Genomic DNA, 69,586 nt, shown 5'->3' on the forward strand with positions numbered 1-69,586 from the left:
TTGGCCTCCATGCAGCGGACAGACTCGATGCCATTGAAGGTGTGCAAAGTGTGTTTGTTTCGGCTACATAGCTCAAGATGCAAGATGCAGCCCATCAGCTTGTACCCTGTACAGAGAGACAACAGTTAGGAGATTTATATACCTTATATATTAAAAGACAAAATCTAACATACAACAATTTCATCTCAGAAAGAACATCAAGCCCTAGACATTGATGCCTTAATATCAGGAGCAACCTATCGATTCCTGTGCCCTTAGGAGCCATTAGGCTCCCATTGATTCTCCCCCTCTAAATGGTAATTAACTGTTCTACTGTCTTCTTCGATCAGTTAGCTTCTTGCCGACAAAGGATACGCTGGCACGTTTGAAACAGGACTGTTTGTAACATCCAGGCTCTCTAAATATATCTGACTTTGATAAAAAATGCTAAATTACACTCGCATTTAGAAATGTACATTTAGAAATATATTGTATTTTAAACAGCTATGGGCACAACGCATTGCTACTTTAGAAGAATCGATCTCACAGAGGCAGAGACTCAAAGTCGAAGAACTGAGTGTAGCTATAGTGAACTTATCTGTAAACTCTCAACTGGTACGCTAGCTGCATTCAAATAAAAATAAAATGTCGTTATCGATCTCCAAAGTTTTTCGTCTTGTTTCAAAAACAAAAATCGGAGCCAAAATGTGGACAGGAAGCTGAGTGTTCCCTCTCTGGAGCGCTGCCCTTTAGCTCCTCCACCACGGGGCGAAGCATCACACTGCACTAGCATCAAACCGCTATCCCTCCATAGCTGCCCGTACCCTTGGCTAACCTTTCTGCTCAGCATGCACACGGCCACGTGCACCACATTCCCCATCTCAAGCAGGTGGATTAGATTCCGGGCACCGCAGAGAACCGCAGCTAAACCTGGTGGGAGGTGGCGTCTGATAGCTCTGTGATCGCATCATCTAGCGATGTGTTCGCAAGCACAAAAAATAGGACGAATAAGCGCTCCCCAGAGCCATTTGTGCGTATGTGTGCTGAATGATTAAGTGAAACTGAAAGGGGAGTGTTAATGCAGGGCCAAATGTTTATGGTAGCCTGTTGCAGTCTGTTGACCTCTCCCCGGTGGGTCTGTCGACTCAGCAGAGTGCGGGGTTTGGACTTTCTCTGCATGGCATGACCTATTCATTCTCAGTGTGAGCTGTCAAGTTCATACAAGGTGGCGCAGGTAAGTTGCGTGACATTGCAAATGCCTCCTATCCGCTCCTTAATGTCCAATTGCTGTACGGTTGCTTTGGATGAAAGCGCAAATGCTGTTTATTACTTAGGCCTAAGTAATAGTAAGAAATGTGACACAAATAAATCCATTTATTGAATCCATCAAAAAGGTAAAAAGAATATTTGGCTGGTTTTGATTTGTATGAAAACAGAAATATTCTTCATAAAGCAGCTGTCACTCCAATCCAGGGGTTTCAAAACAGCATCACAGGAAATGGCAGAAAGCATCATCCTAAAGGTCAAATACCACACAGAGAACAGTCGGCATTGCCAGCTCCTTCTATTTAAAAACACCTAAAAATGTCAGCCTTGGTTTGTTGTGGAGGGATGTGGCTCCAAATCTGTATTCCTATTTTGTGCATTTTATTCATGAGAACAATTCTGTATTAATAGGTATTCAAATAAAAGCAAATTATAATTTTCCTATCTTCGAAAGTATAACTTTCACTGGGGGACAACTGATATTTATGATGACTTATAATCTTTGAAAATAACCTTTGAAAATGTCAAATAGACATTACATTCTTGTTGGACTATGGCATTCTAAAAGTAGGCATGGATGGAAATGTACACATGAACACACACGGCTGTAAGTGTGTCCAGATATAAAAAACACCCAAACCCATCACACACATCCATTATCAGCAGTAAATGTTTTACTTCCAAAAGAAGAAAACTATTAACTCTGCAATCTGGACCCCCAATGAGAGTGGATCTGGCCAAGAGAAGAGAAGAGGAGAGAGGATTGGGGAGGGGAGGTGAGGGGAGGAAAGGGGAGGAGAGGGGAGGAGAGAAAATGAGAGGAGACTAGTGGAGAGAAGAGGAGAGGAGAGAGGAGAGGAGACAAGAGGGAGACAATAGCAGATGCAAAGGGGGAGGGAGGAGAACAGAAGAGAAGGGGGGTAAAGAGGAGATAAGAGAACAAATGAAGGAGAGTAGAGGGGAGGATGGGAGATGAAAGGCGAAGGGGAGAGGAGAGGAGGAAGAAGAGAGGGGCGGAGGGAAGAGGAGAGCAGAGGAGAGCAGAGGGGAGAAGAAGAGAGGAGAGGGGAGCAGCAGAAGAGTGTTGGAAGAGGGGAGAGTGAAAGAGAAGGGGGGGAGAGGAGATAAGAGAACAAATGGAGGAGAGAGGAGGGTTGAGCTCTTGGGACTTGGGGCTGTGAGGGTTTAGAGGAGGCCGGTCCAGGGAAGTGGATCAGCATCATTAAGCAGCAGTGGGGAACGCAGTCCTCAGCTCAACACGGTTCTACAAGCGGACGGAAAACCGTCTCAGCACACATCGCATTGGACACGCTTCCACCCAGAACCACACATCACTCAGCCAGCTGATTGCAGTCCAGGAGGACAAAGACAAGGAGGGTGGAATTATGTAGTGGGTCACAGTGAAACTTGAGTCAATGTGGGTCGAACTGAAACAAGTCGATTTTAATATTGTTGTTGTATAGCCCTGAATAACAATTAGAGTCTCAAAGGCTTAGATTCGCTCAAACAAACAACTGGCCTCACTAGGAATTCCTTGATGGCAAAAACACCACGAGAAGCCAACACCTGATTTAGACTTGCTTTCAGGAACGGTTTTCTAATCTTTCAAACTTAATGCCTTGCTTACCTTCGCTGTTTAAAAAAAATAAGTGCCTCAAAGCCTTGAAAACCGAAGCAGCAAATGAGATTAGAAAAACACCTGTGTAAATTGTTTAAATATGTCTTGTCCTGGTTTTTAATTATTCTTGTTGTTTTTTTTCTTTCTATCTCTGCCCTCTAAGGTGATCTTGGGTGCTCATAAAGGCGCCCTCAAATAAAATGAATTATTATTATGATTTATACAATAATGGGACCATTGAGATAACGCTGTACCCAAACACGACAAATGAAAGCTTGACTGCCTGACAATGTCCAGGTGTTCTGCATAAAGTGATTTACTCTGTCTCATCCCTCTACATTAGCTAAAGAAGAACGCCGCCTCTCTGTCCTTGAGAATGCAGCACGTTTTACGGACGCGATTACAATCAGCAGCTATGGCAAATCGATTTTTTTATTTTTTATTTTTATTTTTTTGGCAAAGCGATGCAGACGATATCATTTCAGTAAATTACCAGTGGTCAGAAGTGACAACCAACAGATGGTGCTTTGGAAACTGCAGGACATATGCGACAACATTGACCCCTCACCAATTAATCCGGAACAGAATTCATTTATATAAGCTTCATAACAGAAACTGAACCTGACGTTGCCATCGTTTTATTTTCACACACATTTTTTCCATCAACATCTATTTATCCGGTATTACCAATGTCATGGTGAACGTGAACGTGAGAGTTTGTACATGCAGGACATCTATGAGTCCTTTTAAAAATGGTTAGCAAACATGGATCATCAAATATCTATAGCTTATGTCAGCCATCTCTGTCTCTCCCCCATGCTAATCAGGCGACCCCAAGGCATTGGAGCACTGAACTCACAATTAACAAGAGACTTTTCTGGAAGTACACTATTAACAAAATACTATTCCGGCTTTAAAACCAGAAAGTAGACTATTACCACAAGAATATTCTGGCTTTTTAATCAGAAACTAGACTATGGTTAAGTTTCTAACAGAAAACCATGGGGTTGTGATCAATCCATCAAACAAACAGTATTCATCTACCTGTCTTTGTGCAGGACTGGAATTAAAAGATTGCATAACACGGGAAGCAACAGTTCAGAAATGACCCATCCGAGTCCCAGTGATACATTCGGGAGGGCTTGAGTCTACTTTTACAGAGGAAAGCGTAACTTAAGTGGTGAAATGGACGCTGGCGGAGCCATACCTTACTTGGTCGGAGGTCCTCTGAGAGCTGGCGTGGTCATTTCCCTCCGCTCCTCCTCTTCCTCATCCTTGCTCATCACTCCATTTGACTTGGATCGCCGCACCATCTGCCCACCGCCTTTGCTCCTGCCAGCACTCTGGAGCGCACACACACACACACACACGCACACACACACACACACACACACACACACACACACACACACACACACACACACACACACACACACACACACACACACACACACACAATAACACAAGCACACAGTAAGAAAATGCACATAAAAAGCATACACAAACAAAAAAGCAAACGCACAAAAACACACACAAACACACACACACACACACACACATAAACATGCACACACGCAAAGAAAATGCTCACGGACACACACCTCATCAATGATTGTATATCGTCATGGAGGCTAGAGGCGATGATCAATGCAGTCCTGTGCGAGCCACATTGTTCAGGGAATAAACTAACTCTTCAAGGATGTCTCATAGAGGATTACAGCGCTAATTAGCTGCATGGTTCCTCGGTTGCATTGGGAGTAAATCAGAAGTACAGAAATGTAATATAAATTAAAACACACTGCCCTCATAACTCTCGCAATAATTTCTCAGTGAAAAGTACAGTGGCCTTTTGGTTTGTCCTCATGGCTCAACCGTTATCCAGATAAAACCCTTCCTGGAGAGAGGAAACGTCTCGTTTATGGGATCATTTGGAATTAAGGGCCTCAGTTTCAGCATAGGGTTCTTGTTCCCTAATAGAAATAGAGCATGGGTGCATTGAGGTGGGGGGACAAAGAAATCTCTTCCATGCTCCTGTGGAATAATACTGTATTTTCTATAATTCATTCCAGAATGCATTAGATCTGAACATGGGTCACGTATAGCAAGAATGCAAGTTGATGTTGGTGAAGATCAGACTGCGATAAATAGTTTTGTAACACGATATAATAACATTAGTTAATCATTAACTAAAGGCTTTTAGATTACTTATGACTGAACCTTATACAAAGTGTAACCAATAGTTTTCCTGGTGATGAATTATAGAACAGGAAAAAATTGGGTTAATCGCTATCATTTGCACAATGTTCAGAAAATATTAATATTGTCGACAATTTGAGCACAAAATATACTGAAAATATTGATCTTTTATAATATCTTTTTATTTTCTCCCAAAATCTTTTTTAAGGCCTAAATCCCCCGTGAGCCCGTGATCTGCCTGCCAGGCGGACCGGGGTACACGGGGTCACGACCCTGAGGTTAAGGAACCTGCTGCCGTTCCCCTCCAAAACCTACCAGTTAGAAAGCAGAATAAAATAAAATGCTAATCGAGAATTTGGTCCAAAGAGACACTTTCGTTCACAATTGAATAGAGATCTGCAACTGCCCAGCCAATAACTATTACCAAAATAACCTTTTCTAAAATGTGTTATAGTACACTTTGAAAAAATCTGAAGTGATGAGCCTCTGGCTGTTTATATGTTGAACACATGAAAAAAATGATTTTTCCATTCACTCTCCCAGCCAAGTGCACTTGACCCCAAATCACTTCTAAAGTAAATAAATTATTCGTAAGTTTAAGGTTTAGCACGACAAAGGAAATAGTTAGTCATCATTGCATTGCAACGTCTAAGTGAGGGGACGGAATAAGAAATAGTAGAACACAACAACAAAGGCTGCTGGGTAACAGAGAAACATCCATCAACGCAACACAAGGATAGGGTATGCCACATCTCTGTTCCAACCATCCTACTATGTTAAAACTTCTGTCGGGAGATGGCACAGAGCCTGGGCCGGAAACCAAAAAATGCACGGGGCATAGTCGCATCTTGCTTCCTCCTCCATCGGGGAGATCTTCTACTCAGAAGGGGATTATAAATATGTTACTATTGGCAAAGCTTTAATTGCTTTAGATGTTGCCCAGTACTTTTAGGCGGCCCGTGGCTGTCTTTCTGTCCATCAAGGGGTTGTTGGACTGAAGACAGTTTGAGACCCCTGGTTTGAGGCGCGTGGGGTTTTGGCGCGCTGCTTCCTATGACTTGGCGAGCGTGGTCGAGGCCCGCTGAGGTTGAGGCGTGAGTCACGGCGTAACAGGGAATTATGGTCTGTTTTACCCTGCAGAATGGAGCTGACGAACAGCACTGCGGCGTTAGGACATTGCCTCTCTACCGGCACATTAATCACAACGTTTTTGTGATACAATAAGGGCACTGAAGTGCCCATAATGATTAATGTCAGGGTGGAGGTAGGCGAATTTTAATGGTGCTTATTACTTCAAACTTTTTTTACGCGACTACAGAGGCGGCCAGCAGGGTATTATTTACACTTACGTTGGGATGAAACGGTGAAAGTGTTGGGAAGGGCAATGGGAAATAAGAGCAGAATGATCGTTCACATATAAATACCTAAGGAGTCATGTTTCTAAAGAACGGGTTGAATAACCACGTCACTATGAAATGCTGGGCCTATGAGTAGAACGAAGAGTACTCCATCGTCTACCTCAACCTTAACTTACCTCTGCAGTTCACATCAGTTCATCAGTGTGGTGTGTAGGATTTCCCTCCCATATTAAATTTAAATTAACACATATGATATTTATTTTAAAGTTACTCAGGGTAAAAAGAAATAGTATAGTTAGCTTTACCAATTTCTGAGTATCCCCTGCAGTACTCCAAAGCACCCTCTAGGGGCGTGAGAACCACTTCACTAGATCATCCATCTCCCCGGATCATGCACCCACTTGTAAGACAGAGAGTCTTTAAAAAATGTGACGGTATAGGTCTTTTAATCTCTGGGGAACAAGAGTTCTGAAATGGGAAAAGTAGGTCATAACATTTGATGCTGTGCACTTTGAGGAATAATGGCAGTAAGTGTTGGATTTCAAAGAAGTTTGGTTAGCTTTTAAAGATCAAGGGCTTCGGTATTCTTTGTGAAGCAGCCGGAATCTTTCGAGCCGCCCACCTCAGCCTGTGAGGACTATCTCTCTATGATGACATGTGACTAACATGAATAATTATGAATGGATACGTGTATTGTAAGATCACACAAAAACAACCTGCATAATGAAGACTACATCACAAAGAGATATATTTTACCTCTTTACTAATCATGTATTCCCAATGAAATATCATGAATGCGGATGGTTACCGAGTTGGCAGCAGGTATATTTAGGCAGGAATTAAAGAGGTTATAATTAAATCATGGAATGATTGAAATTTGAAAGATTTCAGGGTTCAAACCCCAACACATTATCTAAAAGGGGCTCTATTTCCCCAACAGGTGTGAGGCAGATAAGTAATCACATCCATCAAACATCTGGGTTGCACTCCCACTTGTGATTTTACTAGTGGACAGATTGATAAATGGCTTGAAATGGAATCTTCCTCAAACAGGCCCCTTTAAGGCTACACTAAAGGAGTTGCTCAAAATGTATCTGCTTATTGTTTAATTTATGCATATTCTTTGTCCCTGTCACAGAGCCTAGGGGGGGTACCATAACGTATTGTATGTAAATATTCTTTCCCTTTCAATAGCCAGAAAAGACAAATGAAGTCGACTGGCTAAACAGTTTCCCTGTTGAATACAAATCGGACGAATTCACCTCTGGTAGGCCGTGATGGACGGCCGGCCTCGGAGACTAACCGGGCTCAGGTCTGACGGGGGTATCACAGCACTGTCATGGCCCTGTACACGTCCATAGCTGATCTACGATCCACCTGCCCCGCTGCACAGCCCAGCACATCGGGTTGGGGTGAGCTCCCTCTGCCTCCCCCATCCATCAGCTGCGGTTGCGCTTGGCTTTTTTTGTTGTGTTCTTGTTGAGCGCAAAGGGCATCACTCAGCATCACTCAGCATCAGTTAGCCGCCTCAGCCGCCCCCAGTTCGTCTTGTCCTTTTAAGGTACGTTACATCACACCGCAGACGCTAATACGGCACTTAACAATCTGAGGTTTTTGTAATAGGATGGCCGCCGTACCTGTCACGGAGCGCAATAGATCACATTTTGAGGGCCAGACTTCATTGTTTGATTGGTAGTCGACGAGAGCCCTCTCTCCCCTTTCCCTCCTTTCTCTCCGTTCTCAATGTGCTCCACCCTGAACTAGCAGCCACATGACAGCCGACCGTGTGTCAGATGTACCCAACAGTGCACCCATCTGTTCCCCCCCGAGCGCTGAGTCAAGAGCTTGGCCTCGGCCAGTCCAGGCCACTACTACACCCAGCCCCCATCCGCCCCTCCAGCACGGAGCTCGGACCCCAGCCGCCTGTATAATGAGTCGAGTGGGCTCCAACCCGTCCCCTCGGGGGCCAACGGATCCCTCCTCCTTCTCCCTTCGCGAATCTGCAATCGCTAACACCTGACGGGGGTTCATCAAATGTCCGGTGATGGTCCACATGAGATGAGATTAGGGTGTAATTGTGCGTGTGAGTGCATGGTTGCATTGGAAAACAGGTGATTGGGAATTGTGTTCACCACCAGGGGCGGTGAGTGACAGAACTAGGACGGCTCGCCCTATCGCAGCAAAATGTGGAGCGCAGCACTCTCTCACAGCCAGAGTGGGTGGGAGAGAGAAAGAGAGAGAGAGAGAGAGAGAGAGAGAGAGAGAGAGAGAGAGAGAGAGAGAGAGAGAGAGAGAGAGAGAGAGAGAGAGAGAGAGAGAGACAGGGAGAGGGAGCGAGAGAGAGAGAGAGAGAGAGACAGAGAGAGGGAGAGTGAGAGGGAGCGAGAGAGAGAGAGAGAGAGAGTGTGAGAAACAGACAGAGACAGAGACAGACAGAAGCCAGCTGTTATTGACCGGACCGGGCGAGATAGGGAGGAGATAAGAGAGAATGCATTAATGGGTTGTTCAAAACACAAGGAGGGAAAGCAGCAGAAGCAGAGGTAGGAATAAAGAAGATATTGATATTTACAAGTTGTGATGACTCATAACGCGAGATGATGGAACCTAATCTGCAATATGGAAAGACATGACTCAGGAGGACATGAATTGTTTATCAAGCCTGCACTATCGACTGATGATAGATTAAAGGATATGTTTATGATATAATAAATATTTCGTTAATCACATAGTACGATGTATGTATTTGGATTGATTTTAAACAACATCAATCTTTCCTTATCTGACATGTCTCAATCAATCCGTATCGATTGTGACCAGCATTCAGTAAAAGCATATTTTAATGATCTAGACAGATATATAGATAATCATTTAGTGTATTTAATTACTAACAATGAAAGGTTCAAACACTTGTCATCTATCAAACTGAGTAACTAATGGTTTGTTCCAATATCTAATGGAAATACATCAGTGTTCAAAAAGGAAAAAATTGAGTGAGAGAAAAAGCTCATAAGTGAAAAAGTATAAATAAAGCAAATAGAAAGAACAAAGAAATTATTTATTTTGAATAAGGCCCACATCATTGGCCTAGTGTCCATCTTGGTTCTAATCGGTAGATGGTTGTGGGAACTAAATTCAGACCTCAGACCCGGCTAGCAGTTAAAGCTAGCCAGCTAGCTGAATAAGGCCCAACCGTTTTTTTATCATTAGAAATCATTGACCCTTAGCAGATTTAACAATTACAGAGTCATGGAGTGGAATATCTAAGTCATTATCGACTGTGTCGTGCTCTTGTTGAAAGTAGTTTGAAACGGGTCGCTTTTAACTCACTTTATTATTTCGGTATGGTAACTATGAAGCAAAAGGGAGGGAATTATATCTAACACTAGTAGAAAGAAATACCGTGAGCAACTTCGGGGCCCGGGCTTAGGCCCGAGGCTCTCTGTGGGGCGCCAGTGATTCTCTGACCTCCTCTGGCTCCGGGAGCTGCAAATGGACCAAGTGGGCGTGGCCTATGTACAGTGGGCGTGGCCTATGTGACGTCTTAGCTGAGGCTTCTGCGTCTGTCTTAAAGATGCTGCCTTCTGTGGCTGGGGTTGATATTACAGCTTGTATGTTTGACCTTGCTCCCTTGTGGCTGTGTGGGGGTAATGCAGCTTGTGTGTTCGATCCTACTTCCTAGTGGCTATGTTGGAGCAGCTTCTGTGCTTAAAATACGTAACAACTGGGGTGTTTTTCCATTTAGAATACGTGGTTTTCAGATAGGCCACGCAGCTGAACTGAAATGATACACCAGTCACGGCAAAAAAGTGGCAATTCAATAACAGCTCGTAAGTTAAGCTTAATGGACTTCCACCACCTTTTAGTTAAAAAACATACTCGTTATTTTGTATCATTATTTTTGACTTGTTTATTTTGAGACATTTCCAAAAGTACCTTGATATAAGCTTTATAATTCAAATCTATTATTATTCCTACTTCATTGATGTGCAGTTTTGGGGCTGGGGCATTACAATTTTTGGTCTTAGGCAAGAGGAAACGCTCTCTTCAAAGGAATGACTTGACAAGATCAGTTTCACTGCATAATTTCCTTACTGCCAACATAGACAGGAAAAGTGGAATTAGTCCAACGGGGTTGGAAAACTCAATAGGTTTTGGAATACAAGACCCAATTAGTCAAACGGTATACCCCGAAAAAATAATCCCGACCCAATTTACTGCTGTTCATCAAAGGTTATATGATGTGAACCACTAGACAGCATAAAAACCGGAGTTGGTGAAGCAGCGACACATGCTGCTCAGAAGGTAACATACAAACCAATACTCAAAAAGCTTGAATCTCACCAACTGTTTCTTCACAGCTGTTTAACAATTGAGTCATTTCAAAACTGCTTTAATCCAAAGTGACTGACGGTGAAATTAAATACATGTCAGGTAGGGGTTGAGGCATCTGAATCAAGGATGCCTATAGGTATGTTGTGGGCATTAAGGGTTCAAACCCATGCCCTTTCAGCTGGGAGTAGAACATCATAACCACTAGACTACCCTAGCCCCACTGCATGCGTTCAGCCTGGTTCCGTGTGTCCAGTGCGGTTCTGGACCAGGACTAACGGACGTCCTGTGGGCAGGGGAACCCCTCCCGCTGTCCCTCACGCCCGTGTCCCAGCTGCCTTCGGGGCTGTTGGGAGTGTTTGTGTAAAAAAAAATCTATAAAGAGGGAACTGATGAAAACGAAGAGTTAATATCTACGCTGCTGGCAGAACAAACACAGGGCTCAGCCAAAGAGCTGCGACCTCTGGCAGGCCGGAGGTTTGGAGGTCTCTCCGTTGAACAGGGAACGACTCAATTAACAGACATGAGGTTTGGAAGCAGGACAACGTATACTCCCAGCCTAGTCACCGCCGGGCTGGAGTACCGGATACCCCACGTGGTTGGTTAATGAGAGGCTGGATCTCTTGATGGCTAGGTTGAGCCGTGAAGATTGTGACTTTGATCCAAGGGTCCGCAGTCGAAAAGTCTGGCTTCCTTTGAGCATGATGCGCCTTCACTCCTAACTGCTGTTGTTGTCGCACTTCTTTTAAAGTAGCTTTGGATAAGAGCACGGTAAGAGCTTGCTGAATTATTAAACAGGGAATTAGGAGCTAATGATGCACATTTGGCTCGCCCTCCTTCACTTGCGCTTGGTCTTCTGTTGTGGACACACTGACCTTGAGATGGGACGCTACACAAACAAAGAGGATGCCAAGGCAATTACCTGGCCAACAGTAGGGAACTGACTAAAGTCATTGGTGGGAAACAATGATATTGCAATACTTAAGATTTACAGGTATATTCTTCAGAATATTTGTACTAGGATTAAGATTAGGATTAAGGAAACTATTTGTTCTGTGTGACAAAAATTTGGACCGTAATATAATTAAACTGACTACATCATTATCTGAAACGTTCATTCAAATGACGGCTTAGTCAATACATGACGTGAACAGAACGCCACACGTTTACAACTTTTTAGTGTAATGGAAAGAGTACACAATGCTGAACATGGAAAATCTTTAATTGTGCTTAAGGTTTAGCTACATAAACATTGTGAATCAAAATCAAGATTTTTGCACTTGTACTGCAATACATTGTGGCCACTTCCTCCTTAATATGGCTTAAAGTCCCATTTTACAATTCAAGGCTCACTGATTCTCCCTAGTGGTCAAAAATATATTTACCAGAAATCTCACACTTTTTGCCCATCACTTTAGTTGGAGAGCTTTGAACTTTAGTTTAAACTACTTTTAAACGCCTTAATGGTTTCCTTCTGGGTAAACAGATATGACCAACAGCAAATGGTCTGTCTTATGAAAACAATTATGTACGTGTCTCGCTTTGTCAGTTCTCCTTTATCAATCTCCATGAATATGATTATATTTTCTGCCTCACTAAAATTGTTTATCTTTTAAGCAAACACTAAAATAAGTCTCTGCTAGTACCTGCTCTTTTGCACTCATTTACAAGGTATTAGCGTGGCAAAATAACGACCCCATTTCGGTACGGCTACAGCCACGCTGTGCAGCTGCAGCCTTGACATTTTGGTCGTCAGGGCTCACACGCAGCAACGAAAGTGAAAGGTCAGTAATCAAACGCATGGGGTGAGTGAACGTGTGCTCGCATTTGAAAGTTTGGTTTGAGTGAGACCTTGTATGCCCTGTGTGTGTGTGTTAGTGTGTGTGTGTGTGTGTGTGTGTGTGTGTGTGTGTGTGTGTGTGTGTGTGTGTGTGTGTGTGTGTGTGTGTCTGTGTGCGGGTTTATATTTAAGGGTGTATGTGTGTGTAAGTATGTGTGTCTGTGCGTGTGCATGTTTGTATGTGACAGTAAGTATGCTTTTTTTTGTGCATGTATGTGGGTCTGTGCATGTGTTTGTGCGCATTTGTGTGTTCTTGCGTGCATGCGTGTGAGAGGGTAGGTGTGGTTGTCTTTTCGTGTGTGTGTGTGTGTGTGTGTGTGTCTGTGTGCGTGCTTGCTTGCGTGTGTGTGCGTGAGTAAGTGTGTGCGCGTGTGCATGTGCGTGTGTGCATGCGTATAAGTTCTGTATATCTGTGCTAGGGCTGGGCCCCACAGGAAGACGGGGCAACGGTGAGGTGTGTTGGGACAGTAGGGCCCTGCGACAGTTCTCCCGTGGAGGAAGTGACAGTAACTAAAGCTCATCAAATATTTAGCGGATGCCCAGCCTCTTTTAGGTAGTCAGAGGTTGTTAAGGAGAAGCTGCAGAGCTTCCACCACACACACACACACACACACACACACACACACACACACACACACACACACACACACACACACACACACACACACACACACACACACACACACACACACTTATAACCTTCCCTTGTAAGTGGCAGTAAACATATATTCACTTCATCCGTCTTCTGTGGCATATGCATTGCAGCTCTCCAGCAGGTTCGAACTAAACATCACAGAGTTTATACGCATACACACACTCAAGCTTCAGGAGACACCCGCCATTGTAAACCACACATACACACACACACAAACAGACGATACTCCAATATTAATGCCTCTATAAAACGATAGACAAGCTGGTAACAATCACAGAGGAAGTATTCACCGTTGCAGGTTGTTTTCAGATAAGAACGAATCCCAAAGACACCACAGAGGGACAAAACACAGACTGCTGTTGCATAAAACATGAAGTATTCATGAGTGTAAATCTGAAGTAACAAGTCGTCTGTTTATTAAAAGAATGAAAAAGGGAAGGCTGAGGTTACAGTGTGTATTGTCTCAGGACATCCCTCACTGGTTTCCTGTTTGTTTTTCTGTCTCAGCCAAACATTATCATTACTGGTTTATTAACCCTCCCCAGCAACACAGTTTAAGGGACTGCCGCAGCGACCATTTTTTCCCCTTCAACGATCATATGGGTGTCGAACCAATGAAAGCATGTTGTCAATCTCAACAATAATGGGGCTGACACAACCGTAGAAGTAAATAAAGTTAGAGTTAAATAAAACATGCTTCTGAAAAGTTGAGCTACATTTTCTGTAGCACCAGAGCGCAAACAGTAAGGTAAGGTTTGTAAGCGTAATCTTCCGCTCTAAAATCTGTTCAAGGAGAATTCAGTCGGTAGTGGAGAACATAAAGAAACCAAAAAACGACTGAAAGGCACATAGAGTGTAGATGTATCGGTTGTGAAAGGGCCTGGCAGGCAAGGTTTGTCAGTTTATATTTGTACAGCCCCGTCATCGGCCTCAGACAGGGGGAATAGCACAAGACATTCAAACCGGCTATTTCCCAAAGCCCCTAGACTCAACCCCCGGATCAAAGCCCATCATCTAAAGAACCGCGTTCACCTTGAGCTCATGCGTCATTTTCAGAAGCTATAATAAGGATGAACAGTTTCCCACGAGATGCTCAGTCTGTCACTGACAGACAGCGGTGGAAGTGACAAGGTCACAGAAGACATCAGAGACTCTGTGGGGACCGGCTAGAACGCATTATGCTCACGACCATGGAGTTAGCGGGATGTCAAGGGGCACTGCACAAAGCAAACAGAAGACCACGCAATGCGCCTCCGTGACACATGGCGCTTTTACGATGCACTCGGGGCGATTATCGCAATGGTCATTATTATTCAGACCACCGCACACATGCCAGCCCTTCAAGACAGGGCTCCATACCATGTCATGAACAGCTCGTGGCCCCGGGAGCACGGTTCCAGAGCCGGGCTTTGGAGGTCTGCTTTCGCTTCTCGCCTCCGGCGGTTTGAGTTTTTTTGCGTTTGTTCTTGTCGCTCTCGAGTCACACGCTCCTCGCGACTCGATCGGCGTGGGCGCCCGCCGTGCCGTCTTCTCGCCCGCTCTGGTCTGGTCCCCGTCACCCCATCTGCCACCAGCACCAGCACCACCACCGCCACCACAATGACATTGCCAGGTTTTTTATTTTTTTCTCCTCAAACGCCACTCTGGTGTCAGCGTGAGTGAGTGCTCAGGAGGCAGGCCGCCAAGATGGCGGCCTCGTCGAGGGCGTTCACATGGAAACGCTAAACATAGAAGGCCACTCTGATGCCACGGCCGCTGCCGCTCTCTCCCAAGCCAGCGCCGCAGCCGCAGTTCCTTCCTTCAGAGCACATCTACCCACTACAATTATTGTCAATCATGAATAATGAATGAGATGTTTCGCTGACTGGACGGGAACAGAGGAGGTATCGCCTTGCCATGGCAGAGTGAAATGTTGCTTAGGGAAGATGATAAAACGCTAGTGTTGCCAGCTGGAAATTCACAACGCCTGCTTCACGGGGGACAGGTTCTTCTAAATGCATGTGGATATAATGGGGGTTCAGCGTTTGAATCACTTCATATTTGATTTGGTTTATTCCATTCTATTTTATGTGTATATTTGTTTGTGTGTGTGCGTGCGTGTGTATGTGTGCATGCATATGTTTCGATTTAGCAACACTTCATGGCCTTGCCGTATTTTTAGGTTGGAAATTATTTATTTAATACAAATTCTTAATATTTGACAATGATCGTACTATTTTAGTGCAGAACAATTGTGTTGTGTCAAGTATTTTAAAACACGAACCCAGTACAACTTAGAGAGGAGGAGGCCTCACCTTGGTCTTCGGGCCCTTCATGACGTCCACGATGACCCTCCTCTCTCTCCCCGAGACCGACCGACTCATCACTGCTGGACTCAAGCATCTCCTCCTCCTCCTAGTGGTAAGAGAGGGTTTTGATATATAGTATGACATATATTTGTCATGACAACCATGTTTAATTTGTTCAAATATAGCAGCTTGGAATTTAAACTGAATTGAGAGCCAGAGAAAGAGACAGGGACAGAGACAGGGATAATGAGAGGAGAGGGCGAGAGAGAAAGAGAGAGATACACAACAGAGAGAGAGAGAGTCATTGTACAATTTAGAGACCTAACTGGAGGGGAAATGTAATGGTAAAGTGTTTTTATGAGCCAGTAGAAAGTCCCCGACAGTCCGTTCTCTATGGTTAAAATATGATCCGTCTACAGCCGATTTATCAACCCTAATTTATATTCCCATGCGCGTGTTTGTGTACTTGTGACTTCTGCTTTTCCAAGGCCCTCCATGGAGAAGGATGGGGTGCATTTAGTATTCCGGCCCACGTTGCCTCCAGCTGAGCAGAGAGGAGGCCATATGAAAGCCATTCACTATTCACTAGCCTCCATTAGCCGCCGCATGGTGGAACGAGACCAGCATCTGCACGTTGAGGCTGTGAACAGGGATGCATGGTGGGTAATGCGGCCAGATTAACTGGGATTAATGGGTGGGCTGGAGGCGGGAATCATTATAGCCCATCCCCTCACCTGTCCTCCGGTGCCCCCTACTTGCTGTTGTGTCACCCCCCCCACCCCTCCCGCGCGCGCTGAGCACTCACTCACAGGCAATAAATGCCCACTGTCATGACAACCAAGCATCTGTGTCTGCGTCTCTGGCCGGTCGCCGTGCCATGTGTATGTGTGCACGTAACGTCAATGTGTGTTTGAGTATCTGAGTGAGTGGGTGAGAGTGTGTGTGTGTGGATGTGTATTTGTGTAATGTTTAGGTGTGGATGAAAAGTACATTCATATTCAGTATAATGTTAATGATTTCCTCGACAAGCACACACACACACACACACGGGGACATAGTGATCATGCACAGTCATGCACATACATGTAAACAGAAATATCATGCGTTAAGCCTTATAATCATATGCAAAAACACATCTGGGTTTTTTGCGTGTTGTGAAATCTCAGACTCCTCCTCTTCCTGTTCCTGTTCCTCCTCTCCTCCATAAAAGGAAGCCAGGCGGATTAGCAGGGATCCCATTGGGTGTCACAACATATGGTACCGGACAGCAAATGTGTGATGTGAAGTTGAAAAAATCCTTACTGTATTTTAGAGGCAAAGGTAGGCAGGGTGACCCAGGCCAAACACAGCGTATCTCAGGCTTTCAGGTAGGTCTTCCAATATCTGAAGTCTTTGGAAGACTTCAGATATGGAAGCCACTTACAGAACCAAGCCACTTACAGAACCAATCAGCACTCTCTGTGGGCTGTCCGTCAGTGTGGGCAGCCAATAGGAACACACAGACCGGCCTGTTGGTGCACTGGCACAGAGGTGTGATACAGATGTGAAATAATATGAGAAAGAAATAACCCTCAGGATTACCGGCCATAATGTCATCGTATGTGCAGAGCTGGTCGTATTGTACCGATCCCAATTCCCTATCCTATCTCCCATTCCACATCATTACTTTTGGAGTGTTCTTTAGGTAACACATAACAAGGAAAGGAGAAGCATAGAATTTACTATTTTTGAACATTTCGGCTCGCTGGAGATAACTGGGGTTTGCTTCTCTGACGCTGCTGTTTCTTTGTTCTACTGGAAAGGTTTTACAGCTGTATCGTGCTTGTTATGTTATGAACAGCCACTTTCCCTCCTGTCTACCTCCAGTGCCTCAATGATTTGACATGATTTCCAGGGAACAGCATACCAGGGAAAAAACATTCATGGCTGCACACAGAACAAATACAAAAACAGGCCATTATTACAAACTGACAGCATATCCAAAAATACAAGTTAAATACATGATGTAACATCAGCAATTTACAATTATTTACATCATGCATATGTTATAAAAGTGGTTGTATACTGGTCTAGCCTAAGAACCAACATGTATCATTAGTCATTAAGCCACTACCCAAACATTTAAAATGTATTTACCAATATTGGAGCATTCAAAAATGAATTCATGTTCGTAACTCAATGAAATAGTAAGCCATTGAAACATGAATTAACATTAAAAGATTAGTTAATTCATGGGCTTATTTCAAAAGAATAAAGTTTGGCATATGTTCTGCGACCGCCACCTGTGGATAACCACTTTATTATAATATAGAAATCCTACATCAAATGGGCATTTAGAAGCAATTACTCAGTATGGATATGAATATTGATATAGATAATGATAGAAAAGCAACCAAAGTCCCTTTAAAAAAGAAAAAATGAAGGGACAGGGACACCCCTGTATTTGTTTGTCTTCTCTGTGCAGTAATCCACAGAGCATTTAGCAAAGCTCACGCTCAAGGCTATCTCCCTGGCCGCCCAGACTGCCCTGGACAGGGGGCCTCCGTGAAAGATTGGCCAGCCTTCGAGGTCATCGTACCCAGCATCTCAGAGCTGCCGGGGCCACGGGAAACCTCATTCCTCAATATTGAGATTCTATCTCCAAAAACAGAGTGTGGCTATCCTTTGGAATAAATTGCAGTTTCCTCTTCTCCTGTTTGCCAGCCGGGCTATCTGGTATTAATCTCTCTACGACGCACCGCCCGGAAGCAGGGGCCCACAATATGAAGGAAAAAACAAGAAACACTGATGAAAAGAATCCCTCTTTTCCCCGGTTCAGGGACAACGGTTTATCAGTGTTGGGACGGCACGACCGGAAAGATGGGCTTCAGTGGAGTGGAGTCACAGATAGCAGAGGGACTGTTAATCTGCTGACAGGCTTTTGGAGAACAGTCTCTTATTACGAACAATGTTTTATTTTGGAGGGATTGAACAGCTATAAAAAAGGAATATACTACTGGTAAGAAAACGCCTTTGTTCCCATGGCGGCCCTTTTTTCCACACAAACTGCAACCCCTAGGATTTGAATGCCAATCAGGTCGTTTTACTCTTAAAGGGACACTTCACCGCCGGAGATATCAAGGTTATATGAAGTAAATAATTCTATTTATTATCAATGTGCAAATGTTTTTGAAATCGGTTCAACCTAGCCTGAGAAAAAAGGCTGGAAGTGGTCTCTCTGGCTCAAGGTAAGAAATCCTCCAACTACCACAGTGCATTGCGCTCGCTGCACCGCCCGCCTGTTTCCGTTTGAAGGGGGAAGGACCCATTATACTAGCGCAAGCTTTGAAAAAACATATCCCCTTGAAACGTTGACTAGTTTAGACTTCTGCTCTCGTTTTTTCAAACGCATCATTTATAATACTGTACAGCATAAAAACATTTGCCAATTACAGTAGCTCTGGCATCGCTGAAGTTGGCTGCAGCCCAGGGACTCTGTGTTAGTGTCTATAGGCTATAGACTCTGGCACGCACTGCCACTGGCTCCTCATCCTCTGCAACAGGCACGGGTGGGTTCAGCTGCGCCCGCAGCAGCCTCCTCCTCTATTTGTGTCAATTCTTCCTAGCTGTATTCTGGCTCGTACAAAAATAGCCCTGAATGTCCGAATCCAACACTAGATTCTCAAAATCTACTTTTTCTGCTTCACATTGCAAATTTGCTTCTGCCATTGTCGGAGGCTTGTGTCGGTCTTGTTCTCTAGCTAAGCGGTGAAGAAACATGGCGGACATTGTGTTAACATCTCGTATGCGAACTCCCGACCCCCTCATTCCTTATTGGTGGGCTCACAAATTTGCGGAACCAATGGTTTGTAGTCCCTTCTAGCAGGCAAGCAGATTTCTACTGACATGACGTCAAACGTGTTATTTGACGTCAAGTCAGGAGTAATGTAAGGACAGCTGGGCCAAGGGAAGACTGGGTTAAACTGAGGGGAAGAAAAAACTGTTTTTTTATATTACAATAGCGATTTTATAACGATAGAAAGCCGGTTCTGTATCTGTGAAGCATCCCTTTAACGATCCCTTACTTCAGTCATAGTACATTCGGAAGCACAACAGGTCAATAGAAGGATAACATCGTCTCCAATCAGCACAGAACAGCCTTGGTCACACCTCCTTTTCCAATCCATCTTCCAAGAAGTAAATCACGGCATTCCGAACAACCACTCAGAACATTGAGCAAGTGATTGTGATTGGATACCCCCTGGCCAATCACCCACTTGGAAGGTGGAGAGCTGGATTTGGATGCACAAATGCATCCCAGGTTAAGGTGCATTTCATCACTAGTTGTGAAGTTAATCTTGTTTTATTTAGGCCATACAGTGCTTGATTGCACACCCTGTGATCTTCCATAAGATGTGGTAAAAGCACTTGAATTGAAATGTGTCACCTATTTCAACACAAAGCTGCTCATTGAGTGTGTATTGCAATTCCTGTGGTAAGGGGAAGAAAAGGACTTCAATAATATGTATAAGTAGAGAATATTAACGATAGCATGCGATGAGGATTGAACAACCCTGAAGAGAAAGCCTGATGGTATATCTTCTTGTATGGATACCCATACCCAACAAAAATCTGATATGCTTTTGAAAGAACCTACAATATATAACACGTAGGACTGAAATATGTAAAAACAAGACAATAGATGAAAAATATTGTGCACGGCCTGCAATGCAATTTATGGGAAATGAAACAAACCCCTACTAACACATATTGGAAACTTGATCCGTGAAACCGGTTGGTGCGGAAAGGTCACAAACCTTTTTAATTCCATCTTCAGAGTAAATCATATGCCAAAGACAACAGCCGCTGCAGAATAAAAGTACAGCCTGTTGTGCCAAACCATCATCCAACAGCTGTCAAGGGACTGTGCCTCTTCCCACCTACATTAAGATAATATTCTTATAAGAACCCAGTGTACTATTAATGTGTTAATGCAAATACGACATACTTCAGGTAATACCTCTGCTATGGCAATGTAAATAAACATTATTTTTGTTATCATGCAGTCTCACCATCTGTCACTTACCTTCAGACTAGATGCACCTACCTTTCATATCTGAGGTTTGACAAGTACTTGTCGCAAAGCTAAGCAGAAAAATGTTGACATTTGCATAAAGTGTGCAACTTCTTGTCTCTTACTAACAATCCATTTTCTCAACAGTGGATCATGGACCTATAAAGAAAGCACTGGAGACGTGAAGCCATGTTGTCATCGTCGTATTGATGGGACTTCTGGGAAATGTGGTTTTTATGGGTCACTTCCTCACAACTATGAGTATTAACTGTTAACTTTTCTTAAAATAAATTGATTTTGTTTTAAATAAAACTGAATCAAAAAATGCATTCGTATTTTATTTTCATTCAAAATACAGAATTTAGAGATAAAACTGAGATGCGGAACCTTTGGTTCACGTCTCAGGTTGACTGCGGCACTACTTTGACAACGCACTTGTATTGAGTCAGTCGATCTATCTGACGCTTAACTCGTGTTGTTATTATACACATGAGTTCACTGCGTTGACAGATATCTATATATTTCTCAATCATCAAAATGTCCATCTTTACTCCGACAAATCAAATACGGCTGACGAATGTGGCAGTCGTGAGGATGAAAAGGGGAGGACAACGATTTGAAATTGCCTGTTACAAAAATAAAGTGGTGAGCTGGAGATCTGGAGCGTAAGTATTTGTTAACACTGAATAACGTGATAACTATAACAGTTTGTTTTTCTATCCGATTTTTCCTCAGACAGATCTAAACTATGAACACCTTTGTCTGTTTTCATATAGGGAGAAAGATCTGGATGAGGTTCTGCAAACGCATTCAGTTTTTGTCAACGTTTCCAAGGGGCAGGTTGCCAAGAAAGATGACTTGTCCAAATCGTTTGGAACAGAGGATTTAACCGAAGTTTGTAAACAAGTAAGTTACGTGGACATCTTTCTGTAGTTAGTATTGAGTGACTACTTACATAGCTACATTATGCGAGTTAAAGCTCCATCTCAATCGCAATATTGTAACGTCATTGTACATCATCATCATGACTTGCTTTATTTCTCCATGGACAGATTTTAGCTAAAGGGGAACTCCAGGTTTCTGACAAAGAAAGGCATGGACAACTGGAGACCATGTTCAGGGACATAGCGACGATCGTGGCAGAGAAATGTGTCAACCCAGAGACCAAGAGGCCGTACACGGTCAGTATGATCGAGCGTGCCATGAAGGACATCCACTACTCTGTGAAGGCCAACAAGAGCACCAAACAACAGGTAGGCAGCTGAATGTCCACTTTAGTTTCATAATAAAAACTATTAGCCAATACCTTAGTCACTTGTATTTAAGGTCTGATCATAAATACATTGCACTTTAAATTTTACTTACTAAAAAGCCTTTTTAACTTTCAATTTAATTTTCTCTTAAATACATTGCACTTTCTATTTTACTCATTTCTTTGCATATGTTTTCTTTTACTTATCTATTATTTAATTTTATTGTATGACAATGTTTATATGTGAAGCACTTTGAGTCTGCCTTGTGTATGAAAAGTGCTATATAAATAAAGTTGCCTTGCCTTGCCTTGCCTTATAGATTTTATCTTTGTTTACTTTGAAACTTTTCCGCTCATTTTACTTTATTTAATGTCCTGTAATTCTGCTGCAGTGAACGCCAAATCCCCAGCTGGGAAGTTTTATAAAGTTCAGATTAGCGTTATCTTATCTTAACACATGATCCTGCAAGTGTTAAGGAATCCAAGCTAGTGCCTCGACGTGTGACCTCGATGTCCTGCTGTGCGCCTCCCAGGCGCTGGAGGTCATCAAACAGCTGAAGAAGTCAATGGAGATCCAGCGGGCCCACATGAGGCTGCGGTTGGTCCTGCCGGCCAAGGAGGGCAAGAAGCTGAAGGAGAGGCTGAAGCCTTTCCTGAAGGTGGTCGAGAGCGAGGACTTTGACGAGCAGCTGGAGATGGTGAGGGCCTCGTAAAAACATAATCGGAACAAAGTTCAACAACCTGCGTGACAAAGTACAATCCCCAGGGAATTCCATGGCAGTGTTACATAGTCCTAGTTACATTCTGTCAGTAACCAAGCAGTGTGTATATCTGTGAATATAGCTCTGAATGTATAAATGGTCATGTGCTTGTTGTAATACCACGACACATGACCACTTCTACCATTACTAGAGGCACTGGAGGTATGTCAGCCATTAAATAGCCCCCATATATATCCCTCCCCAAACACAGGTGTGTCTGGTGGACCCCGGCTGCTTCAGGGAGATCGACGAGCTGATTCGCTGTGAGACCAAGGGCCGGGGCTCTCTGGAGGTCCTCAACCTGAAGGATGTGGAGGAGGGAGATGAGAAGCTGGAGTAACTCCACCCCTTAACCCTTCTACCCACGACCCTCCAACCCCGTTGCTACCTAACCCGAACCCACTTAACCCTTACCCCTCAACACTTCAGACCCCAACTCTTTGCCCTCAACTCTTAACCTTCTTTAACCCTTTGCCCGTAACCCATCTACCCACAAGGCCGTTATCCTCAACCCTTTGCCCACTAACCCTATCCCACTTTACCCGCAAACCTTAACCCTCAACCCTTTAGCAATAAAAGTTAAACCCTAAAACCCCTTACTCTTAATCCTCAACTCTCAAACTTCTCCAACCCCAATTTACCCTAAACCTCTCACATCTAACCCTTAATTCCTCTACTGAAGCCCCAAGGCCCTTATCTCCAACCTCCATCACCGTGGACCCTCTGTGCCTCTATATATATATATATATATAACGAGCATCCTGGTACACAGAGGGCATACTCTCTATATCACTAATTGACACTATTCCACTTTGAATCCATGATGCCATTCCTGTGTTCCAGCCACTGTATATTTAGAGAGTTTATTCGGCTGCTCATGGCTGTCTTGGTTTCTTGTGTGCAGTTTGAGCCTTCCAACGAGCGATGTACTTGACTTTAGTTGGGGGGTTTTCATCCCACGTCTTAAGTCACAATTTGATCACATTATTGGAGTTTGGATCGTATTACAAGAATATTGTTCATGCCTTTTTATTTTACCACTTGTGATCTATAATCATTGCTTACTGTGTAATTTGCTTCAACCAATAATTTATATTTTGTCATTAAATATATATTGAAATAAATTACCTTGTTAAATGGTTGATTAATTCACCCCACTTTTAAATGTCTTAATTCCCCCCACTTCAGAAATTTGGCGATGCGTTGTCAATATAGTTACTTATACAATTATTTTTTTTATCCATTTAAATGCAGTGATGATAGCTTTATAATCATTTTTTGTAAAATCAAGGTTGATCTCGTACTGCTCAAGTTAGTGGAGCAGCTCCTTGAAAGAGAAGTGATTTGAATAATTAAAAAAAATCCCCATAATTATCCTTGAATGTGGATCTTTTTTTGTCTAGGTTTTCTAGTATGTCTGTGCTGAGATTAAGATGTGTCCAGTGTGCTGCCTCCGTTTCTTGCTTATATTTTAAATGGTAGGGCATTTTAACAAAACAAAACATAACATAAGTCCAGTATAAATGATCGGTTTGCAGTGAAGTGATAGTGTTAGCGGTCAAATGTTGTGCTTTTTCCCAACCAACAGACCTATGACCAGGTCACAACCAAACATTCTTTAAACCCAAGTGTGCACCAGCAACCTGCATCCCCTTGTGAGGATAATATAACATGGCAAAGAAAATTGTACTTAAAAACTGAAAATAGCTTCTATTTGCATAATTATTGGTGTTAATATTCTTCCATTCCAATTCCAATAGGGATAATATGAATATTCTACTTTCCATCACATATTGTATCCAGTGTGAGATACCTTCTTATTTGAAGTCCTATTTAAAGACTTCAAATATGGTGTTCACACATTTAGAATTTCAGAACCGGTGGCTATATCCTTTGATACGACAAGGCTTTGAACATCCCAGGGACACCAGCATTGAGAAAGAGACACCCACACGTTTCATGTCAAGTTTAATTCCACAGAGAGAGATAGAGAGAGAGACCCAACAACACAGTGATAGCTCAATGTAAGATTAGCCCTACTACCTGTTAGCACACCAGCAAGACCAGAGGACATACATTCACTAATCCCTGCTCAAAACACATGCTGGAGGCTGGGTTATTTGGGGTAAGCATTAGCACAAGGACTCTTCCCACTTGGGAGTGTTGAACCATCAATCCTCCACTTATACCAGACACTCTGTTTCACACTGTAGTGTTTGTCACTCTTATTTAAACTTTGTATGGCAGCTTTAAAAAACGAATATTACTCTGGAAACCATATTTAAGACAAGGCCACACAATATATTAATCAGGTTCGGTATATTACATGTAAACAGCATTCTAAGTAAACTCCCAAAAGCGCATGTACAATATTTCCATTGAATTTAACATACAGCTTGAACATCTCACTCCATATTATAAGGCACCTCACGGTGTATGGCAAGGCTTCATCTTAAATGCCATTAGGCTAAGATAATGGCATCATAATGACACTCAAGAGAATAGGCCTACTCTTTAGAAGAGCAAATTACATTTAAAACCAACATACTATGCATGACAGCTACCCCTCCTACACATACAAAGTTTAGAGATATTACCAACTATTTTAGTATCACACATAATTGTTATTCCCATGGAAGTAATTTGGAATGTTAAACGTGTATAGGAAGTGGCATATTTCCGGTAACCCATGAACAATTAGGCACAATAACGGTTTGACATAGGCAAAAACAGACTTGTGCTGTATTATGCAGACATCATTAGGCCTCTCCTGCTGTTCAAACAAGGACAACGGGGTCTGCTTTTCATTCCACAGGTAGGCCTAGTGGTTACCCATAAGAGTCCATAGAGTATAACATACTTGAATCATCAGATGGGCTCAGAGTGAGCCCTGTTGTACTGGCTGTTGGTCAACGTTGTTCTATGGATGGTGCTCAGAGGGTTTTCACTCTCCTCCTGTTGCGGGTACCTGCTCACCGGCAACGACCCAACGGGCTCTTGAGACCGTGGGCACCGGGTTAGCAGAAACGCGCCCCCGGCGACCATCAACGCAAAGGAGATCCAGCCGAGGTAGAGCGCCGGGCCCCAGTCGCGCTGCAGATCTTTGGCGCCCTCTAGAGGCTGACTGGTGTGGTGACACGTCCAGGCCATGGGAACCAACAACAGTATCCCGGACACAACAAAGAGCGCTCCGGACGCCAACTTCACCTGACCACGCGTTGGGAACCACACAATCCCCGCGGTTCCCACTGCCACGGCGAACGCCCCGGCTCCTATCGCAGCCCCGACCAGCGCCCTCCACGTGCGGAAGTTTCCAGAGAGCGACATGAGTCTCTGGTAAAATGAGCAATGGAGACTCCCGTCGTGCGCCAGGTCCCAGTGGTCCCAATCCAACCACACCCCGTCCCAGTACGCGGGCAGGGTGGCGGTGACGTTGTCAACGGTGCCGCTCACCTTCCAGAGCGACAGGCAGCGGGTGAAGATGCTGCACAGCCAACCGGTGACGCCCAGGCCCAGTGCGGTCCGGTCCAGCCAGCGATCCATGACTCGTCCGGGCCGCCGCTGCTGCTGATTCCTCGCTCCCGGCACGGCGCTGCCAACCAGAAACAGCTGCTCATAGCGGAGGGCGGGTTCTAGTGTGTGTGTGTGGCTGTGTGTTAGGATGATGAAGAGAGAGAGAGGGAGAGGTAGCGAGGAAGAAATAAATTCAGCAGCTCTGAGTCAAGTGCGTGCATGTGTGCATGTGCGTGTGCGTGTGCGTGTGTGTGTGTGTGTGTTGAAGAAACGCACAGGGAAAGGGATGAGGGGACACCAGAGATTATCAAGGTTTGGACATGTTTGGACATGTCTAGACCAAATCACTGATTTTGAGTTTGTGTGTGTGTGATTTGATGGAAAATATAACATATTTAGTTTAGTTGTAATAATTCAAGCTTTGTTTCCTTCAGGTTTTGTTATCTAGCCCCCCCCCCCCCCCCCCATTTGTAAGTTCCCCTTTGCTTAACTTTTGCTTGAGCTGAACCCGTCACAAGGACCCCCCTATATATATATATATATATATATATATATATATATATATATATATGAGTAAAACTCAACATTTCCCTCACATGATGTGTGGAAAAATGCATGTGTTGAGGTGGCAACAGTGTTAAAAGGGTGTTGGAAACTGGGCTCACTCTGCTGGAGAGGAGACTGGTGTATGCAACAAGTAATCAGTACAATCACTTCGCTATTGTGTGCTTTTTCAGATTTAGAAGTCTCATCCGTCCTAGACGCAATATCTCATAAAGGAATCGCCATGACTGTGTTTGTGTTTGTTTGCTTGAGAGAAAGAGGGTGAGGGAGAGAGAGAGAACACACAGATGGGTGTGTGTGTGTGTGTGTGTGTGTGTGTGTGTGTGTGTGTGTGTGTGTGTGTGTGTGTGTGTGTGTGTGTGTGTGTGTGTGTGTGTGTGTGTGTGTGTGTGTGTGTGTGTTCCCTTGAGCCTGGGCTGGTTACAGCACTGCTACATGCATGTACTCGCTGTAAAACCAGTTAGCCCACATGGGTGGGCCTCTGGAACAGCAGTAGGGAAATCCCATGTTTGCTCTGCTCTGCCTTTATAACAATCTCAGCCTCTCTCTCTCTCCGTTGAGATCAGCAGTGGGACAAAGATGAGCCTGTGTTGGGGCTTCTGGCTGGGCGCTTTGTTTTAACGTTGAAGCGCCACAACCTCATATAACGGGAGAATGAGGAGCGTTCCCTCAAATAGAAGGAGACGCTTCATGTTTCCATGAAGTCTTTGTGCGGTGACTCAGCTGAAAGACACGCAGACACTCCTTCGGATTCCCATTGTTATGCAAAACATCTTCAACTGATGCAAATACAAAAAACACAAAAACAACAGCAGCTCTATTAAACCTTTATTTGCAATTCCCTGAAGTGAATCACAAAAAAACCCTCTAAGTCATACTAACATTATGTTTTTTCTACTAGCCTCTATGAGTATATTATACTAATTTGAACAACCATGCAAAATTCCACATGCTGCATTGGCTGCTGAGGTTCGAAGCAAAGGGGATGGCATTATGGGAGTTTTAACTACATTTCCCATGAGCCCATGCTCAATGTTTGTCGAGGGTTAGTTACCTGAAATATTTGAGGGTTTATTTCAAAGGAAAGGTGGGCTGAAAGTGATAAGGGGGTTTGGAAAGCAAATAAACACTATAATCCGTCAAATCAACGTGGGATCTATACAAATAACATCTTCTCTTACTTTAACCAATTCTGTCATTCCATTACCATTTTATTTTTCTGCATCTTAGACATTTCAGCAGATCCATGTATATAAAATTTGGCTGTAATGCCGATGATGGATGTTAGAATAGAATCCCCCCCCTCCCCACCCCCCCCCCCACCCCCATTTATCACACGTAGTTCTTGAAGGCGTAGCCGCTGTGCGAGGTGCGGGTGGTCCGCGCCGCCCGCCTGTACCCGCCCGAACCCCCCCCCGCCCTGGCAGCGGGCGGGGGGCAGCTGCCGCACATCAGCGCCCCCCCGCACAGCAGCAGGCCGCCGGTCACCCAGCCGATGTAGATGGCGGCCCCCAGCTCCTTCTTCAGCACGTCGGGGACGCGCGGGTTGCGGAAGTCCCTGACGATGCCGTTGGCCGTCCAGGACACGGCCACCAGGGTGGCGAGCGCGCTCAGGGCGAACACCAGGCCCGCCGCCGCCACCACGCGGCCCTTGGCGCGCGCGTGGCCCAGGCAGTTGGTGCAGCGGGCCCCCAGCAGGAAGAGCAGGAAGGCCAGGCAGCCCAGCACCAGGCTGATGCACACCAGGCCCCTGGCGGCCTGCAGGTCGGGCTCCAGGTCCAGCAGGGCGTCGTAGATCTTGCACTGCATCTGGCCCGTGTACTCGCTGACGCACGTCATCCACAGGCCCTCCCAGAACACCTGCATGACCACCAGGTGGGTGCCGATGAAGGCCGTCACCTTCCACATGGGCAGCCCGCAGATCAGAATGATGCCGGCCACGCCCAGCATGGACAGGGTGAAGCCCAGCTCTTCCAGGCCCATGGTGGTGGGGGTGGCTGGAGGAGGTGGAGGTGGTGGTGGTGGTGGTGGTGGTGGTGGTGGGGGTGGCTGGAGGAGGTGGTGGTGGTGGTGGTGGTGGTGGTGATGGTGGTGGTGGTGGTGGTGGTGGTGGTGGTGGTGGAGGTGGTGGTGGTGGTGGTGGTGGTGGTGGTGGTGGTGGTGGAGGTGGTGGTGGTGGTGGTGGTGGTGGTGGTTTGGGGAAGGTGGGTGTAGTGGCGGTGGTGGTGGTGGTGGTTTGGGGAGGTCACTCCTGAGGGAGATAGAGGAGGGGAGGGTGAGAGAGTAGAGGGAGGGAGGGAAAGAAGGGAGAGATGGAGGAGGGAGACGGAGAGTATGAGTTGGGGGAGAAAGCGAGAGCAGGAGAGAGCGTTGGGAGGAGAGAGGGAAGGAAGGGAGACAGAGAGAGAGAGAAATAAATCAATGAATATTTACATTGTTACTGGGACTCCTTTTAGCAAATCAGGAACAGCCATTGGAAATAACACAAATGGAAACAATATGATATCCCTGCAGTTTTTATGTATTTATTTATCTTTGCCTTGATATAATGGCATTAAATGTGTCTATTATACATTTCATGACACCAAACACTGTAGGTAGAGCATCATTTCTCAACCTGAATATAAATGAAACAACAATTTCCCCAGATGTTTTGAAGGTACGCCTTTCTCTTGGGAAATCTTGTGTAGGTTTGGTTAGTTTGTCAAAGACGAGCCACTAGGGGTCAGTGTGCCATCAGAGACACAGTATTTTCGCTAGAATAATGCTCTTCATGAAAATGCAAATGATGTACTTAAAAACTAAACCGTAAATCAATGTATTTTCATCAGTATGACAAATTGTATGTTTCATAGGTTGTAATGTTGTTGAAAGTTGTCAAGTGAAAGGATATTTTGTACAATCGCACAATTTTACTCCGATCCAAGAGTAACGAACTAACTGAAAGAAAAAAAAAAAAAAAAAAAAAAAAAAAAAGAAGCAAAGGAAAACGACGACAGAAACCGTCCTCGCTGTAACCGAAAGGCTGGGCGTGGTTGGAGATGTTTTTTCGTTACATTCCCAGAACGGAATCACATGACCACTCCAAATGCTCCCGGTTTCGCCTGATAAGACAAGTTTACACAACAGAGCAGACCACTCTCCCCACCGTAAACCCAAATTGAATAAAAAAAGAAACCCAAAACTTTCGAATAAACAAAAAAATGGACATTCAGTAACAGGTATTCAACCTGCTGGGGTGTACCAAATCCCTGTTTGTAAGAATATATCTATCAGACATGAATTGCTTCACATTTTTGATGAACTTTAGATGACTTGGCCTATGTTTCAATAATTTCTCTCCTGCACATCAACACTTTTATTTATAATTATCTCTCAATATAATGAATACCAGGTTTCACAAACATGGATTCACCATCTTACACTCATATGATAGATAGCTGACTAACTACTAACCAAGAACCATCTAACTAACAAACCAACTAACCTACTAACTAGCAAGCAACCATTTATTGTGTTTGCCCAGAGTTTAGGCTGACATGAGCGGTGAGATCATCTCTTTAACAACAAAAGGAGTGTTGTTTCAGGTGAGAACTGGTTCTTCCTTTACTTTCATAGACTTGTGCTGAGTTTATCAAACGTGCCAAGTGTCAAACACAGAAAAAAATGTAGGACTAATGTGTGCACAGTGAAACGGATCATGTGGCCAATCTAAATAGAAACCTAATCAGCTATTGTCATGTCTGTCTCAATGAATAGCTGCAACTCATGATGATAGACAGACTTTCCCATACGTCAGGTACAAACATCCAAACAACAAACACTTCCATCAGGGTCTTTGATGTTTCTCAGTGGAAAGGGGATCTGCGTGGGTGGGGAGGACCCCCCTGGCTGAGATGGGCTGATTGCTCAGGAGGGGTTTTCCCTGCACTGGTCTGGGGGATCTGTTAGAAATAAGCATTGACTTTGGCCTCCTTGTCATAAATCAAGGTGGTGACGACACAGGCCAACACTAGCAGGCAAGTGTGGTACAGGGAACAAAAAACATATTGTCATGGAAACCATGTCGCAAACAAAAAAGAATACTAAAGTGATAGCTGGAGTCATTACGCAAGCAATTAGGAATGAGCGAGTAATTCAGTGAGAACACAATGGAGTTTCCGAGCCAAGATGATACAGTCTTGAAAAACGCCAGGAAACGCCATACTAGGAAACAAGATAGGTTGGGCTTCTGCTGAATGAACGGCAGGGAGGATACATTCCCCACCTTTCACCACCCAAGCGGCCATTACAGAGACTAGGGAGTTGTGAGAGAGGTCAATAATTGTAAACAAATAAACGTTTTTTAACTGAAAAAACGATTTCATGGGAAAGATGCAAACAATAATCGATGAACATCCAGATGTACATAACCATCCACCTTTCCTTCTACATTCTGAATCATTGATGTTCTGAACTACAGTGAAACTGCGTTGTTTGCATAGCAGGGTTTTGACATTATCCACCACTATGCCGGGCACGCCTCTACAGGGTCACCCAGTGAGCCCGGACTGGTTTGGGAACATTCTCCTTTCATTGGTGGTTGTTTTTCTCCCATGAAAGGAGAAGACTAGCCATATGACATGAGATCTGTTGCACTCCTGTCCCCTTTTCTCCACAGCTTTGACTAACTTAACCCAGTGTGTTTGTGATTGCTAAATACTATATACATCCTCACTACGTTGTTCCTTCTTAAGACATTTGTAATTGTTGTTTAGAAGAGAGTTGTAAAGCTGAACTTGTATTCACAATCGTCACTTTATTTAGTGAATGCCAGGTGGACATTCCACAGTAAGGAACGGTTCAGTAACTTGGTTCTGATCATGAATCAACAAAGTCGTCGTCTAAACATACAAAAATGTACATAAATATATTACTCTGGTGTAACTTCCTTCTCACACTGAGCAGCTAGGTCATTTGTGGAGTCAGATTGAAATCCTACTGACACTTTAAAAAAGGCAGGTCTTTGAATGAGCATGACCAGCTGAATCTTAGAGGTGAAAGAGGTAAAATCCTGAGATCAACCTTTCTGGAGACTAGTGAATCGATATTTTAAGATATTAATGAAAATTAACTGGCACTTGTGTCATGGTGAGACTTTCACAGCAAATGATAAGACAGACCAAACAGGCAACCAATATTGGGTGAATGAAAGATTTTTTAATAAAAAATAAACAGTATGATATGCATGTATACAAAACACAATGGACTTGTGAATGATAGCAATATAACATTAGTAAAAGTCAAACAATATGTACATACAATTCTTAACCAAAGAAAGACAATTTCTTCATCACAGTTGTCACAGACGTTGGTTTTAAAATCAAACAAGTCCAACATGTGTGTATTGTATATTAAGTACACAGGTAGCATAGCATGGCTCTCGTCGCAGTCGGTTAGGTTTCCCACCCTTTGGGGGCCCGATCAAACCCCCAACAGTTGCGTCGTCCTCTGAACAATCATTCTCTTTCGTCACAGAGATAGGAAATCACATGTCCCATTTTGAAAGGTCAGTGTTGTCCTGGACCTGTTCCAGAGCCACAAAGGTCACGAAGGTGTATATATCTTAATTAAATAGCTTCTCTGAATTGTCTTTAAGCGTGGCGTCCTTAGACGTAGGCCCGGCTGGTGGCGTTGGATCGGGCCTGGGAGTACTTCACTGGGTACTCCGGCGCGTCCTCTTTGGGGGGGCAGGAGCTGCAAAGAAGGGCCCCTCCCAGGATCAGCAGGCCGGCACAGGCCCAGCCGATGTACAGCGCGGCCCCCATCTCCCTCCGCTGGGGGTTGGTGAGGATGGGGTTGTAAAAGTTCTGGATGATGGTGTTGGCCGACCAGCTCACGGGAATGAGGACGAGCACGCCGGCGATGATGAAGATTACCCCGGCGGCGATGGCCACCCTGGACTTGGCCCGCTCTTCCTCCACAAAGTTGGTGCACTTGCCCCCGGCGATGCCCAGGAGCACCCCGAAGGCCCCGGCGATGATGGAGACGACCACCAGCGCTCTGGCGGCCTGCAGGTCCTGCGGCAGCTGCAGCAGCGAGTCGTAGATCTTGCACTGCATCTGCCCCGTGCTTTGGACCACGCAGTTCATCCACAGGCCCTCCCAGATGACCTGCGCCGTGATGATGTTGGCCCCGATGAAGGCGGTCACCTTCCACATGGGCAGAGCGCAGACGATGATGGTCCCGACTGCGCCGATGATGGCCAGGCAGAAGCCAAGCATTTGGCGTCCCATTGACACCATGGTTGATCGTCCGGTGGGTGGGCTGGTAGGTTGAATGGACGCCGGAGCAGATATGGGAGCCTTGTAGGGTTAAGGTGGGTCCTGCAAGGTTGTCAAGCTGAGTTGTGAGTGCAAGGTGAGACTTTTGTATCCCTTTTAAAGGCGTCTTCTCTGAGTAGGCGGAGCCAATGACCCTTTGCGTCGACCTGAAACCCAGGTTGTTTTCTGCCCCGCCAGATTTTTCTCATAATTAGCATACCAAAGGGGGTGGTTTCGATGAGATCGGGATCAGCTCCGGAAATGGTTACTTGAAACATTTCCACCGGACAGTTGGCTGATGGATAGGGGAACTTGCAGTGCAGGTTTCGGCCATTGCTTCCGCTCCAAAAAGGGAACTGGTCAAGGTGTGGCGGACGCGTTGTGCCGAGACACCGAAAGCCGGTCACGGGTTAAGTTCAGATAACTGACACACAGGGGATTCTGAATCAACAAACTAGGCTTTTTTTTAATTTTATATTTTTAGTTTTTAATTTTTGTGTTGTTTTCAATATTTTATATTTGTTAGTTTTTTAAGTTTTTCACCTCTCTGAGCCACTTGTCTTATTTGTTTTGTATGCATTTTTTTATTTTTTTTAATGGCATTTATATAGCCTTATACATTAACCGTATTATTACTATCATCATATAGTTGTTAAATTTAATATTTTCGAATGATCATTTTCTTTTTAATATTTTATGATTTTACATTGAAATGAATACATAAATAAATGGAAAGGAACAGATTTGAGATTCATATTTTCACGTTTATTTTATTGGATAAAACACTCACACTTCACAAATGTTTCTTTGCACAATTTAAATTGTTTTCTTTAAATTGTTTTGAATATGTTACAACAATATATACAGTGCCATTAGATCACAAGTCAAACTGTTTCCAATCTCATCTCCTGATGCAAACGAAGACAATGTTTGGTAAACATTACTCATCCTATCGATGAGGACATTCTTTTCAAGGAATCCAAAAATTATCAAAGGTTCGCAATAATTACATTTCAAAATAATCACATCACCGATTCCACAGTCTCAGTCTTATGCAGATATTTCAATGTAAAGTCTCTAAATTTCTCTGCCACCTTAGCAAAGCAGCAGCCACACGGCTTCCTGGTTAACGATCAGATTAAAAGTCTTAATTCACAGAGTATATCTACAAGGCCATGTCAGCCCTGCTACAGGTACTGTGTGCCAGAGTTCACTGTGGGGGCTCCATAAGGTTTGCTCGGGCCGTAGGAGCCTGTTCCAGAATAGACCCTCGACGGCGGGGCGTAGACCGGACCATAGTTGCCAGGATTGGGCATCGGTGCCCCCGGGTAGGGGTACATCGGTGGGGGTCCGTAGCCCGGGTATCCGTACATCTTCTTCTGCGGCGGGCAGGAGGTCGTGAGAGTGATGCCCCCGACCAGAAGCAGCGCCGCGGCCGCCCAGCCGATGTAGATGGACGCGCCGATCTCCCTCCTCTGAGTCTCGATGGTCAGAGGGTTCCGGTAGTCTGCGACGGTGATGGCGGCGGACCAGCACACGGGGATGAGGACCAGGATGGCTGAGAAGATGATGAGGCAGCCGCCCAGGATCACCACCTTGGACCTGGACGCGTCGGTCTCCAGGCAGCCCATGCACTTGGCCCCGACGAAGGTGAGCATGAAGCCGATGAAGCCGGCGATGAGGGAGATGATGACCAGGGCCCTGGCGGCCTGCAGGTCCGCGCTGAGCTGGATCACATTCTCGCTGAGCCTGCACTGCATCTGGCCCGTGCTCTGCTGGACACAGTTCATCCACAGGCCGTCCCAGATGGTCTGCCCCGTCACGATGTTGGCGCCGATAAACGACGTGGTCCTCCACATGGGGATGCCACAGGTGACCGCCACCAAGGACAGGCCGATGAAGCTCACCACCTGGCCGGCCACTTCCTTTCCTATCCTCCCCATGGCGGAGGGGGCGGTGTCTGGGTAGAGGCGTCTGGTTCAGGGACCTCGGTCCAGATGCTCCGCGGTGCTGGGGATGTGTTGAAGTGTCGCAGTGTCCTCGGCGAGGGCTTGTCTCAGAATGGCCAGGAGTACAGGGTGTGTTGTCATCAGGTGAGTTGTTCCTGCATAACAAGATTCCTCTTTCTCTCTGTTGGTCTCCCCCTCTCTCTCTCTCTCTCTCTCTCTCTCTCTCTCTCTCTCTCTCTCTCTCTCTCTCTCTCTCTCTCTCTCTCTCTCTCTCTCTCTCTCTCTCTCTCTCTCTCACTCTCTCTCTCTCTCCTTCTCTTTATTGGCAGCAACATACAAGACGGAGGTGGAGCTTGCAGTGCATTGTCTTGGTCTTAAGAGCGAATGGTACCTCCCACCTGAAACCGGTCGTGACCCTAACGATGGCCGTCCATTATAAGTACCTCCATTTTGGTCCACTTTCTCACAGAGGGCTTAACTGATGAGATTTACATTTGTTTTGGATCCGTCTTGACTCCGATCAAAACAACAGTCAACGACCTCCCATCCCATCAATGATGAGGAAATATAGTACAAAGTATAGTAAATCAATCTCTAGTACTAGTAGCTGATTAAATATATTGTGTTTCAGCTGTTAGCCGTAGATGGAATGAGTGCCAGAATGTTTGAATCTTATAACCCTTCTTGATGTTCTGAAAGAAGAATGTTTACAACTATAGGACCGGGAGTTTCTTGTCGGACCAGATTTTGAGATGGAATCTACGGGAAGCCATTTTGTCCTGAATACTTTCCATTTATTAGGTGACAATATATTAAGAAATTCAATAGCAGGAAGTACAAGGAAAGCACAAGCACACTAAGCTAGGTTTAAAGTGTCTGTATTATTTAATTATTTGATTTGCTTGCATTTTGCTGTTGAAGAACACTATTTTGAAAGGTTTAATTGTGTAAGATATTTACTAACCGACAAATAAACATTTGAACAAACAACATTTTAATAATTTATTTATTATTTATAAATGAATTTGAAACATAACCTTCCAGCCATTGAACAGTGTACAACAGGATTTTCTTGTTCTTCATGGTACTTGTAAGAGGATATGTTTTCAGTCCTCACACCGATTGTTAAGGTTTATTTACAGTTACAACACTAGCAAAACAGCTTGGAGAAAACATTTTTAAACATGAAAACACAATGGAAACAACCGTTTCTACTATGCTACAGACACATACTTGAAAGACATTTTTAGTTTTTTGGTTTAAAGGTTTGTTATGGAGAACAACAGACGATTTATGTTGAGTTCATCAATCTAACAAATTGATGATGGGTTAGGGTGAGGGTATAACTATTTTACTATCCTTTAGAAACTTTAGAGAAAATAGAAAAAATATTGGAACGATTTTTCTGTCTTTTGTTTGCAACGTTTGTCAAACAACAACAAACTATGAATATGACATCATCAATCAACAAATCTTCCATGTCATCTATCCATTGGTTTTGATTTCCCCTCCCAGTTTGGGATCTAATCAGGGGGTTTATGGAGGGGGGGGGGGGGTAAGGCAGGCTGACCCCTTGAATGGGACACCGGTCCGAATCACAAAGGCTAATTAGTTTCTGCAATCAGGCGAGGAGCGAAGAGCCCTCATGCAACCAGAACATACAAGCTCCTCCCAGCACAAATCCTCTCAGCTGGGAATCAAACATCTCCTTAACAGATGGTCATGAATATTGTTTGATAAAGGCATTGACGACGATGTAATCAAGGATTGTATCTTCGCCGTATATTGCTGTCTTTCTGTTGAATATAAAAACCACATGCACGTCGCAATCAAAATGTATAACGACTCAACCGTGCGCAAGTGCTAAGTCACGACCAGGCCTGTTGAACATCCAAAATTCCAGGTCTTCTCTTCTCAAGTGTTACTGATTCAGGATTGCAGGACTCAAAATCCACCTCTGTGAAACCATTGCTTCTGCGCCCAAAGCCTAAAACCCGGTTCCTGGAACCGAACCTGGATGTGCCATCGCCGTGCCCTAGACGTATTCTCGGGACGAGGATCTGGACTGGGGGGGCAGGTATCTGGGGCTGTACTTTGGCACCTCATCCTTGGCCGGGCAGTTCCAGCACAGAAGCGCCCCTCCCAGCACCAACATGACGCCCGCGCCCCACCCGATGTACAGCGCCGCCCCCAGCTCGCGCCTCTGGCTGTTCAGAACCCCCGGGCTGTAGAAGTTCCTAACGATGGTGTTGGCCGACCACGACACGGGGATGAGGCAGAGCAGGCCCGCCGCGATGAACAGGACCCCGGCGGCGATGCACGCCTTGGCCTTGGAGCGCTCCTCAGCGATGCACGTGGTGCACTTCCCGCCGGCGACGAAGAGGAAGGTGCCGATGACGCCGAGGAGGATGGAGATGACCACCATGGCGCGGGCCGCCTGCAGGTCCTGGGACAGAGCCAGCATGGAGTCGTAGACCTTGCACTGCATCTGGCCCGTGCTCTGCACCACGCAGGTCATCCACATGCCCTCCCAGATCGTCTGTGCCGTCACGATGTTGGCGCCGATGAAGGCGGTCACGCTCCACATGGGCATGGCGCACACGATGATGACCAGGAACCAGCCAATCAGCGCCAGGGAGAAGCCCATGATCTGGATCCCCTGAGATACCATGTTGGGGTCTGAGAGGCTTTCCGAGGGAGCAATGTCCGACCACAGATGTCCACGGCGATCCTGGCAGAGAGGATGTGTGGGGGAAACACTGGGAGTGGTTTTATAGATGCTAGGTGGGAGATGGGGGTAGCTAGACATGAGGGTATTTGAAAACTCGATCCTCAACTCCTATTGGCCGGATGCTTTGTTTACACACAAACAGAGATCCAATGACCGCCAACAAAGCCAACCTAATAGATTACTAAGACGGAAAGGTCAGATAAAGCAGTGGCATTTTTATCTTGTGCTTGGTGTACCATTCAGTGTGCCTTGGAAGTCCGGGTTCTTTTTTTTAACAATAATAGGAATCTTTTAGTTTAATTGAGATGCTTTAACTGTATTTTGGGTGAATACAATCACTTATATAATCACCACTCACACGTTACACACAATGTATCACTGAAATAATATCCAATCCAAACTTGAGTCAACCATGTAGAGACACTTGGTGGAGAAAGAATATGTAAAGAACAGTGACGCAAAAGCCGTAACAATGGTGTTAATGTGTTGTAAAAATGTACATCTCGGTTGGCTTTGGCAGAAATCACCCAGGTCATAGATTTAACCATATTTTGCATTGAAATGTTTTTACACTTTCATGCAAAACGGCATTTTGGTTAAAGTCTTCCAGGGTTCTCCCGGCTGTAAGATTTAAAGCATGACATACAGATGTCCGATACAGCATACATACATTTGCCAAGAGGAAGAGCTATCCAGTCCCTCTACGGGGCACATCAGGTATCTCCACCTATTGTGTAAGTTACGTACAACACAGAGCAGACCCCAGCAGGTGGAGGCTGGGCTGGTGCCGGGTGACATCAGCAACCTGAACCTCGCAGACAGTGTGTGTGTTGTGAGATTGAACCAGCTGCGCCCATTTGTGCTGCAGTTGAATTGATGTGGTTATTGGGGTCAATCGGGTAAAAATGCAGGCCAGACTACTGCATGTATGCCATATTCAGCCAACATTGTAAGAGGTAATTTAGGTTTGGGTCCGTTCAAGGAATTCTTGACGTTTTGCTGTTTACTCCAATGCACATTCTTTCTTACAATTGTGTTTTTCTTTTCGAATATGAGAGTAAATATTTAGAAGCTGTACTTTTACTTAGTAATAGTACAGTTTTCTTTGTTTCTTCCTTTAGAAAACAATGCATCTGCTGTATTCATGACTACTTGCACTGTTACATCTACAAAATCGATTTAAATATTAGTCAGCTGAATACTAGAATGCAAAGATATAATATGATGCTATATCTAAAGTCTCATGAAGTTTCCTTATGAGACAGCTGAACTTTAAGAAGTTCAACTGCGTTGCATTTACTCAGAAAGCAAATAAGACATTGATGTTTAAAAAATAATTCTTTATTTATACTTTTGTGCTCAAACACGCCATGCAACACACCTCACAACACACACACAACACACAGCAGATTGGCACAATCCTTTTTTTCCAAGGGAGCCAGAGTACCTGGCGGTGTAGTTGTCCTTTGGGGGGGCAGTTGTCACACACTATTTGACTATTTGCACCTTTAACTGTGTTTCATTTACTCAGAAAGCAAAGAAGACATTGAAGTTTAAAAAATAATTATTTATTTACACTTTTGTGACCCCAGTATGTGCACAAACGACTTATATAAAAAAACAAAACATGATTGAAATATTTCAAAGCAGACACAGTAGAAACTCAACAATGAACATTTGAAATTGGTGGGTCTCGTGTGTGTCACGTAACCGCACTCCTTTACTCGACTCGGTTGTTTGGGCGATAATTCTTGTCACTCGATCTCCGATACAGAACATCACCCTGATCCCTCATTTGTCTTCGGAGCTCAGCATACAATGGTCCAGCTACACTTGAAATACACTGCTAAAACACGCCGTGCGAAGGTCACGCTTCCCATCACACACACACAACACACAGCAGATTTGGCACAACACTTAATTCCCTTTTTTTCTCTCCAAGTCCGTTTCAGTCTCTCCTTTCGGCTCATGTCTTCCTCAAAACTGGCCGGGTTTTCCCCTCCGTGATTCTCAGACGTAGTCCTTGGACACGCCGGACCTGGCTCCCGAGTACTTGGCGGTGTAGTTATCCTTGGGGGGGCAGTTGGCGCACAGCAAGGCCCCACCCACGAGGAGCAGGGCGGACGCGCCCCAGCCGATGAAGAGCGCCGCGCCCAGTTCTTTCTTCTGGGAGCCCATCACCAGGGGGTTGTAGAAGTTCCTGACCACCGTGCTGGCCGTCCAGCAGACGGGGACCAGACACATGATGCCGGCGATGATGAACATCACGCCGGCCGCGATGGCGATCTTGGCCTTGGCGCCCTCGTCCTCCACGCAGTTGGTGCACTTGCCTCCGGCCACGGCCAGCAGTATGGCCATGACGCCCACGAGGATGGAGATGATCATGAGGGCGCGGGCCGCCTGCAGGTCGCTGCTCAGAGCCAGCATGGAGTCATAGACCTTGCACTGCATCTGGCCCGTGCTCTGCACCACGCAGGTCATCCAGATGCCCTCGTTGGTGGTCTGCGCCGTGACGATGTTCTGCCCGATGAAGGCGGTCACCCGCCACATGGGGATGGCGCACGTAACGATGGCCCCGATCACGCCGATAAGGCCCAGGGCGATGCCCAGAATCTGCAAGCCGGCCGCTGCCATGATCCCTTTAGAAAGCTTTTGTTATTTGTCCTCGCAAAGAATGAAAACCGGTGAATGTGTGTGAGGTCAGCCACGTCCTGGTTGAAAGGATTCCAGAGAGTTAATGTTTAGGAAAAGGTTGGAACGGGTCTTTTATTTGTTAACCTCGAGGTGGGGCTTAACACACACACCCCCACAGATACGCACACATATACACACTCTCACACACACTCACAGTCACGCTGCTTTGTGACGTGTGTGTACCACCCCCCACCCCCCCCCCCCCCCCCCCCCCCCCAGGGCATGTGTCATCATGCCAGGTTTTGTCTTCTCCTGTACCGTAACGGATTCAGGTGATACCACTAACACACTGACTCACACGTTACTTTGGTTCAGTGAAGCGTCCCAAACTCCTCGACACACCCTCAGGATTATATAACCATTATCGTAGTACGCCATTTTGTAACTCCTTTGTGCTTTTGGATTAGCCACGTTATTGTCTTTGTCACCATACATAGGAATACATAGTGTGTTTTTAAAAACGTGTACGGTACTTTAATCACAGCTGTAGGAAAAGCATTCCCCTGTGTTCACAAGGAAAAGGGTACTTTCATGGAAAACTGTGCAATTGAGATCACTGTGAATTCTATAACGCCCTTATGACACGGTGGCCTAGTATTATTCACAAAGATACAGTTTGAAGTTGTGGAATTATTCTTTGATTAAGACAGGAGCAAAACAAAATCCACATGACGGTCATATAAAATGTCTGATGCATTAAATGTTTATTTTAAATGAGTGATGCAGTCAAAAACATGAGACCGCTGGGTGAATTAGTTCAGTCAAGTTAAGGTTTGAATAACGTTTCAGTCATTTCCCTTTTTCTCCTGAAGATCTGACCATCGTTTCTATCATGGCATTTAAACCTCTTCCTTTCCTCTCTGTTCCTCTTTCCCATCTATTCTTTTAAAGAAATATAAACTGTTCCGCTTTTACTTGAGCTAATTTCTGAACTAATAAAATCCCAGCAAAAGAGAAGCGGAGGTTCGAATAGAAGAAATGCAAGTGCTAGGCAAGCCAACATTGGGTTTACAAAGAAGCGATAACTTTGACCATAATGATCACATCCTTAAAATGACATAATATTTGATCACCCAACTTGCTCAACATTGTTCAGCACACTTCTAAGGGTCAAAACACAACCACAGACCACGATTAAACTAGCATTTAAGCCCATCAAGACAGCCTACCCTCTCTCACCGGGTACTCAGAGAACGCAGACATGACAACCGCACAGAGAAGTAAAAGTGATCGCTCCTGACCTTAAGGTGAGATGTTCAATCGATCCCTGGAGCGGCCGCTGTGTGAAGAACACGCGTGTGTGTATGTGAGTGAGTGTGTGTGTGTGTGTGTGTGTGTATGTGTGTGTGTGTGTGTGTGTGTGTGTGTGTGTGTGTGGGGGGGTGCTCTTCAGGCCGTGTGTCTAGGACAGCTCACTCTCGCCAGGTGTCCATAGTTGTAGCAAGGCGAGAACCACAAGGAGATGTTTCCACAACAGCAAAGTAAAAATAAATAAATGATGTGATGTCGGTTGCTAGACTGATGTACAGAAGAGGAGAAAAAGAAGAAAAGAAAACCGTCGAAAGGACCAGTGAGAGTGGTTTGAGGGTCGAGGGGGGGGGGGGGGGGGGGGGGGGGGGGGGGGGTAAAGAGAATTAAAGAGAATCAGATTGTCTGAGGACCTGAATGGGAGCAGTGTTTGTGGGCCAGAAACTGCCGTTTGGACAAGAATGGCTCTATTTTACCCCCGGTGGTTCATTAAAGCCACCGGAGCCCAGCGACGCGGCGATCGGGTTCCACGCGCGGGTATATCACACAGGAATGTCTACAATTAAGGCAGTGAAGGGAGATAGGGGGGGGGGGGGGGGGGGCGATCAGAGCTTCCTGCGTGGAGATTCCTTCGCGGCGCCATGGCTGCGTCAACGCCACACTAAAACTACTGTCTTCTTCACTTGTCTATTACAGTGAATAACACAAACACGCACACACACATGTGTGTGTGCAGGCCTCTTGATGTCCGGTGTCCACCGAAGTGACCCTTGAGCCGCAACACTCATAATACAACGTGACTGGTACAGGATCATTTAATAACGAGAAATTCGAGAAATTTTTCTTTTTCCGTGTCACCTGCACAGGAAACTGTGACTGCAAGAATGCATTGTCTCAGGAAAATCAGTGCACTTGTGTGCTAGTGCACTCTTGTTCTCGTGCACTTGTGTACATGACAATGCAGTGAACTGATCAGTCTTTGTCTTTAGGTCAGGGTTCCCCAACCTTGGGGTTCGCCTGGTAGACAGATGGAGGCGCAGGAGTTGGCTGACTCATAGTATTCACTTTAGATATTTGATGGTGCGTTGTGGGTGAAAAAGTAATCATTAAAAGGTTTAAAAGGGCACATAAAGATCCCACACTCACAGATTAGTGATTCTTAGCAATGAGCCGACCCAAAACGACTGTGGTGTGGTATGTTGATGGTGTCAAAACGTTGTGTGCAGAGGCACATGTAAACTGGTGGTCATTGTACGTTTTACCTTCAGAAAGCGTGTGAAAGCCGAGAGGAGCTAGGAGGACAAGTGTGAGCAGGCTGGTAAGGGACAGGCACCGTTGCAACCCCAGGGGCTCGCCTCGTTGGTTTAACCGGCTGGTTCACTCCCAGCACGTCGAGTCGAGACACAGGGCCAAAACAGACACACCAGTCACCGCGCTCTGATAGGTTCAGAGCAGAGGAGGCTCAAAGGGACCTTCAACGCGTCCTTACAGTATTTTGATCGAGTTTGTTGGACAATCTCGTAAAACATGACAATTCAATTCAGACTTTTATTACTTTCACATTCTTTTCATTTTACGCAAGGGGAAACCTTAAAGTGGGGAAGGTAAGAGAGGAACAAGGGACAGTCCCAGTCACAATAATAACCAATAACATGCTCAAATAAATTTGATTCATTCTATAATTGGGTGTTTTGATGACAGACAAGTCTATCGATTGGATCCGAGGCTTGGGCAGTTTCTATACGAGCAATAGACTCAGGTCTGTGTTTGGTGTGTGATGTCATCACTGCGTGTCACAGGGGGCCATTATGGGGAAACGGTGGCACAGTTTCACTCGGAAGTCGGAGTTGTCAACAGGTCAGGACTCATGACTCATACCTGTTGTGACACGAAGACGCACACACATAAACAAACACACACACAAACGCAGGAACAATCAAACACACACATACACACACACACACACACACAGATATAAAAACACACACACACACACAAACATACCCACGCACACACATCATACAACTAGATTCCAGATGACATGAGTTTTCTTTGTTTGAAAGAGCTCTGAGATGAGATGTGAGGATATTTACATTTCACTTTTAGTTTGTGTCTGATTTAATTTTCGCAAATCCATCCAATCCAAATGTTACGCTGTTTAATTATGTGCGTCAAATACTATTGGTACTATTGTTTTTTGACTCAAAGCGATCGGGAGGAACTGCATTGCTGACGTACATCTGTCCTAAATGTGTTTGAACAGTAATTATGTAAAACTGCACATGCTGTGCAATACACTGGAGATCAAGAAGCATGGCGCATGGAGGATTTGAAGGTCTGGAATATTCCGGTTGTGTGTCAGTTGAGGTGTAACCAAGGGATTGCCACATTGTATTTGGATGCAGGCACCTTTGTAGAATTTTGCCCGCAGGGCTTTTCAGTTATTCATTTCTATATCCGTGAAACACAAAGGAAGCTATTTATGGCAATGGGGGGGGGGGGGGGGGGGGAACGACAGGTGTACATAGCCTATGTGTTTTTCCTCCATTTGAACATATGAGAGCTTTTGTGAATACGCGTCTTTCAATCCTCTAATCAACTACGTGTAGACTAACAGCAGTAGACTTTGGTTCAGATGTTTACAAAGTCACAAAGTCCACATCCGGCACCTTGTGAGGTCTTCAGTTGTCTTTCCCTGAAACCATGCGGCTGTGATCTCATTTCATCTCACATTAAACAGCTCCCTAAAGGATTCTGGGGACTGTGATCCGAGAAGAAGCCACCGATGTGTTTGATGATGTTTATTTTTTACCATTTTTTAAATAAAGGTCCAATGCAATCGAACATATCTATGAACCATGCAGATCCCACAGGTCCCCCCTGGCCCTGGCCTAGTGGTCCCTCCGGGCCGGACCGGGACCTACAGGGGGGGTCCTCCTGTCCTCGGACCCTGTCTCTGGATCAGCCAGAGAGGTTAAGGGTCTGATGTCAATCTGTAAGTCATGCATTTGAATGATCTGTTGCAACCCGGTAATACGCACACTCACACACACACACACACACGCACGCACGCACGCACGCACGCAAGACGCACGCACGCACGCACGCACGCACGCACACACACACACACACACACACAGACACACACACACACACACACACACACACACGCACACACTATCCAATGGAAAGATTACTCAACCTCTTTATCTTCCTCCCTTTTCTCTTTTTCTTTTTCGTTTTATTGCTTGTCATCTTCTATTTTTGTCTCTCTCTGTCTTTAGATCTATTTGCCTCTGTCTATTTCTTTCCAAATTTGTCTATCCCTCTGCTGCAGTTCACGTCCCTTCCCATATCGTTGGTTATAATTGATGTGCGTGCACATGCTCTGTATTTGTGTGTGTTTGTGTGTAAATGCTCAGTATGTGTGTGTAAGTGTGAATGTGAAAATGCTATATTATGTGCGTGTGTGTGTGTGTTTGTATGTATGCGTGTGCGTGTGTGTACACTCTCAGTATGTGTATGCGTGTGTGTGTGTGTGCTTGCGTGTGTATGTGTTTATATTTGAGTGTGTGTGTGTGTGTGTGTGTGTGTGTGTGTGTGTGTGTGTGTGTGTGTGTGTGTGTGTGTGTGTGTGTGTGTGTGTGTGTGTGTGTGTGTGTATGTGTGTGTGTGTGTATGTGCTTGCGTGTGTATGTGTTTATATTTGAGTGTCTGTCTGTGTGTGTGTGTGTGTGTGTGTGTGTGTGTGTGTGTGTGTGTGTGTATGTGCTTGCGTGTGTATGTGTTTATATTTGAGTGTCTGTGTGTGTGTGTGTGTGTGTGTGTGTGTGTGTGTGTGTGTGTGTGTGTGTGTGTGTGTATGCGAATGTGTCGGTACGTGCTGAGACACCTGTAGCAGTGTGTAGAAACCGGTGGGACTGGTTTCCTCTCCCACGGCAGGTGCATCGCCGCGCGGCACAAGCAGACACACGCAGGGCTGCGGCTCTCTTACCATCGACTACTGAGTCATTGGACACTTTGTCTCAGAGACGCTTACAGGGACTTAGAGAGACACGACTCCCAGCCACGGCCAATGGTCAGTCAGGGCATTACACCAGGGTGAAGAAACCCTCATCACGTCGACAGAAACGGGAACAGTGAACTCTGGTTGGTGGGAGGGGGCGGTTCTTTAGTATAGTTTCAGAACCTTGTCGACTCACAAACATTCAAACAGACAGACAACGCCGGTGTCCTGACTGTACATCAGTATTTCGAACCCAGAACCTTTTCAGAACCGGACTGTACATCAGTATTCCAACCCAGAACCCCGGGGTGTGCCTCAGGGATGGGATGGGATTGAATGCATATTCCTGCCATAGGTTACAAAATCCTTGAAAGTTGTTGGTGTTTACATTTATGTCAACTAACTAACTAGCCAACTAGCAAAGCTAGTTGTGATTAGCTTTATTGAGTCTTCATTCCAAATGCAATTCTTAGTCCATTTTAATACACATTTCCAACAAATGTTATTCGCTTGTATTCTTGCGGAAATTGCTTGTAAGACAGCTTTATAATAATGTGCTTTGAATGTTGTGGTCGGGACTGTGGTGTTCCAGACTATCCTGCCGTGCTGTGGGCCATCTAAGCAGTCGGGAAGCCCCCTAACTCACCACACGCTGACCAGCAGCACGCTGAGAGTTGGAGGGCTTCCTCACTGCTGACATTGAGAGGAGGAAACTCAGGTAATACAGGTGTTATTTAAGGTCACACCAACCGACACAAACCTCCGCCCATACCCCCACCGCTCCGGTTTTGAACGATGCAAGCTGACAGGAGCCAATGAGAGTGCAGTAAAGTATAAGAGCGGTTTCTTTAAACCTTCACGGTTTCACCCAGTGCTGTTTCAACTCCCTCCCCCCCCCCCCCCCACAAGAAACACAACAGCTCAAAACAGCAAACCAAAAAAAACGTTGTCAAGATGCCTCAGAGAATGCTATTGGCATGCTTGTATTGATTACGGACCTTGCATAGAAACTTTTCATCGATGTTTATGTCTTTTTAGCATTAACTCTTGTGTCTGAGAGAAAAACCTTCCACAGTTTGTTAGCATCCCGCACCACAAGGTGTCAGTAATCTCCATGCAGGGATCATGAATCTGTCAGGTTTTATATTTGAAACCTAACAGCAGTGCAGGGTGTGTGTGCGCATGCTTGCTTGTGCGCATGTGTTTACTTGTAGTGTCTGTGTGCATGTGTAGTCCTATGTGTGGATACTTGCATTTGTGTGTGTGTGTGTGTGTGTGTGTGTGTGTGTGTGTGTGTGTGTGTGTGTGTGTGTGTGTGTGTGTGTGTGTGTGTGTGTGTGTGTGTGTGTTTGTGTGTGTGTGTGTGTGTGTGTGTGTGTGTGTGTGTGTGTGTGTGTGTGTGTGTGTGTGTGTGTCTGTGTGTGGGTGTGTACGTGTGTGTGTCTGTGTAAGTGTGTATTTGTGAGTGTGTGTGCCCGTACTTCATCGGCAGCAGGCTCCGACTGGTACCAGCTTTCTATCAAATGTCCTTTCAGCTAATCATACGGTTCTTCACAGACGGTTAGGAGCACATTAAATAGGCTTGGTGTAAGGTAAGGGTGGGAGATAGGATTTGGGTTGGAGATCATGTTAAAGCTAGGCTTATGGTTAGGATTAGGGATATTACCAGGGTTATTTTGGTTAGGTTCAGTGGCGTAGATTTGCGTGGGGACCTAAAGACGTGTCCTCACCAACGTCAAATGACGACTGAAATGTCCCCACCAATATTCAGGTTGAAACGAAAAAATAGCGCCTCATGCGGTACTCAAAGGGTTAAGTTCCCAACCTCTGTACCGCCTCCCAAAATAGGTCAAAAGCCATTTTACAATGCCAAGCTGGTTCGTTCGCGGCTTGGCACGTGAGGAAAGTTCCTCTGCGTCTTTCTCGTATACCACACCATCGCTCCCCGTCTTCGTTTAATGCGCCTGCATCAGTGGCGGTTCTAGACACATTTTACTAGGGGGGCCAAGGAGGGGCCAGTCTTTAATAAGAGGGGCACAAAACTTTACTTTACTTTAAAACCATCAAACATTTAATTTGTACAAGAGTTTTTGATTTCACCAGTCTGTATTTTTCTGTCAAACTATCTTAAATTGATGGAGCTTATGCCCTAAATCATTAAAATCATATAAACATTTGTTTTGTACAAGCGTGCGGGAGGTATGGCCATAAAAAATGAAAAATAAAAAATCCAGTACAGGGTACAACCTACAGTGTGTCAAAAATATCAATGGTACAACGAAGTGCAAAACAATGTGTCATTTCCTATTTATTTAATCAGTTTCAGTGTGGAAAAAGTGTGTCCCAAGAGGCTGTGCTTACAGGAAGGGTTACAGCCATCTTGCACAGTCTAAAGAGCTCAAAGAAAACGTCCCTGTTCTACCGTTCTTTCCTCATTTCATGATAGCTGCTATTAGAAGAAAAAAAACATAGGGGCATGCATTTGATTTCGTTTCATAACCATCCCAGATAGCCTTCTACTCTTTATTCAAATGTATTTGTTATTCCAATGCAGCAGCCAAAACGGATGAAAATACGTGGTTAACATCACAACATTGTGTAGCCTAGACGTAGCAAGGGTACTGACATTTGGATACTCGCTTCTGCTTTGATGAGTTTGCCTAGATATGATTAGGTTTCTAAATATATCGAGACCAGATATTTAAAAACTTAATTTCATGTGCGGCCATCCTCACCTCAGGCCCGCACATAATTTAATTTAAAAAATATATATATATAGAATAGAAAAAAGAATAGAGTTACAGAAAACTTGGTCAAGAAAGAAGAAAAGCAGAGTATCTGTTCATAGAATTCAAAGGCAAATGTGTCTAGTTTGCTTAGAAGCGACATCAGTCGTGAAAGATTTCCGATTAAGTCGCAACTACAACTACCACAACTGCCCTGAAGAGAATATATTGCTTGTTGGGTTTGAGTTCATTGAGTTGTTGCACTTAATGTTGGGCCACTGTTTTTCAGTTTTGTGACATCATTGAACGATGATGTATGTGAGCCCTTTGCACTGATCAAAATACTAACCAATCATGTGGCTGTTTGAGCATGGAAAACATGAAATGAATGTATGTTGGTTCAATCAACATACCATACATAGGTTACGAATCTGGAAGATTTTGTTGGTAGTGGCCATCCCCAAAATGCACCAGAATACAGGAAATCATATCCAACAAATTCAAAAATGTGTAGCTTCTCTCAGTTGACGTCTCGTTGAAGTGCACAGTCACATGGCCCTCTGATGGTGATGATGAAGAATTGTGGCCCTCTTTATCATGAAAGTTGCCCATCCCTGCACTAGACTACACTAGCCTGCCCCCCAATGGTGTGTTTTATACAGAATGTGGAGGGATCACTGACCAAAGCAGTCCTTATCAGCCAGTCTTTGAACCCCTCCAGCATTTGGTAACAATCACGCGGTCCGATGTTATGATGCGTGTGATGCACACCGCGGCGCTCCTGACCCTCGATGACCTCCGACCCTGGCAGGAAGAGCCTCAGACCGGGTCAACCCTGACAGCTCTACCCGGGAGCGACACCGTCAATGTTTGTCTGTCTGAATGTCAACAAGGTTCTGAAACTATAGTAAAGAACCGCCCCCTTCAACCAACCAAAGTTCCCTGTTTCCTTTCTGTCAACGTGATGAGGGTTTCTTCTTCCTCAAAATCAGGCATTAAGCAGTTTCGTGTGTCTATTTAACATCTATTTTGTGGGGTTTTTTTATTTCAGAGATTTCAAAGTTATGTTTCTGTATGAACATAGAGATGGGTTTCGGTAACACAGTGTACTTTCAGCTGTTGTTGCCAACTTTCTTGCACAATAATTCGGTGGAATTTCAGAACCAACACCCTTTCACAAATTATCACCTTAACCAACTCCTATTTAGAAGTGCAGCGTTGACAAAACTCGGCATCTTGACTGCAGTAAGTTCATCCCAAAGGTGACTCACCTCCACAAGTCTGCTTCGTGTTTACATTCAGGACAGTGAGGTGAGGGCTAACATATAATTCAAAGCCAACAAGCAAAGGATCTGTGCAAAGCATTTTATTCACTCATTATCACACATGATCATCTCGAAGAATCTTCCTATTATTATTGAATAATATTACTAATTGCTACTTAGTTGACGCTTTAATCCAAAGCGATTTACTGTGATTTCAGCTTTTTAGACACGTCATTAATGAGGTTAGTGGTGAGCCATCTCTTTGAGGGATGCCTACAGATAGACTGGGGAGACATCGGGGATCGAACCCAGTAGCTTTGTGGCAGGGAGACACTATCCTGCCCCTTGAATGCAATCATGTCTTTAAGTTTTCCGAGAAGAGAGAGCTGAGGTTTGGTCCTGTGTCGGTAGCTCTCTGTACCTGGCGTCACTAGACAAGGTCGGCCATTGTTTCCTCGCCAGGGGATCTTATTCACAAGATGAGTTGGCGTTTTCTCTCAGGTGGTCACATGAGCCCCCCCCCCCCACACACACACACACAAACACACAGAGTCACTTTCTTAGCATTTGAATAAGGAGCAGCCGATTGGCTCCATGATTCTCTGTATCATATTCCTGATCCAAGAAAGTGCTGCCTGAATCAGAAAGGGATTTAAATAGCGAATAAGTTTGGATCTGATTTCGATGTGGACTGGATGCTGTTTGGATAGGCTATAGATGTGATTGAGGACTTACAATTATTCAGAAGTCGTTTGTGCATGTGTGTGTTTGTGTGTGTGTGTGTGTGTGTGTGTGTGTGTGCGTGTGTGTGCTTGCGTGTGTGTGTGTGTGTGTGTGTGTGTGTGTGTGTGTGTGTGTGTGTGTGTGTGTGTGTGTGTGTGTGTGTGTATGTATGGGTTTGTTTGTGCGTGCGTGCGTGCGTGCGTGCGTGCGTGCGTGCGTGCGTGCGTGCGTGCGTGCGTGCGTGCGTGTGTGTGTGTGTGTGGGTATGGATGCGTTTGTTTGTGTGTGTTTGTATGCGTTTGTTTGTCTATGTGTGTGTGTGTGTGTGTGCGTGCGTGCGTGCGTGCGTGTGTGTGTGTGTGTGTATGGATGCGTTTGTTTGTGTGTGTGTTTGTATGCGTTTGTTTGTTTGTGTGTGTGTGTTTTTGTGTTTATCAGTGTGTGGCCTTGGGTTGGAGGGGGGGCTACCCAAAGACCTGTCCATCAACTCATCCCGACCCCCCTGTCCCCCCCCCCCCCCCCCTCCCCCCCCTCTTGTCCCCGAATGCAAATGTGATTGAGAAGTAAACAGGGTGCCAGCTTAACTTGACTCCACCTTCACCCTTCTTTGCAATATAAAGAAGGTCGCCTCTCACCCTCTCCCCTTCCTCCTCACCCGCTCGCCGCCTCACAACCGGAGCCGCTGAGATCCCATATCGCCTTCCCGACTCCGGAGGGGCCGAGCCCAAACAGAGGGAGCCTCTATCCTCCAGCGCGGTGCCCAGGACCAGAGCCTCTCCCCGGGCCCGCCGCCCCCTCCGCAGCCCCCCCGCCGGCCCCCTCCTCAGCCATGTACTCCGCCGGCCTGGAGATCCTGGGCATGATCCTGGCCGTGGCCGGCTGGCTCGGCGTCATGGTGACGTGCGGCATGCCCATGTGGCGGGTGGCGGCCTACGTGGGCCAGAACATCGTCATCTCCCAGGTGATCTGGGAGGGCCTGTGGATGAACTGCTCCGTGCAGAGCACCGGCCAGATGCACTGCAAGGTGCACGACTCCATGCTGGGGCTGCCGGTGGACCTGCAGGCCGCGCGCGCCCTGGTCGTCGTCTCCCTGGTGATGTGCGTGGCGGGCGTCGGCCTGTCCACCGCCGGCGCCAAGTGCACCAACTGCAGCGCCGACGCGGCCAGCAAGCCCCGGCTGGTGGTGACGGCCGGGGTGACCTTCCTGCTGGCGGGGACTCTCCTGATGGTGGCCGTGTCCTGGACGGCCAACGCCATCGTGGTGGACTTCTACGACCCCATGCTGGAGGAGACGGGCAAGAGGGAGTTCGGCAACGCGCTCTACTTCGGCTGGGCCGCGTCCTGCCTGCTGGTCCTGGGGGGCGCGCTGCTCTGCTGCTCCTGCCCCCCCAGGCCGCCCGGAGCGGCCGGCAGCGGAGGAGGCGTCAAGCCCCACGCCCGGGCGGCGGCGGCGGCGGCGAACTACTCGGCTGTCAAGACGGCGTCCGTCAACGGTTACACCAGGAGGGACTATGTGTGAATGGGGGGGGATGCTAGCTTAGTCCCCGGGCCCCCCCCCCCCCCCCCTACACACCTCCAGAGGTAGATGCAGGTGAAGGCTTCACTGGGGGGGTTGTAGACGTGATGAGCGGGGGAGAGGGAGTAGATTGATCGGAGGTGGAGTAGAGAGTGTGGATGATGGGGGGGCTGAATGAACAGGTGGACTGGATGGATGGATGGATTGTGCAGGCAGCACCTGTCACCTACCCGTGAGGAACCCATGGTTTGTACATTCTGCTCTCACTCTTTTTCTTGTAATGCTGGTATGTAAATAGATAAAAATAGGATAAAAAAAGTATAACATTTATTATCTAGCTACAAAAGTAAACAGTGTTCCCCTTCCTGGAGATTTTTTTAATGATCTGAATAAAATCTTTGAGATTGAAATGTGTCTTTTTTTTTCCCGATGTACATAAGCAACGGTTTGTATGTTACGAATGTAAACACAGACATTACACATTTTGAATGAAGGCAACGTTCAGATATCCAATCATGTGATACAATCGCTATTCAAAAAAACAGTCTATTCAGGTGGACTCCCATTAAATATTACATAGGTATTCAAGAATTTCACCCCAAGAACTCAGATCTTCAGAAAGTGTTCTGAAGGGAGTCAACAAGTCGGTTGGAGGGACAGGGGGGGGTGGATGGGGGGGCTTTTCTTAAGTTGAATTTGTCCGACTCAAGACGGGGTCCGTTGGCCACCCCACGCAGGCCTTCGGTTACACCTCAGGTCACTGAAACCAGCCGGGAAAACAAAGGGCGGTCTGTTTCAGAGGAGCAGCCTGGGCTCTCTCTTCAGGTGTATCCCGTCTCTCCGAGGCTGAAACCCATTCAGAGATAAGAGGATTCCATCAGGGTTCCCTAGCCTCCACAAAGACCCCATTGATCCACTGCTGTGCCGCACTTACAGCCCTTATCTGGAGGTCCGAGGAACAGAGAGCGCGGAGGGGAACAAGCTTGTTCTTGATATCCCCCGACATCTCTGCATCAGGTGAACGCTACCTTAAAGCTGCTGTAGCTACGAGTCTGCAGGTTTAAACAGAGTATGATTTTGGGACTCAAGTCCTAAAACCAAACGTGTGAATGACACGCTAAATGGTCTCCTCGAGAACAGATGCCCTGATTGGTCAGAAAAAACCCAGGAGCGGTCTTATTTCGAAATAGTCTGATACAGTGGCAAGCGCTATCAACAAAAAACTGATTTTCTCCCACTGCATGTCACTGACCTATAACTGATGGATGGCTAAGGCATTTCTAACAAATTACGTTCAAATGGCGGAATGGTCAAAAGCACACCATACGTGATCCACCTAGGCACGTATGTAACCTAGGTAAAGTCAGTTTAGAGCCATGGGGTGTAGTACGGTAATCAACTAATATTATGCAAAAATGTATCCTGAAGTTCATACTACAGTTGATCCTATAGAAGTATATAGGGGAGGAAAGTGTCAGGGTCAGGGTGTTCCAAACCCGGGTGAAAGCCACTTGGTTTTATTTCCAATATGCCCAGTCTACCAGTAGGCAACCTTGAGCTGCACTACCCCCTACCTGCTCACTTGGATAGAACCCTCTGCTAAAGTACTTAACATTAGAAAACTCAGACTAGTATTACTAGCAGGGAACTTGCACAAACTGTCTAGAACTAGAACTAGGAGGCTAGAGTCCGAATGTGTGAAAATTGGTTGCTGTTATCAGCCAGATGTCAGTATTAAATGGAAAAAAAAACATGACCAGGGTTGTTAAAGGAGGGTGTTACCAGCAAACACATGTCAATATCAACAGACATCAAAAACTATAAATCTATAGTTTACGGCCACAAGAATTACTATTAAAGAAATAAAGCTGCATGCAGCAATGTGGGTGTCAAGCATAATGGGACTCGATAAGCTAATTCTGCCGGACGGATGTAATCGGCTGGGTGGCTACATGACGACCGTCTCGGTAATCGGTAATAACGACGGCTATTGGAATGAACTAGAGCATTATGCGAGCATGCGTCAATGTTTACCAAATGGAAAAATGACCCTACCTACTGGTAAGGGCGCATTATCGTCTGCCCGTCAGAACAAATGACACAAATACATAGGGGTATTCCGAACATTATCCCTAAGGTTTTGAATGAGAAAAATTGTTTGGCACATTTGTTAGGCTCGGTTTGAAGATTAAATATTGCAAGTTTCATGATGATTGGACATAGTCTAGCAAGTTTGGCTGTGATATGTTCAAGAGTTGCTGAGAACAGGCTTACTCCCTGTTTGGCGACTTTGCCGTCAAGTTTGATTGGCTGGCATGGCCAAATGGTTTTGAATTACAAAATGCTGTTTGGCACATTTGTTCGGCTTGGTCTGAAGATCATATAGGGCAAATTTTGATGATTGGACATAATCTGTGACCTTTGGATATGTAATGTTGATTTTGACAACTCTAAACATGGCAACCAATTTCTGATGTTCCAATGGGAAATATTTTATTAGCTATATGGGGCGGTCTGACAGTATCACCAGACGTTGAAAATAAGTGTGAAATATACTCATGTAAAGAGAGAGGAGTTAAAACATGTCTTTGTTAATTATAGAGGTCAATGTTCACCAAATCCATTGAGTGTCCCCATGATGATGTCTTGGGTCTATATACCAAGTTTGGTTATGATATGTCAAAGGGCTGATGAGAAATTGGCCTACTTCCTGTTTGGCGGCTTCACCGCAAAATTGATTTGCTGTAGCTGCCAAACAGTTTTGAATTTGAAACGTCTTTTTTATATTTTTATATCAAGCATGGCCTGAAGATCATGTGCGCCAAGTTTCGAGAAGATTGGACAAAATGTGTGATAGGAGTAACATTTTGAAGGTTTTGGACATAAACCAAGATGGCGGAAAATCAGGATGCGTTGAACTCGGCTTGGTTCAACGAATCTAATTATACCTGCTTTGTGAATATTGGATAAATGGGTCGAAAGTTATAAACATGAATGCATGTGCAACTTTGCACTGGCAAAACAGCTGGAGCTGTTGGGCTAGCGACCTGAAATTGGCTTGTTGGGCTAATGGGGCTGTCCTGAACCTGTGTGCAAAATTTCGTAACTTCTCGCCAAGCGGTTCTATGGGCTGCCATAGACTCCCATGGCAGGTAAATAGGAATTCATACAAAAACATTAGGTTGTCTAGCAACTTCGTTGCAAGACACCCAAATAGCTAGTAACCAGAACATAGTGTCTTGTGCTGTCAGTGCCATGATGTGCTAGGAACAGAAAGACGGCCTCTCAATTCACGGTAAACATTCTTTCTAAACAGAAAAACCTAGCCCTTCAAAAATCTATTGGCTTGGTGCTTTCAGTTTTATCTGGTGAGCAGAAGCTTTCACTAAGCAATCAACACTACTGGAAACGTCAATGAGTAATCTAAGAGCAATTCTTTCTGATATTAAATCATATGTTCCTTATCAAAGGAGAGGCGATGGGCCAGCAGAGGTATGCGTGGGGTGCCAAGAACACCACACGCACAAAAACAAATACAAACATAAACTCTCTCCAACTGTATCTGCTCCGTACGTCCACTCTCTGCTATTTAGGGTAATCTTGTAAATCCAAAGCGGTGAAGTCATATTGCTTCTCTCTCGCTCTCGGAAAACGCTACAGAGTCAGCATTTGACCACAGGGGCTTCACATCTAAGACCATGACAACAGAGTAAGAGAGACAGAGACAGAGACACAGGCAATGACAACAGAAAAAGCGAGAGAGAGAGAGAGAGAGAGAGAGAGAGAGAGAGAGAGAGAGAGAGAGAGAGAGAGAGAGAGAGAGAGAGAGAGAGAGATACTTGGTGGATTAGGAATCTGTGTCATCGGTATAACTGCTTTGTTTTGACCATTCCAGGATGGGTGGAAGGTGGGAAACAAAAGCAACAGGAAAACAAAACAACATCAGTGTTAAACCGCACAGTGAAAAGATGTCTAACCTTGGGTGCATTAGTGTGTCCGACCAGTGTGTGTCCGGTCTGTGTGTGTGTGTGTGTGTGTGTGTGTGTGTGTGTGTGCGTGCGTGCGTGCGTGCGTGCGTGCGTGCGTGCGTGCGTGCGTGCGTGCGTGCGTGTGCGTGTGCGTGTGTGTGCGTGCGTGTGTGTGCGTGTGTGTGTGTGTGTGTGCGTGTGTGTGCGTGCGTGTGCGTGTGCGTGCGTGTGCGTGCGTGCGCGCGTGCGGGTGTGTGCGTGTGTGTGCGTGTGTGTGCGTGTGTGTGTGTGTGTGTGTGTGTGTGTGGAAACAAGGGGGTGAGGGCTTTCATGCCGTGTTTACCATCAGAACAAGGTCACTGATAAGACCAACGACCCCTGACCCCTCGGTTCAGGGGAGTAGTGGGGCCCGTCTAGATCGCTTCTTATCGTTTCTCATTCAGGAAAGACAAAATGTTGTTGGGTTGAAATACATTTTACAATCTGAATTTCCACATTTTTGTACTGAACACATATTCACTACTATATCTTTGTTACTGATATGATTATGTAGTATATCCTCTTTAAAATGAAGAATTTAACACCTCTGCTGTCTCAGCTCGGACAGATGTCTGCAAGCTGGTGTTGTTGAAAACATGTGTTTCCAGTTGGTCAGTTCTCACAGTTATCTGTGAGCGTCTGTTAGCTGGCATAGTTATAGAAATATTCTTTGCTTATAGTATAGTTATAAAAAAATGTGTTTGTGTTTCAAAAACATAAAGTATTTTGTATTATTGTTTTGCATGAAACATACTAAAAGTTTGATTGATTGATTTTTTGTCTTTCATCAAGATCATATTTAAAAAAATTATATTTTCTATGAAACCCCCATCTCTTAAAATTAAGCTAAATGTCCTCAAAGGCAACATTTACTTTCAACCTTCGTTCTTAAACTCCCTCTCTCAGGCCCCTAGATTTGGAATAATTTTCTTTTGTATATTAATAATTGCACCCCTGTGGTTGATGTGAAAAGGTTTTGTAAGACTTTGCCAAACAAAGGAAAACTCAACAATAAGAAGAATGTGTTGATATGAATTAATTTCACTTTTAATCTTTCAAAATCCTATCGACAAAGAGAAGGTATTTTTCGAAAAAATGTCTGAATTCATATTGGTTACATTTTAAGAGGGGTAATAGTAATCGGTGTCTTAGCTTCCTGTTACTAGAATATTTGTCTAACAAATAACATTGAAATAAACTTGAGAACCAACTCTACCACCCCATTGTTAGAAAAGGACTCCAGACTTGTGTGGCTTGAAGACGTGAACTCTTATTTGTCTTCTACTGATTATCATTCATTCACCAGCAACTACCATTCAGTCTGTTAACCGTTAACTGCTTCAGACCTGAGCTACTCACTGCTTGTTTGCACTCTTCCTCACCCCGAACCGTTTGGGGAAAGCTGGGCATTCAAAGTATTTGTGGAAAACATTTGAACCCCTTTCATCAGTGAATAAACTGCCAGACTTCCTTCCGATTAGAAGTAGCCATGTCCAAGAAAGGCAAACGCCGGAGAAGCCATCTTCAAACAAGTAGCAGCATCACACAGAGAAATATTCTCAAAATGAATGTTGTTGTCATGGAGATACTTGGAGTGAGTCTAGCTCTCCTGGGTTGGTATCTTTTAGCACACTTTAAAAGTTTGAAAACCCTATTTTTCAATATTGAAATCCAAATTTAGGGAAACAGAGGTGTTCTTCATAGTCTGATGTGTACAACAAGAACTGCAAGGTTTTACTTTACCCAACCATTTGTCTTGCTTATTTACAGTTCACTGAATGATCAATTAATAAGCGTGTTTGGTATAAAATCTCAAAACTCACAGCATTCCTCAGTTCTGAGCTACAAGACTGACTCATGAACCAAAGCAAAACATGGGAACATCGACTTTTATCCACTGCTGAACTTAATCAACCCAGTCCCTCTCTGTGTCTCTCAGCCCCCCCCCCCTCCTCCCCCAACTCCACTGTCTCCCATATGTCTTCAGCCTCCATGATTACAGGTACCTTTTATTTTATCTCCACCCTCTGTTCAAACAATGAGGCTGTTTCATTCTGTCGATGGGGGAAGGGGGGTAGGGGCGAGTGCTAGGGGGTGTGCTTGTCAACATTGGGTCATAGAATGTTTGGGGGGCATGCTCCGTTGCCTTGGTTACTGGGCCACAAGGAAAACCGCCCGACCCCGAGGAATCTCAAGGGCACTCGAATCACGGATGGACGGAGCTGGAGGACAGAACGCCAGACAGACAGGTGGGTTGTTTTAACTTCAGGAGTGGAAAAAAATAGATTGAAGGGAGTTGGATGGAAATTATTATTTTCCAAAAAATAATTGGGGAGCTAAGGCGGTGGGGTTAAGTTTCACCATGACCAGGGTTGTCCAAAGGATGTTGCTAGCAAACACATGCCGATAGCAACAGACATCCACTACAATCCAATCGGAGACTTTACTCCATCATTTGCCTTGCTTATTTACAGTTCACTGAATGATCAATTAATAAGCGTGTTTGGTATCAAATCTGAAAACTCACAGCAGTCCTTTGTTCTGAGCGACCAGAGAGACTCATGAACCAAAGCAAAACATGGGAACATCGACTTTTATCCACTGCTGAACTTAATCAACCCCGTACCTCTCTGTGTCTCTCAGCCCCCCCTCTGTGTCTCTCAGACTGTGTCCCAGGGGCCAAAACACACTGATCCTCTCAGATACAGAGGAAAACATAAAAAATACACTTACACTTCTCTAGAACATAAAACATTGAACCTGATTGAAATGACACCAACTAGACACCCTCCTGAACACGAGGAATACAACGTCATCATGTTCCTCCAGCCCTGTCTGCTATAGTTGGAGCAATGGCCAGCGCAGGAAGGAGTCCATTCCTTTGTCCAGTCTCAGTAAGCTGATAGCAGAGAGCCTCCCAGTTCCATGAAAGCATACTCTTTCTCCCCTGGCTGTGACGTCACCGCCTGAAGCTCTGCCCCTTTTACCTGACCTACCTATAAAGTTAGCACAGTGAACTCCAGCATGCAGATCATGGACAGCGCACGGACAAAACCAGGCTTCCCTCTCTACTAGCTGACTCGTCGGTTGCTCCCCCACCCACCACCACCACCTCCACCACCACCACCACCGCCACCACCACCGCCTCCACCACCGCCTCCACCACCACCACCACCTCCACCACCACCACCGCCTCCACCACCGGCACTCGACACATCAGACCCATCGGAGACCAGGCAGACCAGACGCCATGTCGGCAGGCCTGGAGCTGATCGGGATCGCCCTGTGCATCCTGGGATGGGTCATCGCCATCGTGTCGTGCGCGCTGCCCATGTGGCGCGTGACGGCCTTCATCGGCAGCAACATCGTGACGGCGCAGATCATCTGGGAGGGCCTGTGGATGACCTGCGTGGTGCAGAGCACGGGCCAGATGCAGTGCAAGGTCTACGACTCCATGCTGGCTCTGTCCCAGGACCTGCAGGCGGCCCGCGCCCTCACCATCATCGCCATCCTGGTGGCCATCCTGGCCGTGCTCATCGGCATCGCCGGCGCCAAGTGCACCAACTGCATCGAGGACGAGGCGTCCAAGAGCAAGGTGATGATCGTCTCCGGGGTTTTCTTCATCGTGTCGGGCGTGATGCAGCTCATCCCCGTGTCGTGGTCGGCCAACACCATCATCAGGGACTTCTACAACCCGCTGATCACCGACGCGCAGCGCCGGGAGCTGGGTGCCGCGCTGTACATCGGCTGGGCGGCCGCCGCCATGCTGATACTGGGGGGGGCGCTGCTGTGCTGCACCTGCCCCCCCGCGGAGACCCGGTACAACCCGTCGCGCATGGCCTACTCGGCGCCGCGCTCCGCCCCGGCGCCCGGCTTCGAGAGGAAGGACTACGTGTGAAGACGGTGATTTCAGTTGTGTTGTGGTTGTTGTGGTTGTGGTTTAAAGAGACTATTGGGTGGATGAGGGAGGAGGGACAGACTGGTCCAGTGTGGACCAGGGAAGACTCCGAGAGGGCGCCAAGATGAAGGATGGGCTCGGTGTTGACGGTTTGAACGGTTAGGAATGTCTGCAATCGCTATGATGTTTGGCCCCGGGCCGAAACTATGCTCTTCATTTTTGACAGGAGCAAAACAAAATGTTTGCTGCAACTTTGCTGCTTCTTTTTTGATGACAAAAAACGTTATGAAGTTTTTGTTTATTTTCAGTCAAAAGTATTGCATTTATATCACAAACAGAGAACATAAATAACCTCGATTTCTTTCAGTATCAAAAACAAAATCAGAAAAGTGTTTTTTATGATGTTACCGTGACTTTTCACAGCTACTCGTTGTAATGTGTGTTGCTAAATTAATGTTCTGTGAGTCTGTAAATACTTTTTAAAGATGTTTTTTTTTTTACCTTGTCCCATCGTCCAGGAAACTCAACCAGGGTAATAGAGATGTGTACGTATGGATTCATATAATATTAGTGGACGGGTGACTTGATGATCGACCTACCAATGTCTGTGTCGGTGCCCCAGGAGAGGGGGGGGGGGGGGGGGGGAATATGTGTGTGTATATGTGTATCTGTACAAATGCAAAACTCATGAGTCGTTTCCATCAATAAATACTGTTGTGATTTTTTAAAAAGAGAGTTTGTGTGGCCTGGTCGTCTGTTTTCATCCCCCTCACTGCCGCCCCTCAGTGACTCCTCTGAACCTGTAATCATGAGGTGAGCCCGAGCTGCTAATCCATCAGGTGCAACACCTTGCTGACTCAGGGCGAGGACAAGACCAAGATACGTGTACGGGTGTGTGTGTAAGAATAGCCTGCTGACATGCTATCCCGCAGGATACCTTACCACCTACTTAACCGCACGCGCTCTGCGCAATTAGCTGCAGGGACGCAACCCTGCAGCCCCCCGTCGATAACAGTCCGGTACAGGGCGAGGTCAAAACACCTGTTGGTTTAGTTATACCGATGAGCTATCCTGAAAATATGGGGAGACCTGTCAGGATTTGTAAAAAAAAAGCCCCACTCAATGAAGCCCCCCTCTCCACAATAGTTTGTCAAGACCACCAATTGTTGTGTTAAGATCTGGAAGTACGTTGGTATTTAACTTGACTGGAGATTAAACATAAATGTTTACAAAAGACCACCACTCTCTTAACTCTCGTGTAAAGCCAATAATAACCAGGACCAACTCCAAACCATGAAAAAGCCTTCCAGTATTCGGCTGCTGCCTGTGACTTTATCCTATCAGTGGTGTGTGTGTGTGTGTGTGTGTGTGTGTGTGTGTGTGTGTGTGTGTGTGTGTGTGTGTGTGTGTGTGTGTGTGTGTGTGTGTGTGTGTGTGTGTGTGTGTGTGTGTGTGTGTGTGTGTGTGTGTGTGTGTTGGAAACATTACAAAGGCTGCCAGGCTGAAACATTGATGAGGACCTTATGGTAAATATGCGACAGGTTGGGAGGAGATGGTAACACTTCACCGGCCAACTGTCCCGTATCGATGTCCCCGCCAACAAAGGGCCATGACATCTGGACAATGGTGTCTACCACCACTCAGTCTTCGGAGAGACTCCTGTGTGAATCCTGTCCATTTATGACTCAGGGGTTATACCATGAATAAGCAGTGGCCTGCATCTGTGATAGAATGCTAGCGCAAGAGTGATATAAGCTGTTAAGGATTAATAATAATTCATTGCCACGTTTGAAGGCTATTATTTGTCAGAACTGTGGGAAAAAGGTAAAGATAAAATATAATTAAAAAGGGTGTAGTTTAGTCAGTCATTGAAACTGAGTCGACAAACATCACATTTCTTCTTCCCCTCATACAGTACAAGCCCACTAAGGCTAATGTCTAAGGCTAACGGAACACACTTACGGTAGTTGTATCGTGAGTTTTCTCAAGCAAAAGTTATTTGTATTTTCCTTGATCACAGTAAGACACACTCCTTTCAAATGATCCAATCAAATCCTGTGATCGAATCACAGATGATATGTTATGCCCTACTTATTTGTAATTAGTAATCTATCTATAATTTATATTACTTTGTCTTATATACATATTCGTCTTACGTATGCTAAAATAACTCAATTAAAACTTCGTGATCATGAGTGTCTAGAGTGAAAGTATCACTTTGTGCCAAATGAAACCTTCTGTTCTGCAACAAAGACGAAGTATTGTCTCAGTATATGTTTCTCCACGGCACAACTACCCCTACATCGACACCAATCATAAAAAAATGTCATTAGCATAATATTAATAACGTAGTGTCCTAGATGTTGCGATTGATTAAGCTTAGGTATACTGCAACATCTAGACTGAAATGTAATGCAACAATCAATCGTATAATTACGTTATACTGTGCTTTACAAATTCAACAAATGTTAATGTTTTTACTGCGTCATTTTTGTTTTGCAGGTCTTCTGAGTACTCAAAGCAAAATCCAAGCCCCCCTGTGAAACCTGTTCCCAGCCCCTATTGTCCAGCTAGCATCCACCTTGGTTCTAAAAGCTACTGAACAACAAATTCCTCACTCAATCCCCCCACCCAGCTAGCATTTACAGCCTCGATAGAACCAACGCAAGGGGAATGGGGCCCAAGGTTCTCCTACGCCCGGTTGGGAATCACTGCTGTAGGAGTTATGTAAACCTGGAGAAACCCTGGAGCTGTAAGCGGTAACTTATTAAGCATCTCTTGCCTGCTACACTGCACAGCTCAGCACGTTTGACCGCTGATTGCCTGGACTCTCTGTCTGTAGGTTCTGTATGTAAATGAGCACTCTTATTGTTCTCTTTGCCGGAAGGTTAAAAGTTTATTTAAGTTTAATCATTGACTCCTGTGTGGTTCTTTCACACGATCCTAAAGTTTTGGTATTTTGTATCAATCCCATCTTTTTTCCAAGATACAATTTTGCTTATTTTTGTTAATTTCAATCTTCGATTTGGAGGGGTTAGAAACAGCTGAATATCATTTGACAGCTGAGATAATAAAGTACCTTCCATCCAACTAACTTAACATAATGTCATTTTAGGGATATAATTGTTGAAATGACAATTCATTTTAATTATATTCTTTGAGGAGTGCCATTCCTTTTCTGATAAGGCCAAACACTTAGTTAGGAAAACAGAAAAGGCCAGAGGTTGGTCAAGCAGAGAACGAGAGTGAAAAAGTTCTCTGTCTTGGTCTGGTGGACACAGAGCATGTGCCCCACACCCAGGAATGTGAAGGACAGACAGGTAACTAAGGAGATGGAGCCATCACACAGAGGGGGGGGGGAGAGGTAGGGTGAGGTGAGAGAGATTGAAACAGGGAGGGAGAGAGATAGATAGGGGAATGGTAGAGAGAGAGGTAGAGAGAATGAGTGAGTGAGAGAGAGAGAGAGAGAGAGAGGTAGGGAGGGAGGGAGAGACAGAGGGAGAAAGTGTGAGACGGACAGAGATGAGAGAGCAGAGTGTGAGGGAGGGAGAGAAGGGGGGAGAGGAGGGAGGGATGAGAAGGAGGGGAAGAGAGGCAGAGAGGGAGAGAGAGAGAGAGAGAGAGAGAGAGAGAGAGAGAGAGAGAGAGAGAGAGAGAGAGAGAGAGAGAGAGAGAGAGAGAGAGAGAGAGAGAGAGAGAGAGAGAGTCCTTTATCCCCCTCCCATTCCTCTGAGTGGACTAAACAGAGCCGCTCTGTTAGTCCACTAGAAACCGAAACTCCAGGAGCATTCTGTCTAAACCCGAACCCCAGCGCACCTGACTCACAATGACCCAGCCACGAGATGGTCTCGTCTGAAGTCCTCTGTGATAGGCTGCATGCCGCATTCACAAGGAGAAATCCGGGCGGTGGGAAATTTCCCATTAATCCGACTTGATAGCGTACACCAACCTACGACGATGGGAGTTATGTAAGGAGGAGCAGAGAGGTCGTACTGTGCTTGTACAATGAATTGCCAACCCAATTTTTAACCATTCGTGCATTCAAGAGCAAGTTTTTAAATATTAAAAGGCCAACAGCCTTTAATAAATCCTTTGTTGGACGCCGTCTTGAATAGATTCATCAGTTCTGGCCAAGTTTGAAATATAGGGTCAATCCAAATGTTCCCAAGGTGAACATGAATGCTTTTAGCTAATTGGAAGTTCGGAATTAGTTAGTAAGATATCTCATAAGCAAAATCCCCTCCCCAACAAGAGGACCGCTAGACGTCCCATGAGCATTATATGAGCATTATATCATAGGATTGCAGTCCCCTTTAATAGTGTAATCCATCCAGAACCTTAAGACCTACATGATAACCTCATGTTAAATAATATGGTATAGTCTGGCTTCAGATAAACCTTGTCACAGACAATCCTTAACTACACTAGTTTTATTTCTGGGTGGCTGGGACAGAGTAAAATATTTCCAACATACTTGAAACGACCCAAGGTCATGAAGGCAAAATCATTGCCTTTGTGTTTAACTTCCATGAACATTATACAGAACAGAATTCAAACTGGCGTGAAATAACCAAATTCACAAGTATTTGTTTAAAGATCATAGAGCAACTGTCTCTGAAGGGCCCAGATAGTGAGCATCACAAGCACTTTGAAGTCATGCCACAGATTGCAGAATTCCTATTTTTTATTGGAGACCTCCCTTTCATTTCTAAAGTAGATCTTCACCTTTGGTCCGGACTATTGGCTGATCTAATTTGATTTGTGAAGATCAGAAAACTACGGGCTGACCATGTAACTTTTTAGCTTTTAAACGTCTCACTGGAAGATATGCTATTAAATGTCCTCAAAATAGTTTTTCATCCTTCAGTTGGCTTCGATTTACTAGTATAGATCGAGTACTTTATGTATTTATTGATTTGCCTAGATGCAGCCTAGTAGATTATACAAAGTGGATTAGAGGCCTTGTGTTGTACGACGTGTGATATTCACGTTTTATTTTTCTTTGAGTTTCCTATTTAGATAAAAAAAAGATCCTGAACCCAAACTCTGGGCTTTGAGTCATTAATGTGGATATTCCAACGGCAAGATGAATGTAAACGAATTTCGGGGGGGGAATTTGTTACTAACTTGCTCAATTAAGTTGAATTCTGTAATTTTTGGGAGGCGTTTGATTGCAAATGCTCTCCATCCTAGGTCATATGCATAAAATAAGACTTTGGTTGGTTTCTACGGAGGCATGTTACCACTGTTTGGATGGTCAGCACCATCTGGTAGACAGACAGAGTACTGCATCGAGGGCAACCCTTGATGTCACGTGCCTGAGATTGGTTATAATAGGTTTCCCTTGAGGATTAGACAATTAACTCATTTTTAGTTGAGAAAATGATGAGTGTATCCACACCACACAGCAGTTTCATTCCAAACAGAGGGCTCATTGTTTTTAATTAAAATAATCCTGTAGTTAAAAAGGATGCCTTGAGTGACAAAGAATTCACAAATTGCTTAGTGATTGGAATTGGAAGAAAGAATGCTTTAATCTCTGAAATGGAAGGATGAAACAGTGATTATATCACATGGTTCCAGGTATTACAGAGTAAAGAGCAGGGGTCCCACAAAAATCAGCAAAGAAGTACCTAAATATTTTTTTGATTATTTGCTCAACCTTAAATTAAAATTACCAACAAACATAGAATTTCATTTTCAAAACCAAACAAACCAGCCAATATTTTTATGACAAACTCAAAAAGAAAGAATCACTAGATTATTACCAGATTAGTGGAAATTTACCCCAAAAAAACAAAACTAATCTAATCCATTCAAATCCTAGAAGAGGTTCAAAGTCATGTTGGAAACTAGCGAGCATTTCATTATAGACAGAGTTCATTATTCAAGCCGGTTTTTAACAGTCAAACACAAACACCATGGTCTGTAGGGTACAAATCCTCGTTTATCTTCATCATTCATCTTCATCACTTAAAGGACTTTGAAAGAAAGCACCGCTTTCATATTCATAGACGATCGCCACGGTTTCCCCGGCGTCAGAAACAGCTGCACTGGTCTGTAAATAAGCCTGGTTGGGGATAGAGGGAGGGAAGGGGGAGCAGAGGGAGAGAGGGAGAGAAAGGGGAGTCTTTATTATCAGGACCAACGTCTCTTTGAATACAAACTCATCGACTAAAATAACACAATTCACTCTTGGAAGTTCAAGGGGAAACTGCACGTCATCAACGGCCGATCACAGTTTCTCGGCTGACGCATGACATCCCCAGGCCACGCCCCGTCTCCCTTCTGCCCGGACCGGGCCCCGTGCCCCGTGCCCACCTTCTCCAGCAGCTGCAGCCGCTCCTCGTGCAGCAGGTTGTCCTGGCGCAGCTGGCTCACGGTGGACTCCAGGCCCAGCAGCTTGTCCAGGTGTCTGCGGTGGCGCTGCTGCAGCACCGTCACCTTCCTCTGAAGCTCCGACACCACCGCCTCCAGCTGCTCCTTGCTCAGCCGGCTGCTGCGGAAGTAGCTGGAGGAGGCGGAGACGAGACGATGGGGGGGGGGGGGGAAACTGATTTAAAATAAGGTACAACTGTACAAAGGTCTCAATGATCCATCATGAGTCCCACAGAGACAAATAAGATGAAATCAATATCTAATCTTGCAATATTCTCAAATAAAAAAAAAAAACAGGGAAAGTTCAATTCTTATAAGCTGGAGCTTGTGTATCTAAGCTTCAGACTCTGATCCAAGTCATCTCAGCCCGTCTGAGCTGCTCCTCCGCCTGTCAGCTTCATGAACAACCTATTTTATCGACCACTCCTCTATTCCATATGCTTTCTGTTTCGCTGATATTGTTTCAGGGATGGAGAATATCCAGGGTACAACCTGTTAAACATGATAAAACACAACGTACCAGTGTTCTTCCAGCTGTTCCTTCGTACTGCAGTCCACATTTGGCTTCTCTCCGTTGTCTTCTTCTTCTGCATCCATTGTCCCCACTCCAGTCCCCAGAGAAGTGGGGAGGGGGTGCAGATACTTAGAGACGATGGGGACGGTGGAGGCGATGGGCTTGAAGCCGAGAGCGGAGGACAACACCGTTTCAGGGGGGGGGGGACTGAACTGGCCGTTCACCGTTAACACGTTTGGGATCGTCTCAAAGTAGGCAATGACTTGGGTGACTTGATCTCGGTCGGCCGTCGAGGACTCGTCCACCCCACCGGAGGGGAGATATTTGAGGGGCAGACAGGGAGAGGTCAGGGTGAGTGTGGCGTCTGCTGTGGGAAGTTCCTGACCGTTTGTAAATCCATTGACCTGTTGCTCTTGCACTTCGGAGAAGTCTGACACAACGAGGACTTCTGCATTCCCCTCGGTGTTGAGACAGGTCAAGCCCTCCACCGTGTGGTACAGGACAGCATGCATATCAAATGTTTCCGCTGGTGGGTCGGTTTTTAAACCCCCAAGGGATTCTGGGTACTCGTGGGCTTCCACCAATAGGGTTGTCTCGGACTGGGAGGGGTCTACGTTCATGTCATAAAAGTGGAGTGTATCCATGATATTGTACCGCTCTGTGTCTTCCGATAAGTCCGGTAAAGCCACCCTCAGATTTCTGTTACTTCGTCGATATTTACACTTCTTCTCGTCAAGCTCCACATCTTTTCGTTTCTAGAACAGAGATGTGTGATGTCAACAAATATGACAGTGTGTGAACTATGAAAGGCAAGTAAGTATCTGCTAAGGAGTTAATCGTATTATAGCCTACCTCAGATGACCTGAAGATGGTTGGAACAGCATTGTGCTCAAGGTAACGGATACCCCACGATACTTTGAAGGAGGACTCTGTGAAATGTTCGTGGCAGATATATTGATGTCGAGACGGCATCCAGCCTTCCCGACCCATGTTTCTCAACCACTGCTGTAGCCGTTCATAGTCGTGTAGAGGGAACCTTTAACAAGATAAAGATTGTATGTTTAGACATTTTGAAAATATAGAGGATGGGCCCTAGCAATTACTGAAATAATTGCAGTGGCGAAATTAAACCACATTCTGCCTTCCATGTTCAGAAGTCAGTCATATAAATGCCATTTAGTATAAAAGGTCATAATACAAAATAACTAAGTTACTTCACAACTATGCAGAAAGTGCAATGACTTTTTGCCTTCCTCATTTAATCACAGTATCTAATTTAATCATCAGAGTCACTCAAGAGGCCTCTACAGTTCCCGACAGAGATTGGTCACTCGAGCCATCTACAGGCCAAATAACGTTATTGCGGCAATTTAAGGTGACCTGTCTAATCCGACTTCAAGCTCGTACAAGTGTGATATATACAAATAACTAAAGATGAACGACACACAGTTGCAGCATTAAATATATAGCCATAAATCAAAATCAAATGGACGTGAAAATAACCGGATTATTAATTATTTTCTAAATGTTACGGACATGGACATGCACTGCCTCAATCACAATGTCGGTGAGGGCACAGAATCTCATGAAATAAAGCCTATGAGACAGAATTACCACAAAATCGAAATGCGCACTAAGAATACTTAAGTATCCAACAACACATTACTCTACTGCACAACTGCCAGGGTAAATAAAAAAAATCGAAACAACTCAAGCAATACATGAAGGAAAGTAAGCATTAGGTTTGTACTCACTTATAATAGCTTTTCCTTTTGTTTTCGTTTGTAGCGTCAGTTTTACAACTTGGAACAGAACAGTATTTGGGCATCTCTGTTGGTTTGTTGCCTAGTGCTACTCAAACATTGAGAACAAGGTGATGCCAAGGTAGCGTGCTTTATCAACATGTGGCGCAGCGCTGACGATCAGCTGTTGACGCAAAACAAGCGTGTCGGTGACGTAAAACATGTGCGACCATTGTTTTTAAAGGCTCAGTCGCATTTTCTTGTCACAGTTTATAATGTATATATTTAAGCAGCCGTTAAACAAAAATAAGCAAATAAAGACAAACTCACTGGACGATTTTTTTTATTCAATAACTTTCTCCAAACATGTACACGGAATATTTGTCATGATACAGTATATATACATACACGTCAGTGTATCTTATCTAAAAAGGTTGAGGGGCCTCTGGGGGTGGTAACTGTGCGTTTCAAGAGACGTCGGTGTGTATTGAAGAAATGGGACACAATGGGCCGACTAGTCACTTTGACATATTAGCGGACAGGAGTGCCAGCGGTGTTTGATAGACTGAAGCTAGATGGACCCGGGGGATGCGCGGCACCGATGACAGAATGAAGGGAGAGCAGTAGGACCTTCCTGAGTAGGAAGCAGTGCAAAACTAGTTGAATCAGTTACATGTTGGAGCCAGCTAAACATTCAACCAATGGCAAGACGGCACCTTATGCCTCTGGGGGCTTAATACAACGGACCGCAGTCAGAATCTCCTGAGACCACAGATCCAAATTCAGCCTATTTTTTTTGCAAAAATAAAAATATGCATTTTTATCAATCAACTTTTTAAAAAATATTAATTACCATCAAAATGTAGCTCACCCCTAACTCCTCCTGTTCCTATAGATACCTTGTGTCTAAACATGGCTGCTGCTCCTCCTCCTCATCATCATCATCATCTATGGTAGTATCAACTGCTCCGTCTGTCGGAGGCAGAATCAGCTGATCCACCTCGTTTGAGGCAGAATCAGCTGCTCCTCCTCACATTAAATCTAACAATCAATTCAGCCCAGATCTTTGGTAACACACCAGCTACCCTATGCCATCCATTGAGGAGTATCGGTCTGGCATGATACACGGCCAGATGGGAAATAACAATGGGTAGGGTTGAGTCTCTGCCCAGTCATACAAACGCATGGATGAGCAAATGAGACACGAGTTTCAAT

General features: G+C 45.2%; 11 protein-coding genes across 11 annotated transcripts in view; 3 read left to right on the forward strand and 8 right to left on the reverse strand.

Moving 5' to 3' along the window:
• The first annotated feature begins 20,983 nt into the window (after positions 1-20,983).
• On the forward strand, positions 20,984-23,969 carry sbds (SBDS ribosome maturation factor). The gene is made up of 5 exons (XM_030380387.1): positions 20,984-21,247; positions 21,359-21,488; positions 21,635-21,835; positions 22,368-22,532; positions 22,807-23,969. Exons 1-5 carry the CDS (start codon positions 21,120-21,122, stop codon positions 22,933-22,935), a joined length of 753 nt encoding a protein of 250 aa, XP_030236247.1. The 5' UTR covers positions 20,984-21,119; the 3' UTR covers positions 22,936-23,969.
• Positions 23,970-24,546: 577 nt separating this feature from the next.
• On the reverse strand, positions 24,547-26,369 carry LOC115560812 (claudin-4). The gene has a single exon (XM_030380388.1). It carries the CDS (start codon positions 26,136-26,138, stop codon positions 25,464-25,466), a length of 675 nt encoding a protein of 224 aa, XP_030236248.1. The 5' UTR covers positions 26,139-26,369; the 3' UTR covers positions 24,547-25,463.
• A 1,635-nt stretch (positions 26,370-28,004) lies between these two features.
• Positions 28,005-28,683, reverse strand: cldnj (claudin j). The gene has a single exon (XM_030380867.1). The coding sequence runs from the start codon at positions 28,653-28,655 to the stop codon at positions 28,005-28,007; it is 651 nt and encodes a 216-aa protein (XP_030236727.1). The 5' UTR covers positions 28,656-28,683.
• A 3,168-nt stretch (positions 28,684-31,851) lies between these two features.
• Positions 31,852-33,079, reverse strand: cldne (claudin e). The gene has a single exon (XM_030337253.1). It carries the CDS (start codon positions 32,954-32,956, stop codon positions 32,321-32,323), a length of 636 nt encoding a protein of 211 aa, XP_030193113.1. The 5' UTR covers positions 32,957-33,079; the 3' UTR covers positions 31,852-32,320.
• Positions 33,080-33,717: 638 nt separating this feature from the next.
• Positions 33,718-35,147, reverse strand: LOC115528980 (claudin-4). The gene has a single exon (XM_030337464.1). It carries the CDS (start codon positions 34,915-34,917, stop codon positions 34,162-34,164), a length of 756 nt encoding a protein of 251 aa, XP_030193324.1. The 5' UTR covers positions 34,918-35,147; the 3' UTR covers positions 33,718-34,161.
• A 764-nt stretch (positions 35,148-35,911) lies between these two features.
• LOC115528814 (claudin-4-like) lies at positions 35,912-37,687 on the reverse strand. The gene has a single exon (XM_030337150.1). It carries the CDS (start codon positions 37,592-37,594, stop codon positions 36,959-36,961), a length of 636 nt encoding a protein of 211 aa, XP_030193010.1. The 5' UTR covers positions 37,595-37,687; the 3' UTR covers positions 35,912-36,958.
• A 1,286-nt stretch (positions 37,688-38,973) lies between these two features.
• LOC115561722 (claudin-4) lies at positions 38,974-40,403 on the reverse strand. Its single transcript, XM_030381933.1, has one exon. The coding sequence runs from the start codon at positions 40,286-40,288 to the stop codon at positions 39,665-39,667; it is 624 nt and encodes a 207-aa protein (XP_030237793.1). The 5' UTR covers positions 40,289-40,403; the 3' UTR covers positions 38,974-39,664.
• A 10,541-nt stretch (positions 40,404-50,944) lies between these two features.
• On the forward strand, positions 50,945-51,876 carry LOC115560646 (claudin-4). Its single transcript, XM_030380048.1, has one exon. It carries the CDS (start codon positions 51,146-51,148, stop codon positions 51,833-51,835), a length of 690 nt encoding a protein of 229 aa, XP_030235908.1. The 5' UTR covers positions 50,945-51,145; the 3' UTR covers positions 51,836-51,876.
• A 6,194-nt stretch (positions 51,877-58,070) lies between these two features.
• LOC115528761 (claudin-3) lies at positions 58,071-60,472 on the forward strand. The gene has a single exon (XM_030337061.1). The coding sequence runs from the start codon at positions 59,090-59,092 to the stop codon at positions 59,735-59,737; it is 648 nt and encodes a 215-aa protein (XP_030192921.1). The 5' UTR covers positions 58,071-59,089; the 3' UTR covers positions 59,738-60,472.
• A 4,767-nt stretch (positions 60,473-65,239) lies between these two features.
• LOC115561805 (THAP domain-containing protein 5) lies at positions 65,240-68,568 on the reverse strand. Its single transcript, XM_030382047.1, has 5 exons — positions 68,384-68,568; positions 67,482-67,665; positions 66,636-67,384; positions 66,059-66,248; positions 65,240-65,807 (listed from the first exon to the last, which is right to left on the reverse strand). Exons 1-5 carry the CDS (start codon positions 68,455-68,457, stop codon positions 65,694-65,696), a joined length of 1,311 nt encoding a protein of 436 aa, XP_030237907.1. The 5' UTR covers positions 68,458-68,568; the 3' UTR covers positions 65,240-65,693.
• A 129-nt stretch (positions 68,569-68,697) lies between these two features.
• ppp5c (protein phosphatase 5, catalytic subunit) overlaps positions 68,698-69,586 on the reverse strand; it is an 8,925-nt gene continuing 8,036 nt past the window's right edge. Inside the window, exon 13 of the mRNA XM_030381646.1 lies at positions 68,698-69,586. This exon is cut by the window's right edge and continues 342 nt beyond it. The gene's annotated coding sequence lies outside the window, so the exon portion shown is untranslated.

The sequence above is a fragment of the Gadus morhua genome, chromosome 16 (assembly GCF_902167405.1).
Source record: "Gadus morhua chromosome 16, gadMor3.0, whole genome shotgun sequence".
NCBI lineage: Eukaryota > Metazoa > Chordata > Actinopteri > Gadiformes > Gadidae > Gadus > Gadus morhua.

Excerpts from the sequence above, each read along its gene's own strand:
- LOC115528814 (XM_030337150.1), bottom strand. The coding sequence starts at position 37,594 with ATGGTATCTCAGGGGATCCAGATCATGGGCTTCTCCCTGGCGCTGATT.
- LOC115528761 (XM_030337061.1), top strand. The coding sequence starts at position 59,090 with ATGTCGGCAGGCCTGGAGCTGATCGGGATCGCCCTGTGCATCCTGGGA.
- LOC115560646 (XM_030380048.1), top strand. The coding sequence starts at position 51,146 with ATGTACTCCGCCGGCCTGGAGATCCTGGGCATGATCCTGGCCGTGGCC.
- LOC115561805 (XM_030382047.1), bottom strand. The coding sequence starts at position 68,457 with ATGCCCAAATACTGTTCTGTTCCAAGTTGTAAAACTGACGCTACAAAC. Across the intron at positions 66,249-66,635 it reads GAACAGCTGGAAGAACACTG|CTACTTCCGCAGCAGCCGGC; the intron begins GTACGTTGTGTT and ends CGCCTCCTCCAG. Across the intron at positions 65,808-66,058 it reads GGCTGCAGCTGCTGGAGAAG|GCTTATTTACAGACCAGTGC; the intron begins GTGGGCACGGGG and ends ATCCCCAACCAG.
- LOC115561722 (XM_030381933.1), bottom strand. The coding sequence starts at position 40,288 with ATGGCAGCGGCCGGCTTGCAGATTCTGGGCATCGCCCTGGGCCTTATC.
- LOC115528980 (XM_030337464.1), bottom strand. The coding sequence starts at position 34,917 with ATGGGGAGGATAGGAAAGGAAGTGGCCGGCCAGGTGGTGAGCTTCATC.
- sbds (XM_030380387.1), top strand. The coding sequence starts at position 21,120 with ATGTCCATCTTTACTCCGACAAATCAAATACGGCTGACGAATGTGGCA. Across the intron at positions 21,836-22,367 it reads ACAAGAGCACCAAACAACAG|GCGCTGGAGGTCATCAAACA; the intron begins GTAGGCAGCTGA and ends TGCGCCTCCCAG. Across the intron at positions 22,533-22,806 it reads TTGACGAGCAGCTGGAGATG|GTGTGTCTGGTGGACCCCGG; the intron begins GTGAGGGCCTCG and ends CCCCAAACACAG.
- LOC115560812 (XM_030380388.1), bottom strand. The coding sequence starts at position 26,138 with ATGGATCGCTGGCTGGACCGGACCGCACTGGGCCTGGGCGTCACCGGT.
- cldnj (XM_030380867.1), bottom strand. The coding sequence starts at position 28,655 with ATGGGCCTGGAAGAGCTGGGCTTCACCCTGTCCATGCTGGGCGTGGCC.
- cldne (XM_030337253.1), bottom strand. The coding sequence starts at position 32,956 with ATGGTGTCAATGGGACGCCAAATGCTTGGCTTCTGCCTGGCCATCATC.